Source organism: Dendrobium catenatum, unplaced genomic scaffold (genome assembly GCF_001605985.2).
Source record: "Dendrobium catenatum unplaced genomic scaffold, ASM160598v2 fragScaff_scaffold_370, whole genome shotgun sequence".
NCBI classification, from domain to species: Eukaryota; Viridiplantae; Streptophyta; class Magnoliopsida; order Asparagales; family Orchidaceae; genus Dendrobium; species Dendrobium catenatum.
Window position 1 is genome coordinate 845,348 of NW_021318832.1, and position 72,089 is coordinate 917,436.

The window sequence follows — 72,089 nt, forward strand, 5'->3', positions numbered from 1 at the left end:
TAGTATAATTAGATCAAGTTAATCCAATCTCAATAGGGTTAGGCCAATCATTCTCTTTATTTATTCATCTTATACGAACATAATTTTAAAGTATGAATTTATCTCAAAGTCCATCCCTTGATCTCGCCTATAAAATAGGTAAATAATTAAGCTAATAATTAAGGTTGTATAATACAATTAATATAATTTCAAATTTTGCTATTTTAAAAAAGAACAAATAATGATTATTTATATTTGAAATATGAAATCATATATTATGACTTGTAATTTAAAAATTTTAATTTTCTATTAACAAATATCACTTGATTTTTTGAATTTTTCAAAAATGGTCATAATATGTTGTATAATTCAATGTACATTGTATATTATGATTTGGTAAAAATCAAGTGCTATATATAAATAACATTAGAATTTCTTATTTTTAATACACTCACTATTCTTATGTATGTGTATGGTTGTTTAGCCAATATAATCCTACACACAAATTATGAGGACTCAACAAGAAAAACACATTTTATATTTTGAGTTTTTCTAAATTTTTAATAATCTTCACATTCATAATTCCTGGACTCAATCAACTTCTCTTCCTGATTCCATCTTTGATGCAGTAGTTATTTCTGTAACCTAAAGTGTTAGTCAAAAAATATTCACACTTAAATAAAAGTTATATTATCATAACAATAATGTTTATGATCATCAAAACACTAGTATACTCACCAAGCTCATGGATCCCAATAGATCTAAAAAAACCATAGTAAAATCAAATATAATATCTTCAAATTTCCATTTAGGAATCAATAATCACTGTAATAAACCACTGGGACTTTGATATTTTACCATTACAATTTGATAGGTCTCACACTTTTAAATAAATTTGGACTCATCACATTTCAACCCATTCCACTAGAACATCAATTTCAAATCATGATGTGTCTTCATACTATTGGTGTTAATCATATATCAAGAATAAAGGGTGATAAGAGTAAATTATATATTATTTTATGTATTTTATTTTTAGTAAAAATATGTTATTTTAGTTATTTTTTTGTAAGAAAAAAATGGCAAAAAATTCTAATTAGTCAATGGCTCCACGACATCCGACAAAATAACTTTGCTTCCTTCAATACCACCGAGGTGCTCTAATTCGGACATGGCGGCTCCAAGTTCTCTATTTGTAAGCACTGTGGTGGAAACCCAAATAACATCATAACATTCTCAGTGCTACAACATACAAAATTAGCTTGGCAGTGGTAGATAACTTTCTCAGCACTACAACATCAAAAAATTAGCTTGGTAGTGTTGGATTCTCTATTTTAAAATGCCACAACACCATAATTTCTAACTCCTTGGCACCATTTTTACAATTGGGCGCTAGAGTGCTCAAATTTCCATACCACTGTGATGTTGCATTTGTAACTTTTAAGGGTCACGTTATAGCAATAACGAGATGCGACTATTCACCAAGTAACCAATCCACATCAAAAAGCTCTACGGCGGTGCAAAAGCATTAACAATGAGGCACTAGTTCAGTTTAGGGGTGTCGTGGCACCATTATTTCAAGTGTCGTAGTGCCAGTTACCTTTTTATGGTTTTCTATAAATATTTGTGATGTCATTTTTGTAGGAGAGTTTAGTCACTTATATAAATTTAGTACTTTTTAGATTACTTCTCTAGTTTCCTCTTAGAGTAAAGTCTAAGGGAGGCTAGTTGTGACACTTGCAAATTTAGCCTCTAGATTGACCCATTCTGACCAATTGGAAAAAATTGCAAGAAGAGGATTTAGGAACAAAGAAGATTATTTTTTAGCCACTACGAGTCATTTTCATCCGTCGGCCCAATTTAGAAAGTTATATATATATATACATAAATGAAAACAAATCTTATGGATAAGTTTACATTCAATATTTGGATGTTTTAGTAGCTCTTTAGTTTGTAATTTTTTTGATATGAATATTGGCAGAGAATCTAAAATTTTCCAATACTAGATTTTGGGATTTGCCTATCATAGCACAATACAATAGGACCTATCCAATTTGGGTTGGGTTATGACACTAGGAAAGTACAAGATATAATAATTTGGAGTGTTTAGCCTGTGTTTCTTGAAGAAAATATGTAAGTTAAAGGGAGGAGTGTTGAGGAGATACTTTGATCCTTCTTAGTTATATCTCTCTCTGGTATCTTTCATTCTTCTATGAGTTTAATGAAAATGAGTTTACTAATAATTCATTCTATGTTTAGCTAATTCTCTAGTTTTGAATTAATAATATAAAGTATATTTAATTATTAATGAAGACTCTTATTCTATAACTATTAATATATATTTTCAATATTATCTTACTTTTTATTTAATACATAGTGACTTTATATATAGTTAAAACATAGTGTGATGTATAGCCTTGACGGAGGAATACAAGAACAACCATGAATATTAATATCGGATGTTTATATGCCTAGACATAGGATATAAAATAGTCTAGGTTCTTAAGGAGATATTATAATTGTAGGAGGTTAGTAGATATCCTTTTCACCCCTACAAGCATGATAGAGATCTAGAGAAGCATATACTTTAAATCACATTACCTTAAAGTGCCTCAATAGGAATGATATATAATATATACACATCAATCCAAAATAATTTTATTAAATATTGTATCAAATATTTTTACTATTTTATTTAGTTATAAAATATCCAAAGATTTTTTTTTTATTTTATTAAAATAACTATTACAATTAGGGTAAATATTAATAGTTTGTAGTAAGTAAAACATACTTCTTCATGGGTTCGACACTCCATTTTATCACTTTATTACTTAAATCAACACATATACTTGTGTATATGAGTGAGGTTTATTATTATTTATATCAAAGAAAACCTAAAAATTTTTTATAAGTGATAGAGTCCTAGATTTTTAAACAATTCAAAAGTTCACTCTACAGCCCCTATTAAGTTTTTAGCACTATTGCTGGGGAAGTATTTTATTTTTTTTTTTAGATTTTAACTATATTATTAAATTATTTATATAATTAGACTTACTTGTATCTTTTATTTTATTTATTTTACTTTATTTGTTGATTGCAGATTCATGGTTGTATGCTTTATAGATATAGAAAGAAACCTTTGTTATTTGAAGCTGAAATATAAAAAGCTCTTTCAAAAGTAAAAAAAAAAAACAAAAAGTTAGTGAAAATAACTGAACTAATATTAGATCAAGATCAATCTAAACCTCTTAGACATTATGCTAACCCTTTTGTAGATAAAATTAATCATAGAATTAATAGATCTACAATCTAAGTTATTATTTTTGAAAAAAAACCTATCATAATTTAGATGTCTAAAATTCCTAGTTTGGGGGAACTCTTATTAAAGATCTAAATTACATTTAGTCAATTTCTTATAAATTTATGTAACATTTAAGTATAATGGTGTCAGTGATGATATTATTCTATCCCCATTTTCTTTAAAAGATAAAATTATGATGTGGTTGAATTCTTTACCCCCAAGCTCAAAAATTACTTGGAATGAGTTGGCTCATAAGTTTCTTGCTAAGCATTTCCCACCTACAAAGACTTCTAAACTTATAAATGATATCGCTTCTTTTACCCAATTTGAAGAATAATTGATTTATGAGAGTTGGGAGAGATTTAAGAAATTGCTTAAGAAAATCCCCACCATGCTTTACATGATTGGTTGGTTATTCAAATATTTTAAAATGGATTATTAGGATCTCTTAAAGCAATAATAGATGTTGCGGCTAGAGGATCATTAATGTATAAGCCATTTGAGGAAGAATATGAATTAAAATAGGAAACGACTACTAATAATTTCAAGTGGCCTATTGATAAGATAAATCTTAAGGGAGTAGAGTAGTATATGAATCTGATGCTTTATAAATTTTGATTCCATTCGTTGCAAAAATTTCTAAGAATTTGAGCACAATAGGAGAAAATGTAGAATTCAAAACTGAATTATCTATAGAATTAGTGGATTAAAAGTTAATTGAAAATAATAATGAACTAGGGATTGAAAATATTAATTTGATTGGAAGATAAAATAATTCCTAGTCTAATACATATAATTCAAGTTGGACAAACCATCCAAAATTTAATTGATTAAATAATATTATTGGGAATAATCAATTAAATTCAAGTTAAAATAACCAAGGAGTAAATTGAAATAATCCTCAATAACCTACTATTAAATTTTAGACCTACATATAATCAAGGATTTAATCAAAACAATCAATTTGGAAGTTAAAAATCACCATTAAAAGATGTAGTGATGTAGTTAGAAACTCAATTGCAAAGTAAAGCTACTTCAATTAAAATTTATGAAACCTAATTAAGTCAGCTAGTAATTTCAGTCAGTAGTAGAGCTCTTTGATCATTGCTAAGCAATACTAAAGTTAACCCAAAGAAAAAAGAACAAAATCCAAGTGATAATCATTTTGGTAGCAATGCAGCCCAGCTAAATTGAAATATCTAAGAAAGTTTGGTTAAAGATTATAACTTAGCGCTATATGGGAGGAAACCCACTTATATCTTTATTGAGCTTATTGTGATATTTTAGAGTGGTGCTTTATACACTAGTTATCTTCTACTTTGTGTCAAAGTTCTATATATATATATATATAAATCACATGTTTTGTACCGTTTTAATAGTCATATGAAAATATGTGTTATTTATTAATGTTTATGTTTTTATTTACATTTGATTACTTTTTTTTTTGCTTAAATTTTTATATTACCTTCCTTTAATATCTATGCATCCTGATAATTTAATTAACCTTAATAAAATTAATAATTAATAATATGTAAAATTAGGATAATAATAAATCCTAGATCATAGTCCAAATGAACATTGATTTATAAGTCATAGATTGGAAAAATTAATAATTTACTAACTTAGATCATTTAAATTATTGATTTAACTTGAATTTATAAGTAATACATGTACACATTGACCATTGCATTAAAGATGAATATTTAAGGTAAAAGAAAAGATATGAGTATATTAAAATTGAAAATAAGAAGAAACCAAAATTTAGAAATAGTAATCTTATTAAATTCTCACATTAAACTCATTAATTAAGATTTTAAGAAGATTTTAAGCAAATCTGGTATTCAAAATCATTAACTATGTACTCCACAAAAATAAAAATGAAAAGAATTTTAAAAAGGAAACCAAAAGAAAGAAAACAAAAATGAGAGTATAATAAAAAATTGGCATCAAATAAAAGCTTAAAGTATGACTACAATCTTATATTTAAATTCACAAAGGATAGGATAGGAAAACTAATACAAATATTGGCAAACTTATGAAATTTTAATTTTAACTACAAATATATCTAATCTTTAAGCTACATTATTCAGTTTAGAATTCAAAAGTCAATGATTATATTTATATCAAGTGAATTCAAATTATGTAATACTTAGGCTTATTGGTTAGGGTAATTATTAGTATTTTCTAAAACAGAATTATAACTTTATTTATTTCCACTACTTCTAGACCATGATATATTATCCTACATTTTAGTATTTTTAAATTATAAATTTTTATTTTGGTTATTTGATTAATCAAAATTATAGATTTCTTTATTTTTTTAGGACAAGAAAGAGTTAAGCTGGGGAGAATTTGATAAGTGTAAATTACATATTATTTTATGTGTTTTATTTTTAGTGAAAGAGTTTTATTTTTGTCATTATTTTATAATAAAAAATAAAAAATGGCAAAAAATTTTGAGTAGTCAACAGCATCGCTACGTCCAACAAAATAACACCTCAATGAATCCTTCAATACAGCAAATGCGCTCTATTCTAACATGGCAGTACCGAGTTCTCAATTTGCAAGTGCTATGGAAGCAACAAAAAAAGTACCACATCATTATCAGTACTACGATGTCAGAAAGTTAGCATGGAAGCACCAGATTCATCATGTTCAAATGTCGAGGTGCCATAATTTCTCATGCCTTAGTGCCATTTTTGCATTTGGGCATCACAACACTCAAATGTCGATATCACCATGAAATTATAGTTGTAACTCCAAAGGGCCACAATTTATCATTGAAGAGACACTACTATTCACCAAATAATCGATTCACTTTAGCAAGAACCATGATGGTGCAAAAGCTTCATTGCTGAGGCACCACAACACTATTATTTCAAGCACCATAGCACCAATTATTTTTTTATAAATAGTTTTAATGTCATGTTTATAGGAGAGGTTAGTCACTTGTAAAAATTCAGTACTTTTTAAAGTACTTCTCTAGTTCCCTCTTTGAGAAAAATCTAAGGGAGGCTAAGGAAGTACAAGATATAATTATTTGGAGTGTTTAGCCTTTATTTCTTGAAGCAACTCTATAAGTTAAATGGAGGAGTGTGGAGGACATACTTAGATACTTTCTGATGATTTCACTCTCTTATATTTTTTAGTCTTTCATGAGTTTAATGAAAATGAGTTTGCTTGTTATTCATTATATGTCTTGCTAATTCTCTGGATTTAGACTGATGATATAAAGTGTATGCTAAGTATTAATGAAGACTCTTGCTCTATAACTATTAAAAGATATTTTTAATATCATCCTATTCTTTATTTAATGCACATAATGGTTATATATGTAGTTAAAATATAATGTGATGTATAGCCTCAATGAAGGAATGCAAAAAATTCAAAGAATATTTAGATAGGAAGTTTACGTGCCAAGACATAGGATGTAAATTGTTCTACGTTCTTAATAAGATATAATAATTATAGGAGTTGATATATATCATTTTTACTCCTATAAGCTTGACAGTGATCTAGGGATGCCTATGATATAAATCAGATTACCTTGAAGAGTCTCATTAGGAAAGATATACAATTGATACTCATAAATCCAAATACTCTTTTTAAATATTGTATCAATATTTTTACTATTTAATTCGGTATTAAAATCACCAAAAATATCAATTTTTATATCAATAATATAATTATTGTAATTAGAGTAAATAATAATTGTTTATTGCAAGTAAAACATACGTCCTCATGGGTATAATGTTCTACTCTATCAGTTTATTACCTGATTCATCATGTATTTTTATGTATATTAAGTGCAATTTATTATTATTTATATCAAAGGAGCATTAAGCATTATTTAGGGGTAATAGAGCCCTAGATTATTATACAATTCAAAAGTTTGCTCCATAGCCCCCATCAATGGGCTTCATGCAAAATCTCTTTCCTCAAACCACTACTAATAAGGACCATAGTCAACTTCCACACGTTAACACACCAAAATCATTCACTTGTAATTCAATTCTCTTATAGGGTTTAATTTGATCAACTCGACTTGCATGCTCATCATCATATCTCTAAGCATCCTTAATCTTCTCCTATAAAGAGGGTTGAACAAACATCTAGGATAAAATTCATGTATCAATATCAAATGAACACAATACCTCTAGCTAGTTCCAAAATTTGCCCTGAAAATGCCACAAACCTCATCTAGAATTTACCCTTTAAGAATTTTGCATACAATTGATGTGCCTCAAGGTCTCCAATGTAAACTTCAAATGCTTCATATAATTATCCTCATTCCTTGAATACACCAAAATGTCATCAATAAACATAATAAGCAACTAATTACGGTAGTCTCTAAATACCCTTTCATAAGATCCACAAAGATAGTGGTTGCATTAGTCACCAAAAAGGCATTGCTAAGAACTCATAGTGACCATATTATGTATTGAAAGCTATCTTTACCACATACTAAGCCTTGTCTCTTAATTAATGATATCCATATCTTAGTTCTACTTTCAAGAACATAGATTGGCCCTCAAACTGATCTAGTAAATCATTAATCCTTGGTAACAAATATTTATTTTTAATTTTTATCTTATTCAATTCCTCATAATTAATACACGTCCTTATTGATCCATCATTCTTTCCCATAAATAGTATCGATGCACCCTAAGGAGATGTAATGGGTTGAATAAATAGTATATCCAACAACTCATGCAACTGAACTTCTACTCTTATAGTTTCGTAGGTGTCATTCTTTATGTGGCCTTTGAAATAGGTGATGTACTAAGCACCACCTCAATACAAAATTCTCTCTATATATTTGATGTAGAACTATGATGATTGTAATGATGTTTGTTAAGATTTTGCACAAATTCTTGATTAGAGAAATAACAAATAAATCTACTAGTAAATAAAATGACGAATCAAAATGTAAGAAGGGTCATTAGCGTTTAGGCTAAGTTGCATAACAAAAGATTTGAAACTTCAAAATATCATAGGAAAATGATATCATGCCAAAGTAGTAGCTTCAACAAAATCCCTAGTCTAACAATGAGAGTTAGAAACACAGAAGTGCACTCAAATTCCTACGTTTATTAAGCTTGGCAGAAGTAGGTAGATGTGACCTTCAAGATTACAATCAATATCACAAAGAAAATATTAGAATTAGAAAATACAAGAAAATTAGTGATTAGGAAACCTTCGTCAAGGATCGGTTGCAATCTCTGACTCGATGATCTCCAATTGTTCTTCTATTGCTTCCACCAAGGTATCCAAGATACGCTCTATATAGTCTTCTACTGTGTGGTCGATCCTCGGGTTGATGTCGAAGAAGGTTGAATGGATAATGTGCACAAAACCGTGCTCATCATAAGCAAGTCCGTAATCAGTGTCGGGATCGGCTATTCATGGATGCTAAATGACGATATCCTCCAAGGGGTGCTAGTAATCTTGAACTTTGTTGAAGAGAAAGAAGTTTCTCTTCAACTTGAAGTGGGATGACAAGGTGTGGCTGGGCAAGGGAAGAGGGTTGGGGAAGAGTAGTAGGTTAAGTAGGGAAGAACAACTGAAAAATTGAAATAAATTTCAAATTTTTAATTGGAGGGATTAGGAATTAATTGGAACTTTAATTCCAATAGGAAAAGCTTTAATTTGAGAAAGAAATCAAGAGGTGGGGACAAGGGGGGTTTCGGCCAAGCAAGAGAAGGGGGAATGTGTCTAGATGCAATGTATTTGGAATTATGGATTTAATTGAATCAATCCATCATGAGTTGATTGATTAATTTAAATTAGGATCCTTCCAAAAAGGATTAAGAGGACATAGAAAAGATTTGAAATCTAGATTGGATTTAATTTCAAATTCAAATACTTTCCCAAAAGCAAGTGGAATTAAATAGGAAGGGAGGGGAAGTTTGGAAATAAATCCAATTGGATTTATTGAAGGGGGGCCGGTGGCATCAAGAGGGTGGGAGGGGATTGGGGGGAATTGATTGGGGCTTCCTATTTGGGGTCTAGAAATTAGGAAAGATTTAAATTAACTCCAATTTAAATTTGAAATTCAAATAGGGTTAATTTAGAAACTTTCCTAAAATAGATTTAATAATTTAAGAAGGATTTTAAATTTCAAATTGATTAAATTTGAATTCAAAATATGTCCCAATTATTCCAATCCAAATTAGGCAATAGAAATCAAAAAGGAAAGGGTGCTAGGGCCGGCGGGTGGAGGGGATTCAGGTAAGGGGGCTGGCGGCTAGTTGGGATGTTTGTGGAGCTCGGTCGCAAAGAGGTGATGGCTTGGGGAGGGAGAAGGGTTTGGGTGCAATGATGGTCGGTGGTGGTGGTAAGAGGGGAAAGGAAAAAGATAGGGAAGAAAACCACGAATCTGACTTGTCTAGGTAGGTGGTACTACGCAATTCTTCATCTCCTAGGGATTTCACTCCAAACTCTCAATCTCTAATGAGCAGCCAAACAAGAGAAATGAAAATTTTACTTGGTCATTCATTCCCTTTGAAAGAGAAACATCGGGCTATAAATAGCCTCGTACATATGACTCAAAATAATAAAGATGACAATGCCCTCGGGGATTACTTACGACATCCCTTACTAAAAGGCTACAATGAAAAATTAAATAAAACAAATACAACGACAGCATAAATAAGAAAATACATAAAATAAATCAAAAGTACAATGACTCAATCGTGGCGGTAGATCGGTGGCCACGCATCTGATAAACCTTCCAGGATCTGATGTCCCCATCAATACCTCTCTAAGGGAGTAAACTCACCAACTCCTCTATGAACATTTCAAAGAACTTTCGCACCACAGGAACATAATCAATTAATCACTCTAATTATTTTCTTCCACTATTAAATCTATTAGAAAATGACATGATATGAACCTAGAAAGAATTATAAAATTATTTAAATAATTATAAATTCCTTTCAAATATATTTACATAACAAATTTATAACTAGAAAAAATTCCCTAGGAGTACTGCGGCATTGGGATGGGAGCTCAGTAGTACTGAACCTTGTGATAATGCCTTTTCTGTATATTGGGGAGCTCTTGGGAGTGTTAAGGCACTAATGGAGCAATACTAAAGAACTAAGTCTTTGTTTATGAGAATTTTTAAAAAATGATAATTGCTTGGGAGCATTGTGGCATTCGGGGAAGTTTGTGCTATAATATTGGGCTAATTTTCATGATTATATATATATATATATATATTTTACTAGATCCTCCCATAAGACATCTAAAGCAGAAGAACCTTCTTATGGAATGAAGTTCTCCCTCAGTTCCTTATTCCTTAAGAGGAACATCTCATATTCTTAGACTTTACATTTTTATAATTACATTTATATTTATATTTACATATGAAAAAAAATTTAAAAATATACTATTTATAATATGTAGGTTTAGTTCAAAGTAGTTTATAATTCACAAAACACATCACAATATCTTAGTCATCACATAGTGCTTAAGGGCACTAGCTCATTTTTTGAGTAACCTAGAACAACATCCTAGCCCAGAATTAAATTTAGTTATCCTAACAATCAATCTAAAATGTGAGGTAGGTTTGTGTGGATTAGTGTTTCCTATTAAGTATAGGGTGGTTATATTTATAACTTTTTGATTTTGTTTCATGTCAAGGAGTTTAATTTTAAGTTTAAGTTTTGATAAGTTATAATTTTATCTTATATTTTAAAGTTTAGTGTTTTAAAATTTGATTTTAATTTTGAAGAACATTTTAATCAACAAACACAAAGTACAATAAGCGCATTGACTAATAAGTTCTAAGCCTAAGAGAAATGTAAGTATTTTATTATTATTATTTATTTTGATGAGGTGTTTACATTTAAATCTTCAAGTTTGGACTTAACCTACTAAATGATTTCTAAGTTTTATGAATGCTCATTTTAAGAGTTATTTCTAACATAAAAGCCATTTAAAGAAAAAACTAGAACCATTTGAAGCTTGGTGAATTCAGGTACTTTTTATTGATCTCTTTTAATTGTTTTACATTTAAACTTGAGTTTGATCAAGTTTAACATAAAACTTTAAGATTTGATTTTGGTCTAATTTCATTTTTTAAATGTTTGTATGTTTATTAAGAGTGCATTGCAAACTACTTTTATTTTTATGATTTTATATTAATTATTTATGAATTTTACCCTATGTGTTAAATAAAATTAACATTACAAGTCCTTACAGGGTAATAATAACTCGATAGTGCTATGAAAGCTACAAGAAATGCAAATAAAACCTATAGCAAAAATTCCCCACCAAGTATAAGTAAGCCAAAAAAAACTAGAAAATCTTGGGTGGCCAAAAGCCAATATCCAAAAAAGAGGAGAACCACTATAACCTCTCAGTGCAATCCTTCATCCTAAAATCCCAGTAGCACAACACTTCAGAATAGTCCTCAGCTTTAACAAAAGCTTGCAGCACACATTGCACAATTTGGTTAACCAAAAAAAGAAGGTATAATAACAATAATCTATAAACCAAAATATTAGTAAAGAGAATAATGAAAAAAACAAACACATTTGGCTAATGATAAAACAAGCAATACTATTGACAAAAAGAACAAGCTAAACAACCATTTACAAATAGAAGAACAACCCAAACAGAACCCAAAATAAAAGGGTTAAGCGGCACATCCAACCAAAATAGACAATAGAGCATCATAATAGTTAGGAAAACAAAAGAAAACAAAACCAACATGAAGTAAAGAACAAAAGAGAATTAAAACCAATAAAGCAAACACATACACCAATAGAATTATAATCTAAAATAAGGAAAACCAATTTTATCCAATATAATATGGCCTTTCAAGAAGACACACAAGTTAGAGTACGTAAGTTCTATGCGGTAACCAAAACTACACCCAAAATTGGCCAACCAATTAGCACAGGAGTTACCTTACCTAAGGATATAAGACAAGTGGAAATTAAAAAGAATGTAGAGCTGCTTAATATCCCAACTAAGGATATAAGACAAGTGGAAATTAAAAAGAATGTAGAGCTGCTTAATATCCCAAATAAGATAGAATAAATTTGGACCACAACCATTATTATCAGAATCCTTAAAACAATAAAGGCTATTGGTAGCATCCATCTCAATCCAAATATCAATTATGCCTAAAGACGGGCACAACGTAAGACCATATAAGATACCATAGAGCTGAGCATAGATAACATAATATTCATGTAAAGGAGCAGCACAAGCCATGATATTATTACCCAAAAATCCCCAATAATACCACCATAGCCACAACCATTAACAGAACCATCAATATTCATTTTGAAAATATTTGATTTAGGTTTAATTCAAAAGACCGAGTTGGGCTCATCATGGTGTTGTTAAGAGGCAAAAAATGACTAATTTTCTAGCAATAGAATTGTAACCCCAAAAATTTTTACTGCCTAGACGATTAATAGAGAACAAATTAAGCACATTACCTTTGATTTTATCTAAAATGTTGTAATGGTTCATGCTAATATTATAAAAAAGGAGTCATTTATTTCAAGGCATAAAAACCATAAAATAAGAGAGGGAATAACATTCTTAATATGGCCTTTATAATTAGTAAAGCATAGGTTAAGCATGTCAGAAATGCTCATGTTACCATAGAAATGACTAGAGCCAAACAAATCGTCAAAATAAATCCAAACTTCTGTAGCAGTAGGGCTAGAATGAAAAACATGATGCATATTCTCAAAATGGAAACAACATTGACATTTAGAGGATAAAAAAAATAGCTTCCATAATAGACCTACCACCTACCCAGCATGAATCCAAAATGATTTTGAGAAACATTAGTATCACACTGCAATCTATGCTTCATAACTCTCTCCCATAGTTTTAAAATATGACGCATTAACTTAATTCCTCTATAATTTGCACAATCTTGTGCATCACCTTTATTCTTAAAAACAGGAAGCAACACACCCATTCTACACTCATCTGACATCATTTTAATCTTCAAAATAATATATCGTGTTTTCTTTAATTTTCTCAAAATTTGCTTTATAAAAGCTACCTCTTAAGCAAACCAATAAAGCCGAAAGTAAAATTAGATGCAAACAAACTAATATTCCACCAAAACAAATTCTTTGCATTTAGATTTTACAGTCAATATAACAGAAGCAGAAAGTAGTTCAATAACGATATATACAATATACATGGATCCTAGAATACAAAAACAATGGGAGCTAAGCAGACAAGCGAAAAAAAAAAAAATGGAGTGCATCTAAATTCAGAAAGCAAAACCCTAAATAAATTGATACTCAGGGTTGAAAGCAAGGGCCTCACGGTATATTAGCTCCTTCATCTGCTCCTCTGACAAAGCATGCTGCTCGAAGTCAAAGCTGAATGGCATCAAGCAGACTGGCTCGTCACTGATGTCATGCAATGATGCGAGGTAAGGATGTTCGAGGGCTTCTTCAACTGCATGAAAATCACTAGTTAGAAGATAATATATGGAAACACACATGGGAAGAAGTTCGATAACATTTTCCTGAATCTCCATAGATATTCTGATTGTCAATGATAAAATCCCAGTTTTCCATTTCAACAAGTCAAAATTAAAGAATGCCAAACAATGGAGTAGTCCACATATTGTACAATCATAAAAAATGTGGGAACAATCGTCATTATCACTAGTATTATCCCAGTGTTTAGATCAGCTTCCAAAAAAGTTAAATGAAAAAAATAATAAATAACTCCATCAACCCTTCTCCATTCATTTGAGCCAAATATAGCATAAAAATGTGGGAAATGTTTATTTTTGCAAACAAAAGTTAAAGCAACGAGAACAAAAATTATTTAGTGTGTTTTCCCCAACCTGACTTAAAATCTGTAAAGGGTTAGGGCTAACCAATAACAATGCCAACCCAAATACCTGAAACAGATCTGTCCATCTCTTGTAGGATTTGGAAGTTGGAACCAATTCCGAGTAGACTTGACATGGTTAAAATAACTTCATCTTAACAGAACTAAATATGGACGACTGCAAATCCAATGGTCTATATTAATTCCTCCACTGTCTTTCTAACATGGCATTGCCATCAATACTCTAGGTGTCCCCTTTGCCTGCCTAGTCCTTAATTAGACTGTTTCCATTTGGCCAGTGCCACTACAATTCAGATGGAGGGGTTCCATCTATGAAGTTGTTGGTGTTCTTTTAAAGGATAGAAATCTATTCATAATTTTATTAGGTGAGGTCAAAGTACAAATATACTGTGAAATGCGGGCTCACGGCTAGTATAGATAAAAAGTGTACATTAGGCCAGTTGCAAATATAGGTGGGGACAAGGTCAATTATAGATATTAAATCCATATGGATCAGGAAAAAATTATCATAATTGCATCCACTGATATTAGTGCTGAGTCCTCTTAGACTATAAATTAAGAAGTATAATGTTCAAGCCAAGACTCTTTGATATAAAAAGGAATGAGGTTAAAAAAGCGTTTAACACAGACTTTTTAGGGGGTTACCCATCTTAGTATAGTATTGCTCTCAATCAAACAAGATTAACTAGAAAGTTATGATGGGTGGTGAGGGAGGTAGTATCTCATTACCACATTGTTCAGTTTCCTCGCTAACCTTGGCCTCCACATGTTTGTCCTACTAGATCTTTATATCCATAATTCTACCTTATCATCACACCATCAACGCCCTCTTCGGCAAAACTTCCATCAAATGTTCTCCGTGATCACACTGTCAACTTCCTTTGTCGTCACTTATGAGTTCCTCATCTCCTCTCCCTCCTCCATGATTTACCCTTGGTATTTGAGAAAAATCAAGTTAGCAGGTTTGTAACCGAACTAAACCTAGACTAGGTCATGATTAACCTTAATTCCATACCTTTCTAAAGCATACCGAACTACCCATTTGGCTGGGCTGGATTGAGCCTAAACATTAATACAAACATGCCCCAACTTACAAGCTAACAACTGAGTTTCTTCCTTGGGTAAATTGAAAAACGCCAAGATGATAAAAGACTTACGGTGGGAAATGAACCCTAGGATAAATGATGATACCAAACGAAAATCAACATTAGGAGACAACTTAATGATGAATTATGTTTTTAGAAACTATCACGCGGTATGAACTATCAAAGTGTTTGGTGTAGTTACATCTGCATCTGAATTCTTGAAACAATTGCATACATAAGTACCAACCATGCATTTCTTGTTAAAAAAATACATTATATAAAAAAGCTATTACTTGGAAATGTTGGATTGAAGTCAGCAACTTCTAGAATATTATCAAATTTGAAGCAGCAAATCCAAAAAAAAAAAAAACAGGTAGAACAAACTCACCTGTAAGTCTCTTTCTTGGATCAAATGTTAACATCTTTTCAACAAGGTCAATAGCTTGAGGATGAACATGAGGAAATTTTTCATGAAACGATTGGGGTCTATGGCGAGGAAGCTGATTAATGTATCTTCTTGCATTCTCATTTACATATCCCAGATCGGCTTCATCAGGAGTTCCTATAAGCTGCAGAATCACACTTATCAAAGTTAAGGCAGGATGACAACACAAGCCTTCAATGGGGGACACAGGTGGACAAAAAAAAATCTAGCAAGCAAAAACTTTTAGTGCATGCATATATCAATTCTCATAAGAATTTCCGTCTGCAATCAGATGGTAATGTAAAGACCCAGAAAACAAAATAAATTTTCTCAAATTATACTGAATGAAATTTATTCATAAGATAAACTGTAAGCAGACCAGCAAAAAATATATAGGTGAATTTTCCTAAACTCGTGAACATTTCTTTTTGTCAGATATTCACAGTATCACATACGACAATTATCAGTTCTTCAGAGAAAAGAAATTTTTGTATTATTGACTGAATATGATGAGCCTCTAAATAGAAATATAAGAAACAACAACAACAACAACAACAACAACAACAACAACATCAAGCCTTCATCCCATTATGTGGTGTCGGCTACATGAATCATTTTTCTCCATTATGCCATGTTAAAAGTCAAATTCTCGTTTAAATCTAATAAAGAATGATCATTTCTAATATTTTCTAATCAAATCTTTTTAGGTCTACCTCTACCTTTTTTAACATAAGTCAAATCTAATACCTCTACTTAAATATAAAATAAATTTGGAAGAATAATATCCCCAATTATGGAGATACAAAGTCACGTCTCTCTAATAATAACAACTTACCCATTACAAGGAACCTACCTAAAATATGACAACAATCCCCAAGAAGCTAGAGCATATATATTAGCTAGCTCCAATTTGTTACATAAACGAGAAAAGTGAGATGACCTAGAGCTTTGTTAAAGGCATTTGCCATTGATTATGAACAGAAAACACGAGTAATATTTTTTTGGGAAAGCACAACAACCTGTATGTAATGGAAAGTTACTCCAATAAGCATAACTCATTCATGAAAAGTAGTATTGCTGATGATGTAGATAGTGGTACGATTGTCACAATATAATGCCATGAGCTGACAGGAAAACAGAACTCTCCTAAACAAAGTTTCCCCACATCATTTCGCGTGTTCTCTAAATTCAACTTCAACATTGGATCTAAAAACAATAGATTGTTTCTTGTTTTTCGTAGTAACTATATTACCCCCTAACAAAGATATAATACGTTGAGGTTAACTTCATGTCTTCAACTAAGCCAACATAAACTACATCCGAGAATGCTTTAATGTTATGATGCTCAATTTTAGTATATAACCCTTTTCATTGAGACTTTGATATATCTGAGGATCCATAGTTAAAAGACATTCCAATGCTTCTTTTTGAACTTTGCAAGTGCTAATTCACGACTCCAAAGATTAAATAAATGCTAGTCTTGCTAACAGTCAAATAAATCAACCTACCAACTTTGGTATTGATATAATTTATCAAGAGATCTTCCATCATTATGTGGTCTAAGTCTCCATGAGGGTGTCAACATGCTTACAATCAAAAAGGCTTTTTATAGAAAAGTATAGTAGCTTTAAAGATTATCGTTGATGCTAAGATTATTTTATATTATAAGTGTTTTGTAATTGTTAGTATCTTATTTAAGAAAAAAAACGAGCATCTCATCACTTATAAGAATAAATGTAGTAGAACTCAGATTGATTATTTTCTTATAAGAAAAATATAACGTTTACATTACAAAGATCATAAAGTTATTCCAAGTAAAAATTTATGTACCAAACATCGCTTATTAGTTTTGGAATTTAAGATAAACCGACAGAAAATACAAAATAAAGTAAAACGTTGTTATAGAATTAGATGAGACATTTAAAGAATATTAAAAAAAAAAGTTTTTAGAGTAAGATATTAGATTTTAAGATTTTGTCTGTGCATGAGGAAGCCAATGTTAAGTGGAAAAAAGTAGCAACAACAACTAACCTTTATCCCACTACATGGGGTCAGCAACATGAATTCATTTTCTCCATTGTGTTCTATTAAGAGTCAAATTCTCATTTAAATCTAATAAAGAAAGGTTAATTCTAATATTTTCTAACCAAATCTTTTTAGGTATTTCTCTACCTTTCTTAACATAGGTCAAATCTAATACATCTACTCTCCTAATAAGGTCATCACAAGGATGCCGTTTTACATGACCAAACCATCTAAGACGACTCTCTCTAATCTTATATATCACTAGAGCTACTCCAACCTTTTCGCGGATATGCTCGTTATGTATCCAATCTCTAAGAGTAAATCCACTCATCCACCTGAGCATCTTCATCTCAGAAACACATAACTTAATATTATGCTTCTCTTTTAATGGCCAACATTCTGGGCCATAAAGCATTGCATGTCTCACAACTGTCTTATAAAATTTCCTTTAAGTTTGAGTGGTACGTTTCTATCACACAACAAGCATTCCTCCACTTCAACCATCCAACTTGAATTCTACTAATAATATCCCCATCTATTTTACCATCACTATGAATAATACACCTAAGATATCTAAAACGAGTACACTTATTAATGGCTTGATCGCTCAAAGTCACAAACCCCCCACTAGATCTATTACTACTAAAATTACACTCCATGTAATCGATTTAGATCTACTCAAGCGAAAATCTTTAGACTCTAAGATTGACCTCCATAATTCGAGTTTACCTTCAACTCTTTTTCTAGTCTTATCAACAAGCAGAATATCATCAGCAAAAAACATACACCAAGGTACATCCTCGGGACGAACGTAATTCCTTAAGATCATCCAGTACAATTTGGCTACCTTTTTCCGACAAGTCGTACAGACAATTTAACTCTCTTGATCATACTAAGCGATCTACAATCGTATTGTACGATTTCCCTCAAATCTATAAATTGAAGGGTCTCCTAAGTTTTCAATCCATTGAACTCCTTCATTCTTTATATTCCTACATTCATAATCTTAGGATTCTTCAATGGTCGGTGGAAGTAAACACAGTTGAATGAACCAAGGGAGCTCCTCTCGTCGCTCAGTTGATGATAGATTTTGATCCGTTCAAGATGAAGATGTGTACTATAAATTCAAGGAGGCTCACATCACTCCCTCTAAAATGCTCAATCAACCTGCTTTAAACTTCGAGGTGATGAACCCATTTGCTTCCACAATTCTTCAATTCCATCTCACCCTAGTATTTCCCTTTAATTTTGAGTTTCTCTGCGAATTCCTAGCCAACCTTATGATCAATGCGGAAACCTTCGCCATGACCTCCTATATATGTCGACAACCCGTAGAAATCAATAAGAAAGATTTAGGGGAGCATAACGATTTTTCTACTGTAGGATCTCGTCCACAATCCATGGACTCTAAAACTGATTTGTACTGGAGCATTGTAAACCTAACCATTCGGAATGTGGATTTAAATCAACATCAGCCCTTAGTCTACTCTCTAAATCAAAATGCTCGAATTATCAAGCATGTTTTTCAATCCAAAGTTGATGATCGTGTCAACATCACTCCACTTTTTTCCCTAGTCACCTATTTCATAATTTTCAATATTAAATTTGATGAAACTCAAATGATTATTGACTATATCCAAAACATGACTCTAATTTGACATCCCTCGACTAGGAAAAAACAAAATGTTGTCCAAGGTCATATCATAGCCTATATCCTCGACAAGAAATACGAACTAACCTATTAGGCACCTCCCGAAAATACTCCTATCTTATATATGGATGCTTCCTTAAGTATTCTTTTTCATCAGGGGCTCGAGCATGACGAGCAAGATTTTGATGAAGAAGGGAAAGTTGCTCCTACAGATGGGCCTACACCACAACCTGTACCACTATCAATACGACTATACGCACCTTTCTACCATGCCTACCCTCACGATGAAATAATTTAGAGGTTCGAACGATTAGAAACCCAGCTAGACTATCACATTCATCAAGAACAACAACAACACGAGATAGAAATGGAGTGGTTTGGAGAAACGTTTTCCTCAATTGAAGATTAATTCACCTCCATCCATAAATATTCACCATTATCACCTGATCAGGATTCGTCCTACTTTTAGTGCTTGTTTGCTATGTTTTCTTATTTTTATTTCTTGTAATGTTCAAAGGGGGAGAAAATTATGTTTGGTTGTATGTGTGACTGTATGTTTTTTTTAATACAATTTTGTCTATGTTTTTAATTCTACTATTTTATTTTTTGGCCTTTAATTTTTCTATTTTTATTCTTTGTATTAAAAATAAAAAAAAATCAATAAATTAAAAAAAAATGAACCCCTAATTTTAAATCTATCACTTAATGAGGGAGTGCTTAGGAGAAAAGAATTTTATTTTACCTATCAACTAAATTTGTTTGTCATCATTAAAAAAGGGAGATTATTACAATCCAAGATCCCTGATTATTACAATCCAGGATCCCTAGTATGTGATTTTGATGATGATAAATATTATTGATTAAATTATTATTTTTCTCGGTAGATATTTTAATTTTTTTTTTTATCTGTGAACACTATAATTACATGTAAAATATATATTGCTCAATGCTACTAGAAACTCAAGATTGGATAGAATAGGATGTCAAGTAACAGAGTCTGTACCATGGTTTAAAATTGCGCAATATGAGGCTCGCCTTTGCGCAATTCCAGTAAAAAACGCCTCGAGTTTTTTTTATGAGGCTTGCGCCTCAACTTGGTTGAGGCCCGCCTCGCCTCACTGGCATGAGGCTTACGCCTCACGCTATATATATTAAAACTTACATAAATCTTGAAGTAAATACCTGACATTGGACTCTATAGGAGAGGAGGAAAGGGAGAGAGCAGATCATCATAATGATGATTCAAATGAAGAACCACTTAGTGATGACAGTGCTGATGACTTATAAGTTCTTATGTGATATGTCATTGATATTTATTTGTGGAAATTGGAATTATATGTTAATGAAAAGAATACTAGGATTTGGGAAAGATAGAATTTTGAGTCGAATTATATTTCATGTTGTCTTACTATTGGGATATTTTGATTTCACTTCATATCTTATGTTTTTTTATGTTTTATATTATTTACTTATTAGTATAAAAAAAATTATCATTTTATGTTTACGCAATCTTTTGATTTTGAGGCTTACGCCTCAAAACGCCTTGAGGCTTATGCCTCGCCTCATGAATGAAAAACGCCTCAATACCCGAATACGCAATTTTAAACATTCGTCTGTACTTCTAATTTTTTAAATTTTATATTTCTTAAGTTTGACCACATAAGAGTATTCAATTGAGTGACCGTGCACACACAGACAGAGGGAGTGAAAAAATTTTAAAGTTAAAATTTTTTGTATTAATTGTATTGTATGACTTACAAACATACTACACAATCCGTTATAGGGAGAATGGGTTTAACGGCTAATTGAACAATTAATTAGTGAACTAATCATATTGTAAAATTCATTACGATCTTAAAACCCTAGCCTCCAGACAAATTAAGTGAGATATTCGAAATTTGAATTTTGAACTAATCGTATTATATGAGGTTTACATCGTGCATAATGAATTACTAAAAATGAACTAACCATAATGTACGATAAGAGTAGTACGGGATGATTAACAGAGATGATATCCAATCGTCCCACAAATCGTCCTGTACGAATTGAGAGAAAGTAAATAAATCGTACTATACGATGTGTTCGAAAAGTTAAGCAGCTCATTTGAAACTACTATTCATATCGTACTGGACATGAATAGTTTTTGAATTGATTATACTGTATGGCCTTATATCATACTGCACGAACAGAAGACGACTCACTTAAATTTTAAGGTTTTTGAAGCTCATTATTTAAGCAACTTTTATAACTTCATTTTTAAAAAAAGAAAGAGGAGTCTTAGGCTGAAGAAGGAACTTTAAGAGAGGTGTTTTTGATAGAAAATTGGGGTTTGAGAGGAAGGAGAATGCTCGCTACACCTTTGCTCCTCCTGTGGCCTTGGTGAGTCCTTGAAGACTCTCTTAGGAGAGAGGCTTCGAAGTCAAGTCCTCGAGATACTCTGCCTTCTCCAGGAGGAAGAAAAAGATTAGAGGTATGCTGCCTTCTCCAGGAGGGAGAAAAAGCTTTGAGTTCTCTTCCTTCTCCAGGAGGGAGAAAAATGATTCAAGGTCCACTATCATCATTGAGAAGGTGACATAGATTTCGGCACTTCGCCGCATCAGGTTTGGTGAAAGAGAGTTAGTAACAGCTTATCTGCCTTGTTGTTGGGGTAAAAGTAGAGTCATTTAGTGTTAGTATAGTACCCTGAGCGGAGGACTCCGGGGAGTGGACGTAGTTCAAAGTTTGACCGAACCACTATAAAAATTTCTGGTATGTTTTTTTTATTTTCCGCATTTTTATTTTCATGCAATTTTCTTTCTTTGCAAGTTGAGTTTATTTGTTTCAATCTTATCAATCAACTGCACTGAGTTTAAAAATTTTTACTATAAGAATATTTTCATGTGTTTAAAAAAAAATTTATCATATAAATTTTTATATAAATTGCTTCAGCATGTTATTTTGAGTAATATATCTGAATTAAGTTTAAGTTGTTTTGTGCCTAAAACAAAAAATAGTATTCCTGCTTTGGGGTTCTTAAAATTATCAATTCACCCCCTCCCCCCTCTTGGTGCGCCTCGGGCTAGTTCTGTGAACAGCCTTCTCGAACATTCACCAACTTGCAAAATTGTGCATGAGGTTTAGGTTTACAGTGTACATTAGTTATAGATGGGTGTTTAAAAGAAACCACTTGCCTGTGCTTGTGCCTGCACATTGTGGTCAAAGCAAAAGAAAACAAAAAAAGCATTTAGTGCTAGTATGAGTTGCTTAATATTTGAGACAACAAAAGCTAGTTATGTAAAAAAGTGTGCAAATATGATAATATTTTCCATCATTTTGATGTGTAAATGTGAGTAAGAAGCGATCTTGAACTATAACCAAGCTTAACCATACAGCCCCTCTAGAAATAAAGTAGGCAAATGAAGGCTAATTCTAGTCATATGGGAGAAATAATGAGAATATAAAGTAAGAAATTTAAGATACATTACATAACCTCCATCAATAGGCGTAATTGATGTACGTGGTCTCTCCCTGGAAATAAGGGCTTGCGGTCCATTAGTTCCATAAAAATGCAACCAACTGACCAGACATCAATTGCTGTTGTGTACTCTGAAGAATTTAACAGAAGTTCTGGTGCACGGTACCATCTTGTAACAACATACTCGGTCATGAAATCAGTTTCCGAGGTAGTGCGAGCCAATCCAAAGTCGCATATCTTCAAATCACAGTTAGCATTCAGTAGAAGGTTGCTGGGCTTCAAATCTCTATGTAGAACACTTGCAGAATGTATGTATTTTAGTCCACGAAGGATTTGATAAAGGAAATACTGCACAAAAAGATAGAAAAATTCCAAGTAGAGTTACATCATCAATCAAATAATCATGTGATGCAGTAAATAAATTACTCATGATCTAATGAAAAATTATCAGCTCAGATTAGGCATATGCGCGCACCCTACTATCAATTGAAATAAATGATTGCTAAAAATTAACAAAATTTCCATGAATCCTAGAATTCCAAGCTCCTTTCAGGACTAATAGAACCATGAATTTAAAAACTTTTTCTTCAATCAAAGTCTAGATACTTCATCTAGGGATAAAATGCCTACTACAATTGACAATATACCAAGGAAAAGCAGTTTCATGGGATATTGGATAAGACTATAACGAAATATACAAAAAAAGATGTACAAATTGCATAATGCCAAAAGAATAACTTGAAGGGTTTCCCAGCTGAGAAAAAGGAGGTACTACATACATCAAATACTGTCTTACACTTAAACTATCTTCTTAGTTGATGCATCCGCGTGTAGCACTAATGGAAGTATATGGAAGATATATTTCTTAGAGATCCCAACAACTAAAGCATTGTCGCATCAAGTGATGAAGTTTTGGAGATATCCAAAATATGTTTTTAAATTCATGGAGGATTATCCAATGAATGATTCATTATTGCATCTTACACAAATCTGAACCATGAGGCAAGATCATAATACAATTCCCAACACAGGCTTCATTGGGATATACATGAGAGTGAAAAAATAGTCCAACCTTAGAAGAGAAACAAGTTTTGAGTTCCCTATCCTTATAGTGGTTCTTATCCATTAACTTAGCCTTTGGGGTGATGAGCATTCATCTGCTAATTTATTGGGCTTAATTAGGCCCCTCAATGTTTCACCCTCAAAAGCAGAAAAGTTCATGGTTTGGCTGGATGTTTCATACAGTGTGTCTTTCATGGGTTACCAAGTTGAGCAAGTTTACAATAGGAATATATAAGTTTATACTTAAAAATGCATAATTTCAATGTTCTCTTTTAAAATAAAAAATTTATAATCAACCAAAGAAGCAAAACATCAAGCAATTGAATAGAATTGTTAGTTGACAAAGAAAAAATCAAAATACGCTATCAAAGATGACTAAATAACAATAAAGCAAGAGTCCTTATGATGGAAGAGGACAACCTCAGCATTTCTCATTTATAGAATTCAAGATTGGGAAAGTTTGGAGGGCGGTAATTTTTTTTTCCATTTCTGCCCCTTTTGGCATTGAGAATTTGAAACATTTTATTCACTTGTTCTCCTATGTTAGAAGTACTACTATTAGAGCAATTTGCATCACACATATCCCAAATAAGAAGATGATCATGAGAAGCTAATACTTTTGATGAATATATATCAATGATCATGCATATAGATGAGCTGTTGATCATCTCCTTTAGACTAGAACGCCTATGAGGGATGACTTTGATTTCATAACAAGATCAAAATTGGCTAAAATTTTTGTATAAACCTAATCAAATGTAGTTGGAACTATAACCACGACAATTGAATGTAGGTTTTGATCATTTAAACACAAAAAGTGGAACTTATCAAAATCTCCTCTAAACAAATAGTAATATCCATTTCTAGCAGGGCCTTAGCCATTGATGACCTAGAGAGCTCAATAGTAGCAGAATACCTTGAAATGACTTCTCAAAAATAAAACCAAAAAAAAAAAATAGAGTGAATTAGCTAAAATAGTGAATTTGAAGAAAAGGAAAAAGAAACCCAAAGCAGAGTTACAAGTGTTTCTTCTAAATGATCAAAGTAAGAAGCCACTTAAGCTTCGACACCAAAAAATCATCCAAATAGTCTAATCTCGTTGAGAAAAGTCTTGCAAAATCAACATTTGGTGATAATTTGATAAGAACATGACGAGCATCAATAAGCCCCATTAAAAAATCTCTAATAAATGGTAAATTAAACATGAATCTACAAATAATAACAAGACTAGGATGACCCCTAAAAATCTTGTCAAGAATAGTAAAAGAGAAAGCAGATGCCAATTCAGAGATAATCATCAGATAAAAAAGAGTGATTTTATTGTGAAAGGTGGAGATCAATTTTATCCCTAACAGCCTCAGAAAAAAACAAAAAGCACATGTAATATGAAATTCCACAACAATTAATATCCTTGGCGCAAAAGTAGTCATAGGGGAAGCATCACAATGTGAAATCACTAAACAAGCATATGACAGAAGTGGATTAGGAACCAAACAAAAATACTTAGATGAAATAGCTATTTTGGGATGATCTAGATCATGAGGAAGCAAAAGTGCACAATGCTGAACAAGAGAGTGTGAACAAAAATTAACAACCAGTGGGGGAAAGCAGAGAACTAGATCAAAGTTGTGAGTGCGCTACCCTAGAAATAAAGACTGGAGACAAGGATTGTGTTAGACCGGTCCAGCTGGTCTAGACGGGACCGTCTTATGGGCAAAACCGCAGACATGACCGTCTCATGTGCGCACGTTCCTACCGCCCGCTTCTACATTGCTGTTAGGAAAGATTTTGAAGGAAGTTTAGGATGGAAATTGAATGTAGGGACTGTTTAGAGTTTTTTTTTTTTGAATTGTATGCATTAATCTAGGTTTTCTTTGGACTCTAACGGCATCTAGAGATTTGGGAGAGATCGATCCTCCTCTCGCATAAGGAATCAATTGTATCTTGGTATTTTCCGTTTCCCTTTCATCAAATAATACAAATTATCTACTTTTTTTGGTGACTTTGTGCAGATTTTTGTGAAGAATTCTCGCAGTTTTTCGAAGATTGATAGGAAACAATTGAGATCTACAAGTGTTTCCTATCAAATTGGTATCATAGCAAGTCTTGGGAGTATTTGTGGGCTGATTTTGGCGAATTCCAGCGGCTGAATTTTGTCTGGGAAAAGAGAAAGTTGCTGTTTTGTAATCCAAATCCATAATTTTTTGGATCTACAAAAATCTGGATCGAGATGGTGGCCAAGAAAATAGATGCGATAGAAGAAAGCTTGAAGGAGAGATGAATCAAATCAAGACAACGGTGGAGGAAAGGATTCCCTCTATGGAAGGATAAGTAGCCGATCTCCGGGACATGATGACAAAAATGTTGGAAATTCAAAACCAAATGGCATCTTCTGTGGCAAAAGGGGTGGAAAGGGAAAGCAGGAATTCTGAAATTCGTAGGGAGGAAGATGATGTGGAAATTATGGAAGGAGAAGGAAGAAGACCCCATCTGGAGCCTATCCAAAGGGAAGAAAGAGGAGGTGGATATGGGGAATGCCAGGAGGGATACTATGGCCACCGAGGTGCTGATTTTGAAGAAAGAAGAGGGGAATTCGAAGGGGGTTTGGGCTATTGCAGGGCAAGGGAAGATCGAGAGATGTGGGGAGGGCTGAGCACTTGGGAGAGGGGAGGCTATAGAAGAATAAGAGAGAATGGTGGAGATCAGAAGGTGAGGAAGCTGAAGATGCCCATATTTGAATTAATGGATTTATAAGGTGGAGAGATACTTCTCCATCAATGGGCTGACGGAGGAGGAGAAGCTGACAGCGGCAGGCTTATGCTTGGAAGAGAAGGCACTGTCATAGTACTAGTGGAGAGACCAGAGAAGACCTATCAGGAACTAGAGGGAATTCAATGATTGCATAATAGAAGGTTTCCAAACTAACCGAGAATGAGATTTCTATGAGCAGTTCTTTGCTTTGACGCAGAAGGGATCAGTAGCAGACTACTGAGAGCGGTTTGAGCACCTGGCCAGTAGAGTAGAGCGATTATCAAATAATTGTATTGGAGGGGAATTTTATGAAGGGATTGAAGGCAGAGATCCGAGCGACAGTGAAGGTTATGATGCCTTGTGACTTAGGAGAGGCCATGAAATTGGCCCAATTGGTGGAAATCAGAAGAATCTACAGAGGGGAGTCAAGAGTGGTAGTTTAGGAGGCACTCACAGGATGATGACTACTCATTTAGCACCCAAGGGTTCGGCATCAGGAAGATTTCATGAAACCATCAAGGAGAAGCCAGGAGGGAGTGGGGAAAATTTTAAGAGGCTGACAGAGAATGAGATACAGGAGAAGAGGGCAAAGGGGTTATGTTTCCGGTGTGATGAAAAGTATACTCCAGGGCACAGGTGTAGGGATCGAACTCTTCAGGTTCTCACCGTCTGTGATGACGAGAAAAATGAAGGAGGTGAGAGAGAGATGGATGACAAGCTGCATCAGAATGTGGCAGAGGTCCCCCTGAATTCAGTAGTAGGATTCACTTTGAATCATATGATGAAGGTGAAGGGGGAAATAGCAAGCGTAGAGGTGATAGTTTTGATTGACAGTGGGGCTACCCATAATTTCATTTTCACTCATGGCGTCAATCAACTGGGAGTGAAATTGGTGGACACCGATTATTATGTGATTATGAGGAGTACAAGGAAGGTGGAGAAAGGCCAGAGAATTTGTAGAGGAGTGTTGTTGACCATACAGGGGATTCATGTAAGGAAGGATTTTTCTTCCACTGAAGTTAAGAAGTACTGATGTCATCTTAAGGATGAAGTAGTTGCAAACCTTGGGGGAAACCAAGGACAATTAGGGAGCACTCACGATGGAATTAAGGGTGGATGGGAGAAAGGTAATTATAAGGGGAGATGCAGAGCTATCCAAAGCCATGGTATCACTTAAGACCATGGTTAGGAGAATACAAGAAGCAGGGGAAGATTATCTGGTGAAACTACACAGGCTGGAGGTGATCAGATTGGAGGAGGGAGGGGATGTTTCTCTTTTAGTGCAACCCTTGTTTCCACAATTCGGTAAGGTTTTTTAGCCTCCTCAAGAATGGCTACCTCCACGGGAACATGAGCATATTTCCACCTTGAGGACAAGGTGGATCTTTAGGAGGGGAGTATTGTTAGACCGGTCCATAGGACCGATCCATCCGGTCCATGCGGGACTGGCTTACGGGCGAAACAGCAAAATATCCTCCTCCTGCACGCACGTTCCGACCGCCCGCTTCTACATAACTGTTTAGGAAGGTTTTTGAAGGAAGTTTAAGAGGGAAATTGAATGTAGGGACTGTTTAGAGATTTTCTTTTAAATTGTATGCATTAAATAGTTTGTTTTCTTAGGGTTATGGCATCTTGAATTTGGATGAAATTTGATATCTCCTAAATTTAGGTTTTCTTTGGACTATAGCGGCGTGTAGAGATTTGGGAGAGATCGATCCTCCTCTCGAATAGAGGATCAATTGCATCTTGCTATTTTTCATTTCTCTTTCATCAAATAATACAAATTATCTATTGTTTTTCGTGATTTTGTGCAGATTTTTGTGAAGAATTCTCGTTGTTTTCCAAAGATTGATAGGAAATACTTGAGATCTACAAGTATTTCCTATCAGATTGATAGAGTTCATGAGCTCATAAGACAAACGGACATCAGCAACAATGCAAGGAGTCATTAACGCCTGAGAATATAAGTGAGATCGAGCTTGTGGGGGTAAGGTGGACACAAAGAGTGCAACACGATGTTGATTATGAGCGCAGGAGGCTATAAGGACCATGAGAGATTATTACTTTAGGATGCAACGTCAGACGGAGCGCAAGTGCAACACTACTTGGAGAAAGAAGAATCCCTTTTGAACAAGGCAAATTTAAAGTTATAATGTTATTTTATTTCAATGTTTTAGTTTATTTTGATATAACACATCTATGAAGATAGTACATATGAAAAAGGGATGCATTCTCTAAAATGTTTTAATTTTATTTTAATGATTAAACTTTTAGATATATTGGATCTATCATTCAGAGTGATGGTAAAATAGATTGGGATATTATCAACAGAATTCAAGTTGGATGGTTGAAGTGGAGGAATGCATTGGGCTTGTTGTGTGATAGAAAATTACCCCTCAAACTTAAGGGAAAATTCTATAAAATGGTGGAGAGGCCTGCAATGCTTTATGGTGCCGAATGATGGCCATTAAAAGAGAAGCATAATACTAAGTTAAGTGTGGCAGAGATGAGGATGCTCAGGTGGATGAGTGGCTTTACCCTTAGAGATAGGATACGAAATGAGCATTTACGTGAAAAGGTTGAAGTAGCTCCAGTAGAAGATAAGATTAGAGAGGGTAACCTTAGATGGTTTGGTCACATAAAACGGCGGCCTTCCGATGACCTGGTTAGGAGAGTAGAGATATTAGATTTGACTTATATTAAGAAAGGTAGAGGTAGACCTAAAAAGACTTGGTAAGAAAATATTAGAAATGACCTTTCTTTATTAGATTTAAACGAGAATTTGACTTTTAATATGATACAATGGAGAAAAAGGATTCATGTACCAGACCCCATGTAGTGGGATAAAGGCTTGATGTTGTTGTTGTTGTTGTTGATTAGACTGCAAGCAAGTCAATTTAGCTCTCATTGGATTTAGCACTTTTGTTGACCTTTAAATTACTATTGGATTGTATGTGTTTCTTTGGTTTAATGCCGAAAGATATAAAACTATACCAAAAAATTAATGGAGCACAAATATTTCTCTTTTATATATACCCTTGTGTATCCCATTATAGATTGTATTAGTAAACCCTAAGGATTTAGTATTAGAACTTCTAGTTGCAATATCATGTCAATTGGATGCAAGACATAATAATTAGGTCAATTAACATGATAACAAAAGATAAAATGTAAACAAAATCGTATAGGCCATGTAGGCAACAACATGACTATTATGTTTGAAATTATATCCCTTTTATGATCAGAGGTAAAACCTTGGGAGTCTTCAAAATTAGAATGAAAATTTTGAATATTTCTTTAAACATTATAATCTAAGTTGATTTTGATGAAATAAAAATTAGTAGGACAAACTCAATTATTTTGGTGATGTTTTGCAAGTGTAGCAAAATTAGCATAAATGAGACATACACTTGAAGAGCAATATCAGCTTTTCAATGCATATATGGACCAATTGTATAATCAAATTAAGAGTAGTAAACAAAGTGATTCTGGTGTGCTTGAATATCATGCAAGATTTAGACATCTTATAGCTACAAATAATTTTCCTCTGGACCACTTTGTTAGCTCACCTATTTGATAAAAGGTCTAAGCGAGAGATTAAGAATAACTAAGTTATAGTTCAACTAAAATACTATTTGAGGATTTATTTAATTTTTTTTAATGTTGAGGCATAATATGATAACCATGTTAATACAAGCACAACTGTAACTGAAGTCCTTACAAAGTAATAATTACTTCTCTATAGCATGTTAAACATATGAAGAGAAAATAAATCATGTATAATAAAAAATGGTCTTAATGAAGTAATTGTAGTTCTTAAATATTCTTCTAAGTCGAAATATGAACATAAATCTAAAATTGAATTAGCATATGATGTTTCTGAATTTAAAACAATCTACATTAGAACCCCATTCATGAACACAAACCTAAAATTTAGTAAGACTCAAAATCTGAATCTTAATTTGAGTATGGAAACAATTCTGAATTTAAACCTCTATTACAACATGTATTTGAAACTAAATATGAATCTACAAGCATACATGAACCTAAGATACAATTAGAATATGACTCAAATTCCTAAATGCAAACCTAAACTTCTGATAGAAATTAAATATATTATTGAATGTGAACCTAAATTCCTAATCAAAATTAAATCTATCCATGAATATGGAAGATAACAAAACATAACTACTGAATTAATAAATCAATTGAACAAATTAATTTAACACTAGATGAAGTTTCTAATGAATTTATTTATACAAATCAAACTAAAATGTCTTTATTTTTTATTCTTGATTCCTTGATTTCCATATGCAGAGGGAAATAGGTTGAGTTAACATTTCATTAAATTTGTCATAAATGATTGCCTTTAATAAGGCAATAAAATTCAAATTTTCATATCTCTAGTCTAATCTAAAAGCACATAGTTCATCCTAACTAATCTTTAAACTATTTTGTTAATTTTTTTTAAAAAAGATGTTTGTATTGTACTTATAGTAAAAATACATTTGGGTGATTTGATTGCATTCAATTTGCTTACCATCTCATCTTTGTCATAGGTTTTAAGTATCCCTTAGAATGCATATTAGTATGCTATTGTTTTCATTACTTTCCTTATATCACATTAGTCATTTTCATGATTTGCACAAAAAATATTTACAAAAAAAAATTAATAATTAATTATAAAAATTATAAGTGTATTATAGGTACAAGAGAGAAATGAAATTCAACCCATGCAATATTTGTAATGGCATGTTTGAATTCTTATAGGCTTCTTACAAGAAACATTGAGAAATCAAATGTACAATATAACTCATAAACCACCTTGGGACAAATGGTTATGAGCTGAAAAATTATGAAAAGTTACGAAAAATTATGAAAGTTATGGCATGAATTCAATCTTCAATATACCTGATTTGATTTTATTTCGTAAGCATGCTACCAATGAGTTAGATTCTTCTTTATTTTCATCTCTTCCTTGTGAATTCAGATTCAACACTTCTCAGGAAGTTCTACTCCTCCCATTCCCAAAACCATTGTTTAAAATTGCGCAATATGAGGCTCATCTAGAGGCTAGCCTCAATGCAATTCTAGTGAAAAATGCCTCAAAGCTTATGCCTCAGCTTGGTTGAGACCTTGAGCCATGTCTCGCCTCGCTAGCATGAGGCTTACGCCTCACCCTATTTGTATACTTTTTTTTTGTTAAAACTAACATAAATCACGCCTTCATGCACATTCGAGCGCAACAACTTCCTCTCGATTGCCTCTATCTCAATCCCGCGGCCTTCGTCATAGCCAACACTGTCATAGTCATCACCGACAATCATTTGAAAGTTGCACACAACCACCCTAAAAATTTTGGAGCATTAATCTCATATTTATGTTGATGAACATATTTTTATTAGTTGAATATGATTGAAATAAATTAAAAAGAAGCATATTGGGAGACATTCAACTCTACCGAATGAGGCAAGGGAAAGACCAATTTGTTATGCAACAACTCAGATAAAGGCCACCTCAGTAATGACAGTGCAGATAATTCCTAGGTTGTTGTTAATTATTTCAGCTTTCATTAAGAATTAAATGTAAATGCGTAGAGAATTGATAAAAAAAAGATATTTTGGAGTTGAAATTGATATTATATAATACTTCTATGCAATTTTTATATTTAATATTATTTTATTTTTATAATATTTGAATTTTAATTCTATTTCATGCAATTTATTACTTGTCACTTTAGATCTTATGTAATTTTTTGTTTCATATGTATGTTAATTTGTTAATTCATAATTAAATAAGAAGTAAATATGTCATCATTTATATATTATATAAAAAATCACTTTTGACATTTATTATCACCTATGTTGCACCGATACAATTTTCTAGGATTAGATGGGGGCATTTAAAGAATATTAACAAAAATATTTTTGGAGATAAGATTTTAGATCGTAAGATTTTGTCTGTGCATGAGGATGCTAATATTATGTGGGAAAAAGTGGCTAGTGATCTTAAGAATATTGCAAAAGATGTCCTTGGAGTATCAAAGGGAAAAGCTCCTAATAGTAAAAATAGTTGGTGGTGGAATCCTAATGTGCAAGAAAAGATAAAAAATAAGAAGCTTTGTTATAAAAATTGGTTTAATTTTAAAAATTATGATAATTGGGAAATATATAAAGTTGCTCGTAAGGATGCTAAGAAAGCCATATGCGATGCAAAGACATTAGCTTTTAGTGATTTATATAATAGATTAGATACTAAAGAGGGAGAAAGATATATGTATAAGTTAGCCAAACAAAGAGATAGGAGTAGTAAGGATTTAGTTCAAGTGAAGTGTAATAAAGATGAAGATCAAAAAATACTTTTCTTAGAAGATGATATTCAACAAAGATGGATGAGATATTTTGCTAAACTTTTTAATGAAGATTGTGAAAATAAGATTGACTATAGTGACCTTAGCACCCTAGATGAAAATAAAGATTTATATTTTTATCGGCATATTAGTAAAACTGAAGTTAGAGAGGCTTTAAAGAAAATGAAGGGTGGAAAAACTGTTGGACCTGATGATATCCCAATAGAGGTGTGGAAATGCTTAGGAGATGAAGGAATTTCATGGCTTACTAAACTTTTTAATACTATTTTGAAGACTAAAAAGATGCCAGATGAGTGGAGAATGAGTATGTTAATTCCTATTTTTAAGAATAAAGGTGATGCACAAGATTGTGCGAATTATAGAGGTATTAAGTTAATGTGTCATACTTTAAAACTATGGGAGCGAGTTATGGAGCATAGGTTGCGGCGTGATACTAATGTTTCTCAAAATCAATTTGGATTCATGCCGGGTAGGTCGACTATGGAAGCCATACATTTATTAAGAGGTTTGATGGAGAAATATAGAGAAAATAAGGAGGATCTACATATGATATTTATTGATTTAGAAAAAGCATATGATAAAGTTCCAAGAGAAGTGCTATGGAGAGTTCTTGAAAAGAAAGGAGTCAATAATGCTTATATTCAAATCATTAAAGATATGTATGCAGGAGCTATTACTTGTGTTCAAACACAAGGTGGATTGACCAAGTATTTCCCTATTTCGGTTGGGTTACATCAAGGATCAGCCTTAAGCCCATATCTTTTTACTTTAGTCATGGATGTTCTCACTAGACATTTGCAAGAGGATGTACCTTGGTGTATGCTTTTTGCTGATGATATTCTTCTTGTTGATAAGACTAGAGAGGGAGTTGAAGGTAAACTTGAATTATGGAGGTCAACCTTAGAGTCTAAAGGTTTTCGCTTGAGTAGATCTAAAACAGAATATATGGAGTGTAATTTTAGTAGTAATAGACCTACTGAAGGGATTGTGACTTTGGGCGATCAAGTCATTAATAAGAGTACACGTTTTAGATATCTTGGATCAATTGTTCAAAGTGATGGTGAAATAGATGGGGATATTATCAGCAGAATTCAAGTTGGATGGTTGAAGTGGAGGAATGCATCGGGCTTGTTATGTGATAGAAATGTACCCCTCAAACTTAAGGGAAAATTCTATAAGATGGTAGTGAGGCCTGCAATGATTTATGGTGCCGAATGTTGGCCTTTAAAAGAGAAGCATAATACTAAGTTAAGTGTGACAGAGATGAGGATGCTCAGGTGGATGAGTGGCTTTACCCTTAGAGATAAGATACGAAATGAACATATACATGAAAAGGTTGGAGTAGCTCCAGTAGAAGATAAAATTAGAGAGAGTCGCCTTAGATGGTTTGGCCACATAAAACGACGGCCTTTCGATGACCCGGTTAGGAGAGTAGAGGTATTAGATTTGACTTATATTAAGAAAGGTAGGGGTAGACCTAAAAAGACCAAAAGGACACGCGTATCGGATACTCGTGTCGTTGAAAAACAAAAAGAAATCCGAAAAAAAAAGATGTGTCGTATTTACTTCCGCGGTTGCGAGCAAGATCATTTATTCCGAGATGGATTTGAGTCTCTTGATGATATGAAAATATTAAAAATTACTAATCTTTCACTTGATGAGCCTGAATTAGAAGCTATGATATTTATTGAAGATGATATAGAAGTTCAAAGACAAAACAATGAAGAAGATAATTATATCATTCCTTCTATTGAATAGTTGAAACTTCATGTGCTAAATAATTTATGTTTATGATTTTGTTGTTGTACTAGACATTTAATGCTTACTTATATTTTGATATTATAAGCTACAAGGCTACAAATGATGTTGTTGTCATTTTTTTTGTAATTTCAAATATTATGCTTTGATTGCTTTCTTAATTTTTATGTATGATTTATAAATTATAATGTCGTGTCCGCGCCGTACCCGTATCCTGTATTTTTAAGAATTGACATGTCCCGTATCTGTATCGTGTCGTATCCGTGCCGCCGTATCCGTATCAGTGCACCATAGATTATCACTTACGCAATTTTTTTATTTTGAGGCTTCCCCCTCAAAACGCCTTGAGGCTTACCCCTCAAAACGCCTTGAGGCTTACACCTCGTCTTATTAACAAAAAACACCTCAATACCCAATTGCGCAATTTTAAATATTACCGAAAACAATTCCAAATTATAAAATTATGTCCACCTATTGATAACAAATAACATGGGTAGCTATGCATTGGCATGATGAACATGCTTCTGATGATTCTTAGATTACTTTGTAGGAAATATATTAGTTATGCCTAAATTTATTTGATGAAGATTCAATGAACAATTCATAAATAATAGGATCTAAGCACTAAGACGAATAAAATGATATTTTGATTTTTTTATGTTTTTTTTTTCTAGATCATTTTGATGTTAAATACCTATGATGACGTTCCCTTACGAGAACGAGATGTATATTCTTCTTTTTTTTTAAATAGATTCTCAATCCATGGTATTTAGCTATTTTTTATTTGAGGGAGGGTGCTGATCAATATGATAGAATCCAATGTGAGAAGAGTTGGATGAGGCCGATATGAAAATGAAAAAATAGCCCCACATCAAAAGATAAACAAGAGTTCTAGTTCCTAAAATAATAAATATAACCATTAGCTAATCTCTTAAGATTTGGGGTTAATGGGCACCCATCCATCAATCTATTGGACCAAACATTGGTCTCCAGTGAACCACCCTCCAACCAAAATTATAAGGTGGCACCTACTTCAAATGCAGCAAGTATACTTGCATGATTAGTTGTAAAAGGTGAGAAATATCACAACTAAAAAAAAAAATCAAAGAACAATGGTTTAAGAAGATATATAAAGCAGATGTCATTAATAGGAAGAACTTCTCATGTGCCTTTCCACAGTTAAATTTGAGTTATTCAACCTTTGCATGCCTCTCTTCTTTCCATTGCTTTGTAACTCTACAATGATCAAGAAAAGGCTCACAACTAACAACTGAAGCAAAGAGCATCATGTAAACTAAAAGATGTGTCAATTTACCAATTTATTAATGCTGGAACTAGAATAAAACAAAAACTGAGGAAACATATAAAAACAATTGGCTCAATGGTAAAATAAACAATTATAATTTACATGGTAAATGATGGAAGCAGCCGGAAAGCAAATGGCCTTACTGGAATTCTTTCAAGTCAAGTAAAATTTTTAATGAACTTTATATTTTAAATGTACTTGGTTGTCTTCACTCTCAGTAGGAGAGAAGCAAAATGGAAAAAATTAAAATGATTGAATAAAATAACAAAAAATATACTGCCAGGCTAAACCTAGACAACCTAATGCCAGATACACCAATCACCACCCAGCACAATTTGTAATTCCTCCCCAATATTGGGAGGAGATTATTGCATGCCTTAAAAGCCATTACTTAGAGGCTGCTAGAAGATAATGAGCATTCAGACTTCAATCATATTGTTTGTCACGACCCGGCCCAGCTAGCCCGATAAAAATGGGGCGGTAATAGTCGGTCGTAGGGAAGAGCATAATTAAACATAAATAATTTCATTAAAGACTTTAATATCAGTACATAAACATCATTCAACATTAAATGAAAGAGCCACTAAACAACATCAAATAAAAGTATTCCAAACTTTTTCTTCTCACACAACTACTAAAACATTAAACCACAATTACATAAACTCTAAATCACTGTTCATACACAGGTACAAACTCAAACTCACAAACTACATAGGGAAAGAAATAAAGACTCAAACAGAAAACATAAAAGAGAACTTTTCTTCCTGAGGTCCCCTACGACGATATGTGTACGGTCGTCGTACAGCCATCACTTATCTCCTAAAAAATATTTTAAAAGGTAGGATGAGCCAACGCTCAGCAGGTAATTCATAGCTCAGTTAATTTCATAAGATACATATAACAAAAACTTTTACAAATGAAACTAATTCATTTCATTGTGCAAGTCATAACATGTAAATTTTTAATCTTATATTCATTTTCCTTTCTTTAATATTATATTCCTTTCATTCTTTCCTTTCACTATTTTCATATGTAATGCAAATACAAAAATGCTTATGTTCAATATATACACCCGTCTCGGAAGTACCAGTGTTCGTACGGATCAGGTACTGAATAAATTTTTGGCCATTTCCTTTATGATTTGGCTTCGTAGAATCCCATTACCATTTGGCTTTTGTAAACCCTTTTACCATTACCATTTTGGCACTTCCGGATCAACATGCACATGAAATTGTTATTCAATTTAAATCTTTCAATTATGCTCAATTTGTCTTTCATAAGCTTCATAAATTTTTTCTTCATATGCTTTAAATGCTTTACAAATAATGCATAAAATAAAAACATGAAATTATAAGGTATTCTTTCAATCATTTTTATTTAAATTGAATAATAATTTCATGTGCATGTTGATCCGGAAGTGCTAAAATGGTAATGGTAAAGGGGCTTACAAAAGCCAAATGGTAATGGGGTTCTACGGAGCCAAATGGTAAAGGAAATGACCAAAAATTTGACTGTATACCTGATCAGTACGAACACTGGTACTTCAGGGATGGGTGTATACATTTAACATAAGCATTTTTGCATTTGCATTACATATGAAAATGATGAAAGGAAAGAATGAAATGAACGTAATGCTAAAGAAAGGAAAATGAATATAAGATTAAAAATTTACATGTTATGACTTGCACAATGAAATGAATTAGTTCCATTTGTAAAAGTTTTTGTTATATGTATCTTATGAAATTAACTGAGCTATGAATTACCTGCTGAGTGTTAGCTCATCCTACCTTTGAAAATATTTTTCGGGAGATAAGTGATGACTGCATGACGACCATACACATATCGTCGTAGGGACCTCAAGAAAAAATGTTCTCTTTTATGCTTTCTATTTGAGTCTTTATTTCTGTTCCTGTGTAGTTTGTGAGTTTGAGTTTGTACCTGTGTATGAACAGTGATTTGGAATTTATGTAATTGTGGTTTAATGTTTTAGTAGTTGTGTGAGAAGAAAAAGTTTGAAACACTTTTATTTGATGTTGTTTAGTGGCTCTTTCATTTAATGTTGAATGATGTTTATGTACTGATATTAAAGTCTTTAATAAAATTGTTTATGTTTAATTATGCTCTTCCGTACGACCGACTGTTTCCGCCCCGTTTTTACCGAGCTAGCCGGGCCGGATCGTGACAAGAGTGGTATCACAGCAAAGGTTTAGTAATGATCAATTAAAGAGCTTATAGGATGATACAATTTGGAACAATTAAGTTTGATGTTTTTTAGTGGCTCTTTCTTATATTTCAGTGTTAAGGATACTTATATTTTGTTAAGAAAAGTTTATATGAAATGATTATCTTATGATGTTTCTGTATGACTATCTGCTCCCGCCCCGTTAATTCGGGCTAGCCGGGTCGGGTCGTGACAATGTTGTACATATTTTCCTCCACAATCTGTAATGTCTCCCCAATATTGGGAAGAGTATGGCAAGCCTTAAGAGCCATTTCTTACAGGCCGCCAGAAGACAGAATATTAAGACCTCAATCATAATGATGTTGATCTACTCCTGCATAGATGGTCAACCAAAAGTTCAGCACCTCACTACAGTGCTCAACATACAAATCAAGATGGTTAGCTTAATCAGCACCTCACTCCAATGTGGACATAAGACTGTCAATCTGAACAAATTGGAAGATTATTTGTAAGTTTAATTCTTGTAGGCAGGTAGAAGATAACAAAGTCCTCAGTAATCCCTTATGCTGAAATCCATTGGTGCACAAACTACAACAACCTAACCCAAACTCAAAAAAAGCAAGTTCAAGTTGGGCCTATAGTAAACCAACACGTAAGAGATCCTAGCAAGGCTTGGATCAGCAAAGAATCATAGCTTCATTCGTTGAGTTGTTTTTTTAACCAGTAATCGAGTTCAGCGTGCACTAGACATTTTCAATTTCATTTCTGATTTTCCCTTCCTCTCACATTTCTATCCCTTCAACCCCTCCACTAATCCCATGGTGAACACTGCAATGTGCTTATTACCTCTTCTTCCCTTCTGCCTATAACTGATGATTGATTATTACTTAAGGCATAATTGGCACTTTCTTACGCTTAGATGTAAAATGCGAAAGAAAGGTACAACACCAAGCTTCAAACAAGACACAGTAAGCTAAAAAGCAGATAAGGTTTTCGCATAGTTGCACCTGAGGCATCCTCGGACAGGCCTCCTTGTTGCCACAGCATGAATTCTCTTCATCCTCACATCATTTCATCATCGATTGTAGACCATCAATTATTTATTTCAGGCTAGCCTGGCCAAGGAGCTTGACGTTCACGATTCTTACAATGGCTGATTAACTCAGGTTGCTGACAACTTTGCTATTAACTTCAGGGTGGTTGTAATTTACCAACATGTATCGTATAGCTGGACATTGGACATACCATAGGATTTTCCTTGTATGGAAAAAGCATATGGATGCTTTCTGTTTGAGTGGTTTATAGATGTTTTGTATATCATTAATAACATACTATGTATGAGGTCTGGTATTTTCTTTTATTAGCACACGTCAGCTAGTTAAATTTTCAAACAAGCAAGCATAGTTGCATATGCCACAAGTAGATTTAGCTGTATAGTTTATTAATAATTTATGCCCTCATTTCATGGCATCCATTGCATCATATATAAATTGACATTTTGTGTTGCAAATTAAGTTGATCATACAAACTTAAACATTGATGCCATGTAGGTTCAACTCACCTGATTGGGGGGATCCTTATCTAGGATCAACATCGATTGCAGTAGACCTACTGAGGAACACATACTACCTACGTTTGGGCTTTCATTTAAAAAAATTTGACTTTCATTTCTGGATATCAGGAATTGATTATATTTAATCGCCTGGAATTTATTATATTCAGACTTCAACTAGCAACCATGAGTCAGTTATTTAAAAACCACTTCATCATGCAAATAAATATTGCATATTTCACTAGTTTTGTAATTATATGTACTTCCTATTGAACCAAGGGTGTGACAGCAATAATAGGCAAGATGTGCATTTTTCAAAAGAACTGTTTTTAAGCATCTACATTCTTAGAGAAGGATGAATCACAACGGTCAACACATAAATAGCAAAGCATAATCTTCCATGGGAATGAAAATATTAACTTACACAACACATGTTGCCATAAAGGCTAAATAATAACAACAACAAGCCTTTATCCCACTAAATGGGATCGGCTACATGAATCCTTTTTCTCCATTATGTCCTATTAAGAATCAAATTCTCATCTAAATCTAATAAAGAAAAGTAATTTCTAATATTTTCTAGCCAAGTATTTTAAGGTCTACATGTACCTTTCTTAACATAAGTCAAATCTAATACATCTACTTTCCTAATCGGGTCATCGAAAGGCCACTGTTTTATGTGGACAAACCATCTAAGGCGACTCTCTCTAATCTTATCTTCCACTGGAGCTACTGCAACCTTTTAACATATTTTCTCATTTCGTATCCTATCTCTAAGAGTAAAACCACTCTTCCACCTAAGCATCATCATCTCTGCAACACTTAAATTAATATTATGCTTCTCTATTAATGGCCAACATTTTGCACCATAAAGCATTGCAGGTCTCACTACCATCTTATAGAATTTTCCATTAAGTTTGACTTTTCTATCACACAAGTTTGATGCATTCCTCCAGTTCAACCATCTAACTTGAATTCTACTAATAATATCCCCATCTATTTCACCATAAGTCTGAACAATAAATCCAAGCTATTTAAAACGGGTACTCTTATTAATGACTTGACCGCCCATAGTCACAATCTCCCACTAGATCTATTATTACTAAAATTACACTCCATATATTTAGTTTTAGATCTTCTCAAATGAAACCTTTAAACTCGAAGGTTAAGCTCCAAAATTCAAATTAACCTTTAACTCCCTCTGTAGTCATATTAGCAAGAAGAATATCATCAACAAAAAGCATACACCGGGGGGGGGTGCACCCCCTTGCAACTATCTAGTGAGAACATCCATGACTAAAGAAAAAAAGATAGGGCTTAAGGCTGATCCTTGATGTAATCCAACTAAAATAGGAAAATATTTGGTCAAACAACCATGTGTTTGAACACAAGTAATAGCTTCTGCATGCATATCCTTAATGACTTGAATATAAACAATATTAACCCATTTCTTATGTAGAACTCTCTATAGCACTTATTTTGGAACTTTATGATATGCTTTCTTTAAATCAATAAAACTCATAGGTAGATCCTCCTTATTCTCTCTATACTTCTCCATCAAACCTTTCAATAAATGTATAGAATCCATAGTAGACCTACCTGGCATGAATCCAAATTGATTTTAAGAAACATTAGTGTCACGCCGCAACCTATGTTCCATAACTCTCTCCTATAATTTTAAAGAATGACACATTAACTTAATTCCTCTATAATTCGAACAATCTCGTGCATCACCTTTATTCTTAAAAATAAGAATCAACAAACTTATTCTCCACTCATCTGGCATCCTTTGTTTTCATAAAAATATTAAAAAGTTTAGCAAGCAAAGAAAGTTCTTCATCTCCTAAGCATTTCCAAACCTCTATTGAAATATAGACCTGTCAAAAACGGGTCACGGGTCGGGTTCGGGTCCAACCCGAAATTGACCCGACACTGTTCAACCCGACCCGACCCGACCCGTTTTTGCAAACGGGTCGGTTTTCCGAACCCGAACCCGACCCGGTTCGGGTCCGGGTCAACCCGACCCGACCCGCTTCGGGTATATTTATTTAAAATTTTTTTATTTAATTCATTTTATTTAAATTTAAATCAAATTAAGGGTAGATTTACTTCAATTAATTTAAAATAAATCAAGATTAATTTAATTTGGGCAATAATATTTATAATTTTTTGAAATATTATTTACTTATTTCATAAAAATTCATTAAAATCCTCCAAAATTAATTAAAAACGGGTCAAACCGGGTCGATTTCGGGTTTCCGGGTCAACCCGAACCCGACCCGGTTCGGGTTCGGGTTGACCCGAACCCGAAATTTTCGGGTCGGGTTCGGGTCGGGTTTTCGGGTCGGGTCCAATATTGACAGGTCTATTGAAATATGATCAAGTCCAACAACTTTTCCACACTTCATTTTCTTTAAAGCCTCTTTTATTTCAATTTTACTAATACGCCAATAAAAACAAAAATCTTTATTTTCATTCAGGTGCTAAGGTCACTAAAATCAATCGCATTCTCATAATCTGATAGGAAATAATAGGAAAACAGGAAAAAAATTGCTGAAATAAAAAATTCAGCAGATTAACCAAGCAGATTTTTTAGATTTTTATGGATGAAAACACAAGAAAAACACTCTGGACAGCTAGGAGATGAAAAGAAATAGCAAGATACAAACGATCCTATATTCGAGTGGATCAATCTCTCCAAAACTCACTAGAAGCCACTAGAGCCCAAGACACAAAAGAGAACTTCAGGAATTAGCCACCAAAAAGATGTCATAACCTTAATACAAACTCCTAATTAAAGTAAACATAAAAATAGCCAAAAAGACTAAATAGCCCCCTTCTCTCTTCCCTAAATCATGGACCCCACCCCTAAGTGGGCGCCAATTCAAGTCTGGATCCTTGCAGGCTTCCGCCCGCTGTAGGTTTTGAGCCAGCCCATCTAATCTTCATTAAAAAGTTTAGCAAAATATCTCATCCACCTTTGTTGAATATCCTCTTCTAATTAAAGTACTTTTTGATCTTCATCCTTAATACAATTCACTTAACTAAATCATTACTACTCTTATCTTTTTGTTTAGCTAACTTATATATATATATATATGCCCTCCTTAGCATCTAATATATTATATAAATAATTAAAAGCTAAAATCTTTATATTGCAAATTGCTTTCTTAGACTCCTTACGGACAACTTTATATCTTTCTCAATTATCAGAACTTTTACAGCAAAATCAAATTTTATAATAAATCCTTTTATTTTTTATATTTTTTTGTACATTTTAATTCCATCATCAACTATGTTACTATATCCATTCTTATAAGTGATGAGATGCTCATATCTTTTCTTAAATAAAGTATTAGCAATTATAAAATCATAAGTTAAAGTAAAATCTAATATGATTTTACCACCTTCATTAACCGCTCCAAAGCCATAGTCACTATGAATGCTTTTAAAATAATCTACCACTCTACCAACATGTCTATTTAAATCTTCTTCAATAAAAACTCATTCTTCGAGATGTAGTTTTTTATATTAATTCTTCTAGGTCATTCCAAAATTTTAATTTTGAACACATATCCAAACCTAGTTAAAGAGCATAAGCTCTTATAATATTAATAATCTTAGAATCAACAACAATCTTTAAAACAATAATTCTATCTTCAATTCTATTAATTTTAACAATATTATCTTTCATACTCTTATCTATAATCACACCTTCACTATTTCTAGTATGACTCCAACCAGAATATCATAATTTAAATCATAAACTATCAATTTCCTTAGCCTTCTCTCCAACCAATTTAGTTTCCTAAATATATAGAATATTTATCTTTATATGGATCATAATATTTATTAATTCTATTAATTTGCTTATAAGAGAACCCATATTCCAAATTCTTATTCTAATTTTAGTTTCATGAACTAGCTTCTTTGCACACATCCGTCCATGATGTGGGAACCCTTGCCTATTTAACACTGCATTTGGGCACCGGTGCAGTGGACCTTGCTCACTTGTCGTTGTATTCAGGTCATACAATGCGTCGCTTCCAGAGAATATCCTAGCATTAACACAATGTATTAAAAGATTCATGTCATGATTATTCGACAAGTTTTACGTTGGTTGTCGATTACCTAATGCAACCCTCCAATTTTTTCATCCAAGTCTTGGGACATAAAGGCTTAAGTGTTCTTTATTTTTAAGAAAAATGAAACATGCAAGAAGTCAAAGCAATTCAGCCAGGGAACTTCTTCAAATCAGAGTGATTAAGTATTATAAAGAATTCCGCTGATGCAACATGAATCGTGAATATAAAGGTAAAACTCTTTTACTTAAAATAAGGATAGATCTGATCTATGGAAATCAATTCACTCGTGTTAGACAAAAAGATAAGATCTAACTTTCAAAATAAACCTCCATCATTTAGCATTAAGAGTATTATAAGGAGGAAAACAATAACCTGACAGTGTTCTTCTGACAGAGACTGATTTGAGCGAATTATCTGATGGAGATCAGTGTCCATAAGTTCATAAGCAATGTATACGTCATTGAATGGTTCCCTTTGTGGGGTTGGAATTATATCTCTGATTGCAACAACCTGCACGCCAATAAAATATGGTGAGGAGAAAAATTGATATTTAGTAACTACAAGTAACCATGGCAGAAGCATCTCTAAAGTAGAAAGCCTAGAAGAGGATAGCAGATAACATTATTCCATTAATCAGAAGAAAAAAAAAAAGTACATTCAAAGAATAGTGCCCGACCGCTAAGTTCAAGCATATATGCTTTCTTGAGGGGCACCATTTGATTTGTTTCTTGTTTAGAAGACTGAAGAAGCACAAATGATAAGCCTCCAATGAAAACATCCACATTAATCAATTTAAATTTTTAAGCTGATGACATCTGATCATAGAGGATATTTCTTTTCATGCATCACGTTTATTGATTAAAACCATCACCATGCATATTTCTACAACAATTATCATGCCTTTAAAATGTATTCTTCCACTTGAAATATGAGCAATCAATGGTCATTTGTTGTTAAATCCCAATGTTATTTTGACAAATAAAAACTAACATCATGCGTTCAAGATTGTGAATGAGGTCCTCTCATGGAAAGATCAAATGTTAGAGGAACACAGATGCTGCAGATGTTCAAAGCTTTACCAAAGGAAAAGGCCTAACTTCTTTATTTTTTTTATAATTATTTTTGTTTGAAAGGCCTAACTTCTTTATTTTCTTTTTTTCTTTTTACCTAACTTATTTATGTTAATATGCTTCAGCTTTATTAGGTCAGCACAACAATACTTGCCAAATAAATTCTACCTATGATAACCTAAATTTAATTAAATTAAATCTTGTACAAAAAGTCAAATAGGTGCATAGGACCACAAAAGTACTTCATTAAACTCAGTTAAGATCTAAAGCATCAGTTAAAAACTAATTAAAAACTTTTGTACTAGAAAGCTGTTTTAGAAAACAGTAAGAAAGTTGCCCCAAACGAAGCCTATGTCTTCCATTGTTTTCTACTAATGTTGGGTTGTGCTATATGGTGTTATGCTAGTCGAGAAAAACATATTACTGTTGGGTTAAATCAAATTAAAATAGTTATTTAAAGTGTTGTAAGACTTGTGATTGTTTGTTAAGACATGAGTTGACAAAATAACTAAAATTGATATATTATGAGTTTGATTTAATGATAATATAATAACCTAATCTTAATTGATCCATAATTAAGTAAAATAAATTATACTTAGCACAAAGATAGAAAAACTATAATTAACAAAAGAACTTTTTTGGGACTTTTTAATTTCCATATAAGATGGTGGTTAGACCTATAAGGCTTTATGGTGCAGAATGTTGGCCATTAAAATAGAAGCATAATATTAAGTTAAGTGTTGCAGAGACGAGGATGCTCAGGTGGATAAATGGATTTACTCTTAGAGACAGGATACGAAATGAGCATATACATGAAAAGGTTGGAGTAGCTCCAGTGGAATATAAGATAAAAGAGAACCGTCTTAGATGGTTTGGTCACATAAAACGGTAGCCTTCTGATGAACTGATTAGAAAAGTAGATGTATAAGATTTAACTAATTTTAAGAAAGATAGAGGTAGACCTAAAAAGACTTGGTTACAAAATATTAAAAATGACCTCTTTTTAATAGATTTAAATGAGAATTTACCTTTAATAGAGCACAATGAAAAAAAAAGGATTCATGTAGCCGACCCCACACAGTGGAATAAAGGCTTGATGTTGTTGTTGTCAGTTTCTATATAACTAGGCTTTTTATAAAAACTACCACATTAAACACCTGCTGTCAGTTTCTATATAACTAGGCTTTTTATAACAACTACCACAGTAAACACCTTAAAATTATGTAGGAATTACATGCATAACATTAAAATTTTAACAATTTACAAAACTAACGTCCATGTCATTTTTTCACGTATTTTGAGCTTGCCACAATCAAACCACTAGGAATTTGTCAAAAGTAGAAAATACAAGTTGGGTTTTTAATTTTTTATTATAATTTTGATATTTGGATGTGAATATAAAATTAATTATAAGGTGTCAATTTAGTAAATAATTAAAATTTAAATATTATATATATGTAATTGTACCTAAAACTATTTTCGTTGTTCAAGTAGAAGAAGCCTGCACAAGGCTAGGCAAATCTGAGCCATAATCTAAGAACTTTGTGAATATAAACTGTTTGATTTCATTAAGATCATTAAAATATTAAATAAATAAGCCATAACGCAAGATGATTTTAACGCAGCACATTCTCACAGTAAAAATAAAAAAGAGAGACGAGTTCGCTGACATTTTCATGATCCATATGTCGAAGCAGCTTAATCTCCCGCAAGGTCCTCTTCGCATCGATCTTATTATCAAAAGCATTCGCAATTTTCTTGATAGCCACCTGTTCGCCCGTCTCAGAATTGAACGCCGAGCTGAATCATCAACACGAAGGAGCCAACATTTTTAAGGTCGAAACATCAAAATCAAATGCTCAAACCCTCCACCTCAAAATCCAGCACCTAAACTCAAAAAAAAAAAAAACAAAATCTAAACCTCTCAACCAAAAAAGGAGAAATCGTACCACACGATCCCGTAGGCCCCTTTCCCAATTGGCATAATAGGCGGCTTGTACTTGGAAGTGACCTCGAAGACGTTACCGAAAATATTGTATTGTATGAAGCGTCCGCCACGGCTTAGCGTGGCCTGTATGCTCTCGAGGCCCGGCGGCTGCGCCACCGCTGCTTGATGCCTCGATGGACCCGCATCCGTCATGTCCGTATCCGCCGCGTCCATCTCCCTCCCAGCACCGAAAGATACAAACCCTAGATACAAAGTTCGGAAGAGCTAAAGCAAGCTTCCCCTTTTTCTTCCAACAGGGCCTAATCAGAGTTTCGAGATGAGAGGAGGGAGAAAGAGAGCTCAAGGGATAAAATTACGGCGAATCTATCTGGCATTGTTTATTTGCGTTTGCGTCGAAGTATGATGGCTTTGAGATGATCGATTGTTAGAGAGATGCTGAATTTTATGTTCTATACGTAAGGAATGTATGCGATATGGAGAATTGTGCGGAAAGGATTGGTTTAGGATGTAATGCAACGGTGCAGATGCAGCGTATGCTATTTGACTCAGTCATACGATCGAAAGATGACTGCTGTCTGGCAGTTTATGAGGCCGTTTTGGCATGGTGTTTTTGAGAAGGTAACGACTCTCCTTTTTACACGTTTTTTTGGTTGAGAGTAAAAAATGGCGTGAGTGAACAGTGCGACGCCAATATTGGCGTCGCATATTGGCGTCGCACTGTTCACCTGCAATTAAATGGTGGAAATTTTCACGTTCCGTTGGAGCAACGGAACGACTCCATACACTCGTTTAGCGTTCGGTTGGAGATGACCTAAGGTAATGGAACGAAGGAAAAGTGGTAGAGAGGTAGGCAAGGGAGTTTTGGATTGATTTAAGGGTTATTTAGGACATTCCAATTTATTTGTTTATCGATATTTTAAATATTAAATATCTCGGAGATTTTGGTGTGGTTGAAAAATTTGTGAAATTTACTTTTTATATCTTATGATAATTTTATTATGATTGATTAAATATCATTAATTTATATTTATTTCTCAAATTTTTATTTTGAATAGAAATATTCTTATTATGTCTACATCCCTTTCAAATTATATCATCCTCTTCTCCATAAACTATTAGATTATATACCACCAAGGCAAATGAATGGCAGGACAACAAAAACAATGAGGCAACAAATTGATCATCATGCGGACAAACATGGTAATTTGTCTTCCAAAGTGTCAAGGCTAATACATAGTAAATAAAATAAGTATTAGACATCGGATAAAGGCATATAGAAGTCTCCAAAGCAAATTGTTAGATGGTTATTAAAGAATATTTAGTGGAAAATTAAGTATTGTAAGAAACGTAAAATAGGATAGATAGGAGCCACCTTCTAGCTCTAATTGGCTATTTATCCTCCTTGCCATTAGTTTCTCTATATTATGAAACTGACATTGGTGATCTTGTTGTTAGCTATCTAAAATAGTTTTATACATTCAATATGATTGAAGGTGCCCATTCATAGTTGAAAATCACTTATACTCCACCAAATTTTGAAGGATATCAATAGAAAACATATACATACAAGGAAAAATTCAAATACAAATAATATTACCATAAGTTAAATAAGAGCAATTAATCTAATTATTGCAAATAATGAAAAACCAACTGAGTGTCTCGATTGTCGTCGACAAACAGACAATGCCTTGTCGGGACTCATTAGAAGTAATTCATTCAAATTAATAAGCACAACAAACCTCACTACTCTAACAATATTTTAGAGACTTAGATTTAGAAAATAGAATGATATTACAATCTCTGTAAGCTTTTCATTTGCTGATAATTTCCATTTAACAACATTCCATATGGATGACAATGCCTAAGAATGGTTCCTTTGGCTCTTAAAAATCAAGCATCTATTGTCATAATTCCTAACAACTGCTCCAGTCCTTTCAAATGTTGTGACTTATAAGGTGAGCTGGCCAAATTAACTTAAAAATCCTCAATTGCCAATTATCAATTATAATTTGAGCAGTTATCCAACCAAGTTATTAGCATTGTTGAATAATTTTTATGAAGTTGTTTTAAACTGAGACTTCAAGCTACAATCCATAAGAAATAGAAATACAAGACCCTCATCTCTCATATTAATTGAATTGGTTCTTCAAACCAAGATAATTGAAGATAAGTTAGATGGTTGTTCCTCTCTACTACCAATGCAACCCTCCCCACACTTTGTCCATCCCAGACCTCCACCCCTACTTTATTTACCGACAAAATTTGCACTTATGAAACAACAATTTCTAATCAAATGCCTCACTACTATTAAGATGTTGGAAAAATTAAAAAAAGAATTGTAGTACAATTATGATGAGGTGCATTTCCATTGAAATCACATTTATAAAGGTTCAATGCTCACACTAATGATTGTTGATGATGAAAAATAGGATGAACAAAATTAAGATGACTATGCTTACAAGCAACAACTATCATGTGAATCAAAACTCACATCTGCACACTAGCCCATGGTTTTGCTACACGTCTTCCTTGGTCAACCATTGTGAGACACACTGTGTGTCTAATGTTCTATTCAAAACTTGTCAATTCAACTCCTTATTGATAGAGGATGACCCAAAATTTAATTCAACAAAGCATGAATGAATATCTACATTTATTGTTCATACCAACTAAAGAGTTTTGAAGTCCTTATAGGAAATGCTATTTCATTGCTTTAAAAATATAAAAGTGCAAATGACCCAATAAAATTACAAAACTACATAATGATGGTGGATTTGTTTGTGATTCCCCTACAAGATTTTAATTTGGTATTAGCATTATAATGGTTACAACAATTTGGCAATGTTATAACAAATGACAACACTCTTTCCATGACATTTCAATGGCTTAGCCAACAGGTGAAACTCCAAGGGTCGGAGCACTTCAAAATAGAAAGGTATGCTTAACACAGACATTTGGACTTCTATAAATACGGATGGGTTTATTTGTTTAATAATGCATTTCATAGTTAATCATCTATATTTGTTAAAAAATACAATTAACTTTGGTTTCATGCCACCCCCACATGATGGCATTGTATTGTTTGAAAAAATACAATCTCTTCTAATGGAGTGGGAAATAGAGTCTATGATTTTCAGCATTACTTTGGATAATGCATCAGCAAACAATGTGTCACTTGAATTTTTAAGAAATTATTTAGCTTTATATGGTAATTTGCTATGTGATGGTGAGTTCATTCATGTACATTGTACAACCCATATTATTAATTTCATGGTTCAAGATTGTTTGAAGGAGATCGATGGTTCAATAGTGAAAATCAGGGAAAGTGTTAAGAACATGAAAGGCTCCTAAACAAGGAAGCAAAAGTTTCTTGATTGTGTCAAATAGATTTGTCTAGATGGAAAGAGAGGTTCACACCATGATGTTTTGATGAGATGGAACCCCACTTTCATCATGCTTGATAGTGCTATCTACTAAAGACGAGCTTTTCATCATTTAGAGTTGGGTGTTTCAATTTATAAGAATTGCCCAAGTAGTCTTGAGTGAGAGAAGTTTAAGCTATTTGCACTTTCTTGACTCCCTTCTACGAGATAACTTGTGGCATATCTCGCACAAAGTACCCAACATCAAATTTATACTTTCCATGGATTTCAACAGCTTATGGGTCATTGAAACATGAAATGTTAAGTGGCCATGACTACATAAAGAGAATGGTTATAGGAATGATTGTTAAATTTTAAAAATATTGGTCAAAATTTAGTATTATATTGGTCATAACTATCATTTTAGATCCAAGGTACAAATTTATTTTAATTGAGTGGTGCTATAAAAGAATATGAAGGTGATTATCTCTATGAACTAAGGAAGGTAAGAAATAATTTATTCTTTTTATTTGCAAACTATAGTTCAAGAGGGAATTGATCATCAGGGCAACAATCATGTGCATCTCAAATGGAAGGTGGTATATCAAGAAGTGCATCTTCAACTATAATTAAGTCACCATTTCTTTAGGTATCATTTATGGGTGTATATATAGTTCTTCATTCCAACATATCTTCTTTACAAATATTCTTGATTAGCTTCACACACAAGAATTTGATTCTTTTGAAGAAGAATTTTGTATGCCTAGGAAATCATAATTAGAAATTTATTTAGATGTGCTAAAGCTAGACATAAAGACTGATTTAGATATATTACATTTTTGTAAAGGCATCCAATATAGATTTTCCATTTTATCTACTATGGCTCGTGAGGTTTTGAGCATTGTTATAACTACAGTGGCATCTGAAAGTGCTTTTAGCAATAGCAGTAGAATACTATATCAATATCAAAGTCCACTTAAGCATGACATAGTTGAGGCACTAGTCTATGCAAAGGATTGGTTGTATGCATAAAGGCTATTTTATTGTTCATCTTTTCTCTATTCCATTTCTAATTTTAGCACATTTAGAAGTAGAGCTCATATTCATTTTTTTTATTTTTTGCACTAGTACATGACCCTAAACTTGATATTGTAACAAATGATATCCTCGATTTAGATGTTAATCAAAGTGATGCAAAACTGGGTGAAAGTTCAGTTACTAGATGATTTAACATTATGATGCTATTTATGGGGTGTTTTTTAAAGCTGTCAGACATCTAATTAGTAGTTAAGTAACATATTGTTACTGCATGGGGGCATTTTGATAATCTATTGCATTACATGTGGCTGTTATTATAAGGAATAAACCTACTGTCATATTTCATTTTAATTTATTTGGTTGTTGGCTACTACCAACCATTTGGCATTTGTAAAATGTTTAATTTGCTTTAATGTTTGAGTCATACTTCTTAGAAATTAATTAATTAAATCTATTCATATGTTTACCTAAATATGGACATAAGTTAAGGTTTGTCAGGTTATTGTATGTGAAACCTACTCTAAAATCTCTAAGATGTTTTGCAACTATTGTATACTTGTTAATGCCTTGTTATCTTCTAACTTGTTGTTTTAGTCATATATGATATATATCTGCTATTGTGTTAATGCTTTTTTATGTATAATTATCTTCTAAAATGAAAGCGAAACCTTGTGTGTTTGGTTCATACCTCTTGGTTCTTAGCAGTTGGTTGGTGATTGCATTGTGATAATGTGCAACTTCTATTTGATTCATATGTAGACCTCTCAGTCTCATGTGATGGTTCATAAATGTATTGCTAAAGGTGAAACTTCCTATTATATTTGATTTAATTTTTATGAAGCAATGATGATAAACCTTCTAAACTAAAAGTGAGACTTCATTAGAGATAATTGTTAGTATTATTGTAACCATTTGGCATTAGTATTATCTTAGATTGAGAATATGCTATCTAATTAAACAAATAAAACCTAAGCAATACAAATTGTTATCTTGGATGGTAATTTTATTACACTTACATTCACTACATGATCAATTATTTGGAAGGTTAATCTGAGCTATGTATTGTATATATTTTTTTTTCTATTTAACTAATTTTATTATTGTTAAATTTATATGAGGACTGAAGAGTGAAGACAATTATCTGGGGAGCAATTGAGCAAAACAGAAAAAGTGTAAACTAATATGGTATGTAATCTTCCTTGTTGCCTATTGAGAAATATTATATGTTGGATGTCAGTGTAATTTGTGATTTGTATTTTTGTATTTTATTTTGTATTATACTTTTTTGTAATTTATTTTCTATTTTATAATAATGTAGCTATGTAATTTGTTTTTCATATAACTATATGTTTATAATTTAATTTGTATTCAACATTTATGTAATTTACTTTTGAAAATTAATTTGTATTATCTATTTATTGAAAAAAAAAGTTTTAAAATTTTAAGCATGTAGTGAAATCTACTAAAAATTTTGAAATAGTTCAAACCCAGGTTAAATGGGTTTGGTTGGGTTGACCCGGATATGAACCATATTTGGTTTGGGTCTCAAATTTTGACCCAATTTTAAAAATGGGTGTTCAGGTCGAGTCAAACAATAACAAGATAATTTTGGTTTTAACTCAAACCCGACCCAAAACCTTTTTTTGATAGCCCTAATTGGCTTACATGTTTTTTAAATTTAAATAATTAAACTTTAAAACTTTAAAACTTAAATAATAAAATGCTAAATCAGTAAGAATTAAAACCAAATTAAAAACACACTTAGGCCTTTAACAATCAACTTTACATCAAAACAATTTGAATAATAAAACCCCTTTGGACATATTAAAGCCACACTGTTGACCTCATTATTCGAGGTCAATTTCACAGAAATCAAATCTCTAGTACTTAGGTTTTCGTAGCCTAGTGTAGATATCGCACTCGCAGGATTTTCCTTAGGTGGACACCTAATGACGTAGCATCGACTCGAACCTATCACTCAATTCAAATCAAAATCAATTCGATCTAAATCTGATTCAATTCCAAATTAAACTTAAATCGATTCAACCTTTTAATTCCACTTAAATCGCCACTATTCTAAATAAAATTGACTCAACACGAATTTCATTTAACAAAATTAGCTTCGATTTAATCAAACTAATTCATTATGAGCCAATTTAAATCGAATCGACACAAGTTCAACTTGCCCAAATCAATTCATCTCGAAACCTCTAAAATTTAAATCGTCATTAATTGAATTGAATCAATCAAATCAAAGTCATTTTAAATTAATAAGGATTAAATTTATGAAATTCCACATTAATCTAACCTAATTGGATTAAATCTCCATCAATCAAAGCTCTTTGATATAAATCTAAACAATATCAAGTTTAATAAACTTAATTCGAGTTCGATTTAATGTAGAAGACTCTAATCAACCCTTAGATCACTTTCAAATCAAGCCCTAATCCAAACCTTTGAATTTGAATAAAGATAAGATAATAATCTCCCTAAGTATAAGTCATAAGATTATTTGAGAAGTTTCCATTTGATCTGAATAAGAAGCTTGGCCGGTCTAACCAAACCCACTCACCCGAACAGCCTGCTCTCCCTCTCTCTCTCGGACAGCAGTTCGGTGTCAGTCTCATGAGATTGTACTTTATTCTCAATGCAGTATTCGATTAAAAAATAGGAGAAATTAAAATCTGCATGGTGATACAAAATTTTTCCCACCAAGGTTTTTCTAACACAACCTTCTTCACACATTATAGATGGTTTGGTAGGACAACTGACCTTAGCTTTGGCTTGACTGGTGGTTAGTTTAGTGTGCTTGTAGATGCCTTTCTTAGAGAGAATCTTATGTTTATTTACTTACCTTATGCAATTTACATAAATATATTTATTTACACACTTTTACCTGCACAATGCACTGTGTTTAATAGTTACATGTAGGGTTGTATTGCACTCTTATTTTCTTCTTATGTGTTTTCATTACAGTACACTATCCGTAGGAATATATCTAGATTGAGTTCTACAAAAGTTATAAAAGGTTAAAAGTATCTGCTTATACACATTGAGCTCCAAAAGGAAATGCTTTCTTTTCCTTTGAGAAACATTATATTTTTTAATCTTATAGGAAACATGAAGTAAGAAGATAATAAGCAAATGCATTTAAATATATATTCATAGGAGTAAAAACACACACCTATTGCAGCAGAGTTTGGCAATCTTATTTTTCAGCAAACCCTAGCTTATATCTCTCTTATCAATAAATAAATAAAGATGTTTCTGACCAACTGTTCTTTCATACACTGCTTCATATTATAAGTATTACATTCATATTGGTGGTAGATTTGCATTATAGGTAGCCATTTCATATGTTTCTTTCGATGTGCATGTTTAGGATTTTGTAGAAATATGTATATTAGTTATAGGATGATACAATAGTGGTATCGTATACACGAACACCTTTAACCTGACATGCATACATACATGCATTTTATTTTCTACAACATACACTAGCCCAACACATAAGCCTGCATTAATAGGTAGAGTGGTCTAAGCAACAGGCCTGCCTTACTACTCTTTATGGGTTTAAGGCCAATACATTGACAAAATTTTCTAGAAAATGTAGACTTAAAAAACTTTATAAAATTTAGTGTAAACTAAAAATGAATCTTAGAGTTTAACGTATCTTTAAATCAAAATAGTAATAGTTAGTTACATTTAATCTTATTTATCTTATTAAACTCTGATTATAAATCTAAATTAAAATCCTTGATTTCAATGTTAAGAATAGCTATCTTACCTGCATGCATAAGACCAAGAAATCACGGTTTTAAAATTGTGTGCTTAGGTGGTTAGATGGAAGCGCACTCCAAGCGAGCACAAGTCAAGATATATTTGCACCCCTCAAATTTTATTCTAGAAAAATTATCCTGATCTCCAAAAAAAATTTATAAACTCTAAAATTTTTCCAAAATGATTGATTAAAATCTTTATATCAAATCTACTAAACTTTAAATATAAAATAAGTCAAATCACCAATTTAATTGAAAGTTTTTTATTTGGAGATGTAATTAACTAAATAGGTTTCTTCTATAGGAACCCAAGAACCTTGATTAAAATAAATGCTATTTTAGCTCACTAAAATAAAGGAAAAATCTTTTGGATTCAGACTAAAGCTAATCCTTGGTTAATTATATTTTCAAAATGATCGATGAAATGTTCTTTTATCCTTTGGGATGAATTTTACATTTCCTATGCTGAGTTTGCTTATGAAAATATTATTTGTTTCTCTTTTCAAGTTAATATTGATGCATTAGTCTATTTCTCAAGGTGTATAATGTTGGCTCTATGGATTTGACTAAAGAAACATAAAGCAAACTGGTGGCACACAATTATTTCTCCCCGGGGATTTTTCTAGTGACTCCACTAGGAAATGGGCTTAATTTCCATCTTTAGTAGAGATTAGACTTTAAATCGATAGTATACTTGCTTATGCAGTGAATTAAGTTATCTCCTTACATTCTTCCTTCCATTCATTTCATCTTTCAATAGGAGTGATTAAAGTTCCAAAATTAGAATTCAAAACAATCATCTTAAAATTAAATATCAACCAATCATTCCAAAATCAAATTTCAACCAAATCAAAATACAACACTCATTAATTTTTAAACTCAATTCCAAATTTCAATCAACCATTAATTTAAATCCAAACTCTAAAGTTATCTAATTTAGCCTTGGATAGTATATTATAGTTACATTTTTAGTGTAACTATGTGATATTATCTAGACTAAGTCCATAGAAAAAATCCATGTCATCTTCCATGTCAATCATTTAGAATTTGCTTTGGGGAGTAGATAGATTCACTTTACTGTATTATCCTAATTCTAATTTGGACTCAACAATTTCAGTAATAGATATAGATTTCTAGTTTAATTTTAGAAAATATATAAACAATGGATTTTCAGCTTCAACATTAGCCAATCCCAATCTACTGAGGGCTCCAAAATTAATTTTGGATTAGGTTAATATTATCCAATTTACATTCACTAGATCACAAATTTAAGTGGTTGAAACTATAGAGGTCCCTGCTTAACCAACTACTACATAGGTCAATATTAAGGGTGGGTTTTTAACTACTTTGATGGCTGCTAGACCCTTAGTCTTTTCCATACTAACTAACCCTTAAACTATTGACAATGAAAAACTAAAATCAATAGTTTCTTCTAAGTATTCAATATAAAATAAATTCAAGATAAGGTCGTCATCTACTGTTACTAATATAACCAAATCCCAGTGTCATAACATGAATCATCTTCTGAGATAAAGGGTTGAGAAGGCTAAGTTTTATAAAGAGGATGTGTTGATTGCCATTGCTACTAAAGTAATAATCAAGATAAATCCTGAAATTCGTGAAGCCTATATCAATTCCCCATAGTTGTTCGGAAGTCAATTCCATCCACTATCAGCTACTGTCGAAGAGGAAAAAGTTGTTTATATAACAAACTCTCCACCTCCTATTTTTCATAAAACTTTTGTTCTACCTTTCTTATCCAAAAGGAAAAAGAAGTTTAAATCATTCTTAGATGGATTAAATAATAAATTTTCCACTGGTTATTGGCAGTCAAAGAATGAATTTCTAAAGAGTGCAAAATATGTCATTTTCACTAAGACACAATATTTATCATTTAGAGAAGGGTAATCTAGTTATTATTATAGATTATCCTCCAACAAAGAGAAGAGTGACTTTTGAAGTTACAAACTAGTTATTATTATAGATTATCACTGAGTGATAAATAAGTTATCAGAGGTTAATGATTAAGTAGTATCATTTAGTAATCAAAGTCAAAAAATTCCTACAAAATTTCTAGGAAATGGTGCATTGGCTCATCGAGGGTATAACCCTATATCTCCTCCATCTTCAAATCAATATAAAAATTATCTTTTAGCTTGGAGATCTTATTATATTCAATCTTGTCAAATGTGGTTGCTTAAATGGATGCCGAATTTTGATGTGAGGGAGGAATCCCCTATTGCTCCGGTTTGAATTTCTTTTTCAAATTTGAGGCTTCACTTCTTTAATCGTTAAATTCTTTTTAGTATGGCTTCTATTTTTGGGAGACCATTACAAATGGACCAAGCTACTTTAGTTGTGTTGAGGCCGTCTGTTGCTCGGGTGTTAGTTGAACTTGATGTTTCTAAGAAAACATCCTACTGAGATATGGATTGGGTCTGAAGTCAAGGGGTATTTCCAAAAAATTGAGTTTGAAAATTTACCTAATTTTTATTCTTTTTGCAAGATGCATGGCCATGGCATGAATGACTGTTATCAGAAACATCCTCATCTCTATAAAGAAAAGAAATCATTGAACAATAATGAGGGGGTGGTTGTTCAGGTTGTCTCTAATCCCACTCTTATTAATTTATAGGACAATAACTCTAATCCTATTCAAAATCTTGAGGACCCGAGGGTGGTTAATGTGGAGGATCCTCTTCCTTATAATCCTAATGATGCTTCATTGAAGCATGATCAAGGAGTTTTTGTTCAATCATTTGCTTTTCCTACTATTGACTGTGAAAAGAATATAAAGGATACTTTGACTAGTATTGAAGTCCCCAATCTTGCCCTTGTTGAAACTACCTCTTCGTGCACTTTTAATCAAAATGTTTATGAGTCTAGTGGTGTTATGCTTACCTCTACTGCTTATAATCCTTTAAATGAACATGAAGTTTTGGTTATTCAAGTGACTTGCAAAGAGGGGGAGAGGAAGGACATCCTTCTAGAGGAAGGTGAATTTGTTTCTATGGAGATTGGCTTTCCTATCTCTAAAGGCATGGAAGAGCTTGTTGTGAGGAACCGTGACAGTTTAGAGGATGATTGTATGTTTATGGAGGATGAATGTCCTTAATAGACTGCTCTTAGGGAACATCCAAATGGTAGTAAGACTATCTCAACTTCTTATTATAATAATGATTTTTTGACTGATACTGAAGATATGCATATTGCTGCTAAATGTTTTGTCAGGGATGATAATGATTTCAGTTTTAGTAAAGTTCATAGTAAAAGAGAAAGGAAGCTTAAGCATATCTCTTTGAAACCTCCTAAAAACACTCGATTGCATACTTCCCACTAAGTTTTTTCTTTATGTTTAATGTAATTATTTGGAATGTGAGGGGCATTGGTTGTCCTTCTTCTAGAATTCGTGCTAAGAATTTATGTCGTGTGCATAACCTTTCTATCCTTGTGTTGCTTGAGCCTCTTATTTCCTCTTCTAAATTGTTAAGCATCGCTCATTTTTTGGGTTTTAAACATGCTATCTCTAATGTGGCTAACAAGATTTGGGTTTTTTGGAAAGACTCAGTTAAAATTAATGTTATTGGTAATTTTGCTCAAGTTTTGCATTGTAAAGTTGAGGTTCTTAGTTTCAATTGTTGTGCCTCTTTTGTGTATGATGCTTCATCTCTTTATAATAAAAAAGTGCTTTGGGAGCAACTTATTGATTTTTTATAATATTTATAATTTTCCTTGGCTTGTTGGTGGTGATTTTAATGCTATCACTAACCCCTCTGAAAGGATTGGAGGTTCCCCTCCTTTTTGTTCTATGGAGGATTTCAATAGTATGATCTTAACTTGTAACTTAATTGATATTGGTTTTGTTAGTAATAATTTTACTTTTAATAGGGGTCATTTATGGCAAAGACTGGATCGGGAGCTCTTTAATGACTCTTGGATTAACTCCCTTATTTCCACTAATTTGCAACATCTTAGTAGAATTTTCCAAAAATCTTGGCATATTATTGATAATGATATTTTTTCTGCTATTTTAGATTTCTTTGCTGGTAACTCTATACCTAAGTTTTTTACTTCTACTTATATTATTTTTATTCCTAAAAACAATGTTGTTAACACTTGAAATGATTTTAGACCTATCAGTCTTTGCACTTTTTTTAATAAATTGATCTCTAAAATTATTATTAATTATCTTACTTCTATTTTATCTAGAATTATTTATCCTAATCAGATGGGTTTTGTGAAAGGTAGGGCCATTACGGATAACATTTTGTTGGCTCAGGAATTCTGTTAAGATTTGGATGTTAGGGTGAGAGGATGTAATTTAATTCTCAAGCTTGATACTGCTAAAGCCTATGATATTATTGATTGGAATTTTCTTTTATCTTACTTTAGAGTTTTTTGGTATTGACTCTATCTTTTTCGAGCTTATTAATAATTGTATTGAAGATGTTTATTTTTCTATCATTGTTAGTGGCTATAATCATGGTTTCTTCAAAGATTCTCATGGCTTAAGGCAAGGTGATCATATTTCCGCTGCTCTCTTTATTATTGCAGCTGAATTCCTTTCTAGGGGGCTTTTTAATTTGTTTGATGCTAATCCTAGCCTTTAGTTTAGAACTTTGGGAGGGTTTCCCATATCCCATTTAGGCTTTGCTGATGATTTTATTATTTTTACTAATACATCTAGTAATAAAATTCAAAAACTTATGGATTTGTTTTATCAATTTGAGTTGGTTAGTGGCTTAGCCTTTAGCAAAAATAAAAGTTGTTTCATTTCTTCCAAAAGAATGTCTAATGATCGTATTTCTGCTATTAAAAATCTTACAGGTTTTACCCATGCTCACTTGCCCATTAAATATCTAGGTGTTCCTCTTTTTAATGAGAGGTGGATATCCTTTTTGTTTGATGATCTTATTGCCTCTGTCCATAACAAACTGTTATCTTGGGAGTCCAATTTTCTTAGCTTTGGTGGAAAAGTTATTCTTATTAAAATTGTTCTGAGTGCTTTACTAGTTTATAGTTTTCAAATTGTTTTTCTTACTCAAACTGTTTGTGATAGGATTCACAAACTTATCAACAAATTTTTTTGGAAAGGCACTTCTTCTAGCTCTAAAATTCATTGGACTTCTCGGGATAAGAGTTGTGGTGTTTTGGCTGAAGGTGATCTTGGTTGTAAGAATTTTTATGGCTTGGCTAAGGCTTTTTCTTCTAAACTTTGGTATAATTTGCGCTCTAATGATAATTTTTTGGCAAAATTTATGATTTCCAAGTATTGTGTTGGCAAGCATCCTACTAACTGTTTCTCTAAACAAGGTGATTCTAGAGTTTAGAAAAGACTTTGCAAGGTTAAATGGGAGATGGGGCCCTTTATTTCTTGGGGGCTAGGTGATGGAAATATTTTCTTTTGACAAGATCGATGGTTAGGTAAACACTCTATTGATTCTATTTTAAATTCTTCTTCTACTACTTCGGTTAAGGTGAACTCCTTTTTTAATGATAATTGTTGGGATTATGAAAAACTTTCTAATATGATTCCTGATTGCATTATTCATCTCATTTTAAACTTACCTATGAACATTGATTCGAAGGATACTATCTTATGTGATTTTTTCAAAGATGGTGGTTTTCACTTAAAGGATGCTTGGCATACTTTCAGAGCTAAAAGCAATATTGATAATATTTTTAATTTTATTTGGCATAAGAGCATTTCTTCTACTATTTCTGTCTTTATTTGGAGAATTTGGCATAGATATTTACCCGCTGATGATAATCTCACTAAAAAAGGGTTTAATATGGCTTCCAAGTGTCAATGTTGTTGCCATTTAGAGAATATGCATCATGCATCTATTTATGGCCTTGTTGCTGTTAGAACTTGGGTCTATTTTGATGATTTGTTTTAGTTTAATGGAAATCTTTCCATTAAATCTATGCTAAATGCTTTGTTTATTAACTATAAAGGTCACATATGTAATGTTATTCCTTCTCTCATTCTCTAGTTTCTCTGTTTGGAAAGGAATATTACTATTTTTAATGATGTGAAAATGAACCATCATAATGTGATTCAGAGGATTACGGACAAGGTTTGCTCACTTGTGGCTATTAAGTTACTTTCTTATAAGAATTTCAAGAATTATTATTTTATTGGCAATGCTTTAGGGATCAGGTGGGTGGGTGCTCCGACTGATTCTCGTGCTAATATTACTTATTGGATCAAACCTCCTAAAAACTTCTTTAAATTGAATGCGGATGTTGCTTGTGGTGAGTCTTCTGGGGGTAGTGGTGGTACTATTAGGAATAGCAATGTATGCCTTATTTTATCCTTTATTGGGCCTACTCTTCTTGGCAATTATAATAAAGCTGTAACCTTAGCCATTCTTTATAGTATTCAGTTATGTGTTTCCCTTAATTTAACTAATTTTCTAGCCATTTTTAGTTGAGGGGGATACATTTTGTATCTCTGATCGTTTTTACCAGATTAGAGAAATTAAAAAACTATTGGTTTTTTTGAATTATGAGTTTTTGCACACTAACAACGAGGGGAATGTGTGTGTTTCTTGGCTTGCGAACTTGGGTTATACCCTTGATTATTTTACTAATGTTATTGGAGCTTCCATTCTGGTTCCTCTTCATGGTTTGCTCAAACTGGGTGAACTTGGTATTCCTTATGTTACTCCTTAAGTGGCTTTCCTCCTTGGTAGGTTGCTAGTTGATTTTTTTGTTGTGGTTTTTGATTGGTTAGGCTATTTTGTTGTTTCTTTATCCTGTTTTTGGTTCTTGGTTTCATCTGTTGGAGGATTGTGCTGGAATGCTTCATTTGGCTTGGCATGTTTAGAGGTTTGTTTGGCTTTATAGTCTCCTGAGATGGAATTTCTTCCTTCTTTGGGAGTACCAGTACTTCTCTTTGTTGGGTGTATTCAATTTTTACCATAATTTTCTGATTTTTGGCATTTCTGGTTTGTGGTCGTGTACAACTATTTTTGATTGCTTCTACTGGTTGTATCTCAGGTCTATTTTGGCCATGTTTTTGGGTTTTTGTGGTGATTTTTTGTTACTTTCTTTTATTTTTGGTTACGTATTAGGTTGTTGGTGCTTCCTTGCACTTATGGCTGCCTATTTGGTTCCTCTTGATTTTGTTTACTTTTGTTATTGTTGGGGGTTTATTTTTTGGCATTTATTTCTCTGTAGGGTTATTAGGTTAATTGTGACTGGTTTCCTTGCCTGGTTCCTTTCTCCTATATGTTTCATTGGGTTCTTTGGTTTAGTTGGGTTCCTTTTTTTTGTTTCATTTGTTGGTTGTTTTGGCATTTGGTCTTGCTTGTTGGTTGTGATTATCTGGGTGTTGTATTTTATTTCTTGTCTGCATCTTTTGGGTCTCTTCATTGTAGCTATGGTCTGGATGGTTTTAGACTTGAGCTATGATTGCAATGACCCTATTACAGCTTTGGACTGCTGAGGGTTTGTGTACTAGTTTGGATGGGGTTCTGGGCAGATGTGCCTATGGTTTTCATTTACCTGGGTTGTTGGTTTGGATTTTGTTTCAAGTCAAATTCTGGAATGGCTTTGGCATAACCTTTTGTAATTCTATGGAGGATTTCTGCAGTGTTGTGTGTGTGTGTGTGTGTGTGTGGGAGGGGGGGGGGGGCTAAGCTGTTGTGTTCTAGTTCCGGGTTTCTATTTTTCTTCTACTGTGCCTATGGGCTGGGTGCTTCTGTTAACCTAATGCTTGTGTCCTGGTGTATTGGTGTTATCCTCTACTACTCGAGTTATTTAAAGAGCTGGTTGGTGTTTGTACCTGAAGATTGGAATGAAAAAAAAAAAAACTAGAAGAGATGATGTCTATGATCACCATCATGCAAGGTAAAAGATCTCCTTATTAAATGCATAGATCAAATCACCTCTTGATGAATTAGTGAATATTAATAGTAAAAGTAAAGCAGTTTATAAAGAAGAAGTGGCAAATAAATTGGTAAAATTAGAAAAAGAGTCAATCCAGTCTATGGATATAAAGTATATTATCCATAAAGTAGATGGTAGAATAATAAGTCAAAGAGGCTCTAGCACAATCTTTGGGTACCTCATCATTTAAGGGGTATACCATATCCAAAATAATATGACTTGGTCCCTTATATGAAAGGGTTCATACCATCCTCATTCAAAAATTTTGATGGTAGAATTGATCCTAAATAACACCTTGCACTTTTTAGGGCTAGCAATTGTAATGCTAGTGGAAGTGACATATTACTATATTAATTGTTCGTTAGTACTTTATCTAGTATTGCATGTAATTGGTACACTAAACTATCAAATGGGTCGATGCATACCTTCAATGAAATAGAAAGTTTATTCATAAAAAGATTTGCTAGTGGAAAATATCACATCATTGTCGGGAACTTGGTAGTAAAAAAGTAGAAATCAAGTGAATGTTTAATAGATTATATCTTGAGATCAAGAAATCTTATCGTGTGTGAGCCACAATTGTAAGAGCAACATGCTATAGAAATTTTATTAAACAATATCCATGGTCTAGTCATCTTACTATTTAAAGGTTTTATAATTAAGACTTTTTAGAAGTTATTAAACAAAGCATATAATCTCTAAGATGAAGCTTCCCCGTTATTATTCTTAAAAGATTAGTCTTCAAAAGAAGTGAGGAAGTTAAAACCTAAAAAAAATGTTATAGAAAAGAAATCAGGATTAGTGTTTATAGTTGATATAGGAGAGTAGCTGATACATATTTAGGTTGTTAATCTAAGTCATCTTACTAGATATCAATAGTTAAATAGACCGTAATATGATCATTAGTTTAGGTCTCAACCATATCTCCCTCAAGAATAGAGAAGGGAGAGAAATGAATCGGTCAAAAATAAAAATTATCCACTTAAGAAGGAAGCCTTTAAGAAGATTATTAAAAGCCTTTAAGGCTATGTTTAAACTTCTAGAGCCATAGAAGCCAAAAGATATGGGCAAATTGTGGTAAAACAAATATTGTCCATATCACAGGATAATCATTAAAGAATTGAAAGATAATGAATATTACAAAGAATGCCTTGATAAAAATATTAAAAGTGGGCCAGCTATGATACCCAAGGAATATTTAGCTAATTTAAATTAAGGATCCACTAACTATGTAATCGGAATCCCCAGGTGAAAGTTTGTGATGGTTGTTAAGCCTTAAAGAATAAGTCTGAAGCTAACCAAGAGGGAGAGTGAATTAGTTATTTTAAAAAATGTATAAAAAGAAACTTTTTATAGCCTTTTTAATATCTAAAAATAAACAACTTAATCCCCTAATACAGAAGAAAATTAATTTCAAAATAATAGAAAATCAGAGTTTGTCAAACATATAGTAAATCATAAAAAAATAAAAGTTCAGGATAATAATTATTAAATACACAAAAATTTATAGTGGTTTGGTCCAACCTAACCTACATCCACTCTATGGAAATCTCATATCTAAGTATTACACTAAAAGTAGTATCTCTTCTTTTGCCTCCACAACAAGGTAAAGAAGCCCTTACAAAATCTTTTTCTCCAACCTAATGAAGTCAGAGAACCTGAAATCCTTTTTAACCCTCCTACTGAAGGCAAAGAACCTAGAATCCTTTTTCACTCTCCTGGTGAAGGAAGAGAACCTAGAATATTTTTTCTCCCTTTTATAGATGGTAGAGAACCAAGAATCATTTCTCTCCCTACTGGAGAAGGCAGATAACTTGGGATTAGTGTTGTGGAAAGTTTTTTTGGAGCCACCAAATATCAAGGGAAAAGTTTGAAGAAGATAGGGAAGAACCTTACTTAAAGTGACCTTGTGAATCCCTCACAACTCTCTCGCACAAACAACTCTCCCTCTCTTCTCTCCCAAAGCACTCCTTAACTCTCTCTCTATGCTCCCTCTTAAGACATATATCAACAAAAATGTTTTGAAAATAGATTATATGAAAGTTTTAAAAAAAAACCTCTCAAAAAAATCTAAATTTCAATCTGTTGACTCTAATCATCTAATATGATCCAAGATCATTATGTATGATTTGTTAAAATTTCTCCTATTAGTATTATACAAGGAGACAGTGTCACGACCCAACCCGACCGGAACGAATTCCATCGCGTTGAGTCGCGACAGATGAATCCAGGATCTAGCTTTGAAATTTGCTTTCAGACTTTCTTCCAATATACACAGGACTACATAACGCAGAGCTACTACAAATATCCAAATATAAAGAAATTCATCCGACATTTTCTTTTTTCTTTCATAAAAATAATCATATACATTACAGTGCATGACTATAACAGAAAGTATAGAACAGAAAAGCAGAATAGCCATGACCGTACAAAAATCAAAAGTACAAAATACCTAATCTCAGATCAAATATAAAACGGTTATTCCAAAAACTTCTTCCCTTTCCCAGAACCTGAAAACCATGAAGATAACCATAGTGAGCTAACAGCTCAGAAGACTACACTAGCCTATCAAAATCTCCAAAAACTCTTATATCAAAAAACTCATAAAAAGTTTTAAAAATAGTTTGTATAAATAGCCGTACATAATTCAGATAATCGTTTAGAAAGTTCGTCCTGGGATGATCTTTTTTGGGTTGTTCACAAACAAAGTTCGTATAAACTAAATTTGCTCTTCGTACAGGGACGATCTCCTCGGGTTGCCATCGTACGAACGATGATAAATTTTAACTGTTCGTCCTGGGACGATCTCCCTAAACATAGCTCTCTATCTAAAGGCTTTTAACTGTTCGTCGCGAACGAACCCAGCTTCTTACGAACGAACCTGGAAGGAAAATCCAAAATAAGCTGAACATGAAAGAAAAAGGGTTTTCACAGACAGACCCTGTATAACTAGTTCAAAGATATGAATTGATCATCCAAGATGATTGAGAACATCATCCAGTACGATTAAAACAAAACAACCATTTTAAATAGTACAAAATGTATCACCTTGTGCGAATAGTTCAAGAGATGTAATGATTTTCTAGTATAATAGGCAACGATTTAATTATCATCCCATGCATCACTCAAGTCGTACAGTATGATCATCACCCTTTGTTATGTATGATTTGATTAAACAAATTAACTATAATTATTCCCCTAATCATAGGTTAAATTTAGGCATAATTGTTATATATGTTATAGTATGATGCATATCGTACGATACTATTAGATACAAATTTTGAATATTAAAATATTATCTAAGTTATGATTGGTGGCTATTTTTTTATTATAACTAATCATCATGTACAATAGAGATCATACAGTACGATGAGTTTAATCAATCTTACTTAGCACAAGTGTCCTAATTAGGGTTTTTTGTCAACTAATCATCTCGTAGTATTAGTTTTAAAAACATAACTTTTTCCTAACTCACTAACTCCGCACCTTGAGTGTGTGAGTGAAATATTACTTAACTTTAGGATCCACGACAATACATATTTGACTTAAGAATGGTAAAAAATATAAAAGGACTAAAAAATATAGGCTTTATTTCTAATATACCCTGTCTTGAGCTGATTGAGATTGAAAGTGAGATGTGAAGCTGAAATGTTAATGAGTAGGGAAAAATAGATACGCAATAGATTCAAATAGCACAGTAAAAAATTCAATAATATTTATTATCATCAAAATCGTAAGACTTGAGTCCAGATTTGTAACACTTGGTGAATATATTCCCATTTAGGTTAATTTGGTAGCTTCTGATGAAGAAATACAAAATAAAGTTCTGATAAAAAATCTTATGGAAGTGTGAGCTAGTTTAGCTTCTGCTATCTCAAAGGAGGAAGATAATAGTAAAGCTATAGATTATGTGGCTTCTTTTAATTCTCTCTTGAGTAGACCCCTAGCTCCATGAATACAGAAATGTACCTTCCACCCTTCATCGGTACATCAAATACTCTCATGAGGGAGTAAAACACTACATTAAAGGTGACTTTTAAACATTTTCAAATTATGAAGTTAGTAAATACGAAGTTGCTTCAAACTATCTGCCTAAAAAGTAAAATGCTTTCTCTTTAATTTAAAACTAGTTGAAGTAGATGAAAAAAGTGAAAAAAGAAAAACAAAAATTAGAAAAAGAAAAAGAAAAATAAAAGCATTCTAATCTTGAACATGATGTTCGCTATTCACTTGGTCCTCCTTCACAAAGAGGTGGTAGAATGGCTCAACAAGACTGAGGTTGAGGTTGAAAAAGACAAAATTAAATAGTAAAAGAATATGAAAATGAGCATATATAAATAAAGGAGCCTATAATACATATTGATTTGAAATCAAGTTTGAAGGATGAATCTTAGATGTTTGAGAAAAACTAACATGTTATAGAATATAGGAACTATATAGGATAACCAAAGTCTAAATTTTTTATAGAAGCTAAAACAATGAGGATAGGGTCCAAATTGCTAGGGAAGATAACTTAGATATATCTACCATGGAAAGAATAAAGAAGTATATGAAAAATATAATATTAACCTTATTATCTTAGAGTTATGTAAAACTGTTAGAGGTGAAAGTCTCCCCACTTTTAAATCCGGATTCTAAAGCTAATACTTATGTACCTTCTATCAACATAACTATAAAAATTGATGTTATCCTTGATGATTAATTCATAAGTTAGATAATAAAACTTTCTTTTGATTGGCATTTAAATTGTATAAATAAATTTACTAAGCAAGATTTAACATAATTAAATTGAACTAGAGGTGAAGCCTAATAATTTGAACACGTGTGGAATAATATATACTACAAATAAACATCAATAATAAGTGTTAGCTTTGCAACTCTACATCCATTTAATGATGAAAATATTGCTTAGTCATATCAAATAATTTAGAATCTGATAGTCTCTTTTTGGCAAATGTTAAATTCTTTAATAAGCTTTAGTTAGAGACAGTAGATGATCTAGATGACTCTCAAGTTAGGAAAGAAGATCCTTGTATAATTTTTAGAAGTTCTTTACTGAATGAGGATGAGCCAAATAAAATTATTGAGTTACTTACATAATTAAAAGACTATTTTGCTTAGAGTTATGAAAAAATGTCTGGACTATCTCCTAACATAGCGGTTCATAAATTAAAAAATTAATTAGAAAAGGTGTAGTTTTAAATGAACCACTAAATCTCTTGCATTCAACAATTGCATCATGGCCTTTCAAAAGCTGGGGTACGGATATCATTGGTCTTTCTATCCACCATCATCCGGAGGTCTTAGATTTATATCAATAACTACAGATTACTTCTCAAAGTGGGGAGAAGCAGTTTCATTGAGTGAGGTCAAATCACGCCATGTTCTAAACTTTTTTAAGGATTATATCATGTATTGCTTTAGTGTTCTTCATTGAATAATATTAGATAATGGTCCTTCATTCAGGAGTACTAAAAAAAATTAGCATCATAATATTGGTTGGAGATACTCAACAATCTATTACCCTCGAGCAAATGGGTTGGGTGAGGCCTTAAATAAAACTTAGGTTCAAATTCCAAAGAAAATTTTAGATGAAAATAAGCATCAATGGAACAAAAGGTTGATTAAAGCTTTGTGAGCATATCAAACAATGAACAAAACTCCAACTCAGTCTACACCATATGTTTTAGTCTTTGGTGTAAAATATATTATTTTTTAGAGATATGACTACCTTCATTTAGGATTGTAGTAAAGTATAACATGACATAAGAATAAAACGTTAAAATCTGATTGGAAGAGATCAAAGCTTTGGGAGAGAAGTAGTTATAAGCTCAATAACGCCTTAAGTTATATAAAGTAAAAATGATTCAAACATATGAAAAAATGGTTTACCCAAGAAATTTTCAAGTAGGAGACTTGGTCTTAGTTCTACGAAGGTATATCATGGCACATCAAAGGTGGGTGGCAAATTTGAACCAATATAGGAAGGTCTATTCTTGGTGAAAAAATTCTAATAAGGAGGTTTTTATTAGTTGATTGATTATAAGGGAGATTGTCTCATGTTGCCTATCAATGGATGATACTTCAAGAAGAACTATAATGGATGATGTGTTAAAAGAACTTTTCAATAAAAGAAATTTTAAAATTTAAGTTGTGAGTACTGTTAAAGTTATATAAATAAAATAGGTTCATATGAAAGAACTAAGTATGTAGAACTAGACTAAAGTTAATGAATTCGTATTAACATTCCCTAAACCTCATTTTAGACATTTTAGTGATTTTTAAGGATTGATGTGATCTTCTGATTTTGCCTTTACGTTTGAATTTCAATTGATTGGGGATACAATTTCCAGGTATGTTCTGATTTGCCTAAAAATAGCCTTGTGGTGTAAACCCATCTTTAATTTTGTGTCATATATGTTCAGACAAAAATACCTATTTGGTCTAAGACCATTTTCAATCTCTACCCTATTTTCTAGGATTGGTGTATGCTACCCCATAGGTCCACTTTTCCTTTTGAATTTTAGGTTATAGGGTAGTTGTCTTAATCTAACCATTTAAATTTGCTTGTTGGGACTCACATCCCATTCAAGTTCAAATCTCATTCTCTAAGATTTGTATAAGCTATCCCATGGTGCCTTCTTACCTTTTGAATTCTTATTAATCAGGTAGTTATCCTGATCTAGCCATCTAAATTTGCTGGTTTGGGATTCACATCCCATTCAAGTTCAAATCTTATTCTCTTGGATTGGTGTAAGCTACCCCATGGGGATTCCTTTTATTTTAAATTTTGGTTGATCGGGTAGTTTTCCTGATCAAAATATGCTTGTTTGTGATCCACATCCCATTCAAGTCTCCACCTTATTCTCTAGGATTGGTGCAAGCTACCCCGTGGGACTTCATTTCCTTTTAAATTCTAGTTGATTGGGTAATTTTCTTGATCTAACCATTTAAATCTATTTATTTAGGATCCACTTCCCATTCTAGTTCAAATCTTATTATGTCGGTTTCCTTATGGTCATCCTTTCCCTTTTGAATTCTGGATCATCAGGTAATTGTCTTGATCTAACCATCTAAATTTACTTATTTGGGATATGCATCCCATTCAAATTCAAACCTTATTCCCTAAAATTGGTGTAAGCTACCCCATGTGGCTTCATTTCATTTTAAATTATGGTTGATTAGGTACCTGTCCTGATCTAACCATCCAAATTTACTTGTTTGGGATCCACATCCCATTCATGTTTACATCTCATTCTTAAGATTGGTATAAATTCCCCAGTGGCATCCTTTCTTCTGAATTACGATTGATCAAGGATATGGCTCTAGGTATCATTTTGACATAAACACTTAAAACTACTTATGTAGGAACATTTCCTTTTCAAGTATCCATCTGAACTCAAACCAAAACAAATTCTAAATCAATCTTCATTAAAATTATTCTAAATCAATCTTCATTAAAATTAGCCACCAAGCAAATATTTTACTTCAGTTAATTGCTTCAATCAATTCTAATATGTTTGATTTACTTCTCAAGTTCATCACACCTATTGGGGGTCTATTTGTTGATCTCATTTTACCTTTTTTTTAAGAAGAAAATGGCTGCATTAATAACTAAAGAAAGCAAAACAAACTACAAGCTAATAGCATCTGATTCCTCCTTCAACAAGTTAATAAAAGAAGGAGGAACCTTATTCATAACTATGTCTTCCCAAATAAAAGAACTTAGCACAAAGATCTACTAACTTATTACATTTTCTTTCCATACAATTAAAGATAACATAATTGAAATAGTTGATAAAAGAGAGATCCCCCAATTCCTGTCCGCCTCTTCTAACAGTAATCTGAAGAAATTTGATGATGTTTTTGTTGTCACCTTCAATGATTAAGCCCTTATAAGAAAACATCCAATATTTAATAACATCCTTGATAGATTGAATAGCTATAAGCTCCAATCTTGATATATCCCAATGAACACAAGCATGACAAAATGCTAACAAAAATCTAACCTTGTAGTCTTTAAAAACTCCTCCAATCCCAACCTTGTAAGATGTTAATAATGAAGCATCTACATTAACTATGATCCAATTAGGTGGAGGAGGATGTCAATGATTATTCAGCAACCTAAAAGATTGATTAGCATCCCAGATACCCGAGTTAAAACAATTAAAAAAGTTTGAAACTGCAGCATAACTAAAAACATTTGTTGTAATCACCAACTGGCTGCTTTCCAATCCACCATGAATAAACTCATTCCTAGCCTTCCAAGATAAGAATACAGTGTTTAAAAATAAATTAACTAACCAATGATTCTAATTATGGATCCATTTATAATAGATTTCAAAGGATTAAAAAGCAGGAATACCGAATCCCCATTTATTTAATTGCTAAACAACGTCTTTCAGCTTCTTTCATCTGGTAACAACATGCTCGATGTCTTCGACTCCATCACAGCCCCTTGGACATTAATAATTCCCTTGCAATCTTCCATGAGATAAGAATTGGTAAGTACGAATTGCATTGTTGAGAATTCTCCACCAAAAGATTTCCACCAGTGGAATAAGCTTGGATTTTTTCAGCCAGGACCAATTTATAAAAATAGAGTAATCTTGTTCCAATGCATCAGTTGCTAATGTCTAAATAGACTTACCAGAATTCTATTGAATAAGCTCCAATTTGTCTTCTAAAAAATTAGATGAGATCTATATTTTTCTAATAAGATTTACAAGCTCCTCACTAAAGAACTTTTTAAGTTTCCATCCATCCCAACGACCATTAGAGATAAACATATCAACTGTTACTTTGCTGCTAGCTTTTGACAGCACAAATGTTGTCCATCTATCAATGTTTTAATCCATAATCAAAATATCTTTGAAGACATCAATTAATTCTCCATTAGCAATTCTCCATCTAACAATTGGTTTAAGGAATTTCCCACTATCATTAATTAATTTCCAAGCATCTGATCCTTGTTTTTTCGAAGCACCAGCATCATAAATGGAACCTTATTTTGGGAAAAGAACCTTGTGCAACATTGAATCTTTTTCTTTACTATATCTCCAAGCAAGTTTGGCTCTTAACGGTCCAGCTTTTTTTGAACAGTAGTGTAGTCCCCGGCCACTATAAATCTTTGGTCTACACATAAGATCACAGTTAACAT

At 32.6% G+C, this 72,089-nt stretch overlaps 1 protein-coding gene across 1 annotated transcript; it reads right to left on the minus strand.

Annotated features, from left to right (window-relative positions):
- Positions 1-13,352: 13,352 nt before the first annotated feature.
- LOC110109873 (mitogen-activated protein kinase 1) lies at positions 13,353-47,344 on the minus strand. Its single transcript, XM_020841117.2, has 6 exons — positions 46,856-47,344; positions 46,577-46,706; positions 44,209-44,346; positions 22,786-23,118; positions 15,605-15,785; positions 13,353-13,726 (listed from the first exon to the last, which is right to left on the minus strand). Exons 1-6 carry the CDS (start codon positions 47,065-47,067, stop codon positions 13,551-13,553), a joined length of 1,170 nt encoding a protein of 389 aa, XP_020696776.1. The 5' UTR covers positions 47,068-47,344; the 3' UTR covers positions 13,353-13,550.
- Positions 47,345-72,089: the final 24,745 nt, after the last annotated feature.

Coding starts and splice junctions, on each gene's coding strand:
- LOC110109873 (XM_020841117.2), bottom strand. CDS start 47,067: ATGGACGCGGCGGATACGGACATGACGGATGCGGGTCCATCGAGGCAT. Junction 46,707..46,855: donor GGGGCCTACGGGATCGTGTG/GTACGATTTCTC, acceptor TTGATGATTCAG/CTCGGCGTTCAATTCTGAGA. Junction 15,786..22,785: donor AATTACGCCTATTGATGGAG/GTTATGTAATGT, acceptor GTGATTCTGCAG/CTTATAGGAACTCCTGATGA.